This window comes from Taurulus bubalis (assembly GCF_910589615.1).
Source record: "Taurulus bubalis genome assembly, chromosome: 6".
In the NCBI taxonomy this organism is placed as follows: Eukaryota; Metazoa; Chordata; class Actinopteri; order Perciformes; family Cottidae; genus Taurulus; species Taurulus bubalis.
In genome coordinates, this window is record NC_136594.1 from 22,968,783 (window position 1) to 23,040,871 (window position 72,089).

Here is a 72,089-nt window from a genome sequence, read left to right on the forward strand (position 1 = left end):
ACCCTGTTTGTCTCCTGTCCCCTTGTCGGATTGTACTGTGTGTTCCTCCGTGTTCTACCTAACGGTTTGGATTATTAGTGTTTTTGAAGCCTTGTCTTTTGTTTGGAATAAATTATTATTTTGAACTGTTGCTGTGGCTCTTGGGTCCTCCTTAAATTACCGCGTGACAACCTGCCTTTCTGATCCTGACTCTACTGTCCTCTGCCTGCTGTTTCCGGAGATTCAAATAAAAGGTCAGAGATCCCTGGAGTCGTGTGTGTGTGTGTGTGTGTGTGTGTGTGTGTGTGTGTGTGTGTGTGTGTGTGTGTGTGTGTGTGTGTGTGTGTGTGTGTGTGTGTGTGTGTGTGTGTGTGTGTGTTGCACTTGGGTCCAGATGCGACCCGTTACACACCCTATTTTCCCCCAGACTTCAGTTACAACCCTCCATCCCAGCATCCTTTGTTCTCTTGCTTCTACCTTTTTCTGTCCCAGCTACCATCTATCGGACATTTTTGCTTCCAACTTGCTATGACGTGATAGCAACTCCACCAGCAGCACCAGCCCTAGTTTCACCCATCCCACCTTAAATACTCCCCTTTTTTTTCCGCAGCTCAATTTAGCCACAGTATATCTATCGCAAGAGTTGGACGACTACTTGTCTCGGGCTGTGCAAAAATATCGATATAGATTATTATTAATAGACTATCGCAGTATTTTTTTCCCACAACAAAGTATTGATAAATAAATAATCATGTTTTAAACAAATTTTAAATGTCCTTCCAATCCTCTCAAATCCCTGTGTGCCTCACAACCTCCTGCTCTGCTCCTGTAGTGCCTACTTCACTAAGGCCAGCGATTTTTTGATCCCCGGCTCCCAGTGCATCATAACATTTGTATTTACCTTGGAACTATAAAACACATCTATGGAATCCACATAATCTCTAGTTTTAGGAGATTCCTCGATCCTCCCTCACAAACGTGACGTGAGAGCCTTTGAGAGAAAGTAATGTTTTTAGTTCCATTTTGTACAGAGTCCTTGAGTTCACGAGAGGCGCTTTCAAATTTCAATGTTTTTAAAATGTTTTTTGATTATTGGAACAAGTTTTCCTAGACATCAGTGTTATTGCTGAGCTGGCCTGTTTTCTTGTCCAACACATTATATTGTAACATAAAAATGACCAAAAGAAACAGAACTGCTCTGAGCATGATCTTCCTGCAGGGTGTCACTCTCATACTCTGTCAATAACCCTCTAACACCAAAATATCAACCGCTGCCACTGGAGATTAAAATTTCAGCTTTAATCCACCATTTTTTTTAACATGCACATCTGTCACTGTCAATATAGATCCTACATCCTGTGTAAACGGGAGAAAGAGCTCTTTACACGTACATACTGTATATGAATAATATTTCAGTTTTTATTTCCTTGCACTATTTGCATTGTTTACAATTTACAGAACTCTTGACTTTTAAATAGACTTTTCATTTTTATTTCATTGGCGGTCATTGTCAGTCATATACACCTACTTTTACTTGTGTACCAATGACGTAAACGATGCAGCAGTTAATATTATATTGGCTCGTTATTATATCCCTACACTAATTAGCTTGCTCACATAAAGTTCAACAGCAACTTTAGTTCTCTGGCAAAAACAGTTTGAATGCACCAGCATCAAGTTGACCATGCATTAGGGTTAGCTCAGTATACAATAGACAGCAGGTATGGGGGGTGGTCGTGAATTAAATCATTTTCATAAACTTTTCTTTAGGTTTATGCATTAACACAACTTGTTTAAGTTTAGGAAAAGATCATGCTTAGTTGCGTAATGTTACTTTAAACTTTAAAAAGTAAAAGTTGACTTTTGGTTTCACAGTCACACAGTCACCGGCCTCCTGGTGAGCGTGTGCTGGTCAGTCCCGCCATAACTACGTCCACGTAGAGCGTCATAGTTTAAAGCTTCAGGCTACTGACCAAGCTGCTGTATTCGACTATTTGGGAGTGAGAGCAGGTGTGAGATGGATGATAATATTCAACAGTTAAACATACATGGTTTTCATCATTAGCACTATGTGGGACCATTAACGATTACTCTTTGGGAAAAAGAGACAGCGGCAATGTAACATATCATTGTTTTAAAATGTCCTCCAATTTATCTTCATCACACCCAAACGGCTTCCTTTTTTCTTTCCACAATACTTGATATGACTTCATCTGTGTGTGTGTGTACATGTCACACACTCTTGTATCTTTCTCCCTCTCCCTCTTCTCCTCACCCCCTCTCCCTTCATTTCTGTCCTCCCACATCAATCCCCTGGTGGATAATCTGTTGCTGTAATCTGCTGTCATCTGTCATTGTCTCTGGACGGGACATTTGCAATGAGGCCAGATTATCATCTCATATCGTGACCTAACCAGAAGAGGACGAGGCAAAATACTCCCACTCATACACAGATGGACACACACACACACACACACACACACACACACACACACACACACACCTACACACACACACACACACACACACACACACACACACACACACCACAGTTTGGCATTAAATAAATGGATGGATTGGAACTAGATAGACTTGAAGGGGAGGTAAATAGATTCAGCTGTGTGACACTTCAGTCAGACCCATCCAATCACATCATTAAATTGAGAATTGATAATCATGGAGTTGCATTTTCACCACACTCTTTTGGGTGTTTGGCGAGCAGCATGCTGAGCGGTGGCCATGCTTTGGTCAAAGCAGCAAAAAAGCCGTCATGGCAAGTCTTTAGTTACTAATAGTTACTACATTTTCTGTGCATCATTATTGGACTAAGCTTATCAAAAGTCTCATGAAGCTTGTTGATATCCTCTTTAGTTTTCTAGATATTAAACAAAAAGCATATCCTGAAAGTTGTATTTGAATTGAATTCGCGTATACGCAAAAAGAAGAGCCTGGAAGTCTTCGTCCAATCAATACAAAACTCCTCCTGCAACATTGTCATGAGTGCGTTCCACGATGGCGAAAACTATTTTTAAATGGTATAATATGGGACGCTACTACTTCCAAACATGTGCATCGACCTGGAGAAAAGGTGTCCATACATCAATTACAGTTTCTCCAAACCTCCCTAAACTTGATGGACATTTCAGTCTCAAAATTGCCTCGCAGAAGATCGCGGCATTATTCCATCTCCAGGACTTCCTCTCTCCAATCAAGTTGATTGCCAGCTTTCCCCACAAAGCTTTCTTCAGCAGAGCCACTCTCTACTAACTCAATCTAATTGCCTCCTGAACTTGTCCGTTCTGGACACTGAGTTATGGCCAGTTCCACTTAAGCCATTTCCTGGAACTCCTGCGGGAATTTGGGCCACATGGCCCCATTTTGCCCCTTGTTGCCATTTCCGCCTCCTTCCTCTGGACACTTCAGAACTGACTTGAACTGTCTTCTCATCCTGTGTCTGTATCAGTAGATCTTATGGGCAAGTCTCTGGGTTTTCGAGTCGGAGTCCTCACAATGCCAATCAACACTTATGTGGCAAACAAAACTTCAGTCAGCTTTAAAGGATCCAGAAAGGTTTCTTCAACTGCTTCAGAAAGAGATTAGGCAAAAACATTAGTCATCGGCCCATTCAAGTCCTCTCCATTCCTCGCATTTCCCGTGAATCCAATCGGCATAGCAATAAGGAAATAATGCAGGGAGGAAAAGACTCATCTTTGATCTGTTCGCATCCTGCCAATCCCTCAACGGCCTCATTCCTCCTGAGCTATTTTCCTTTCATTATGAATCGAATGGCATTTTTAACAGAGGTGTTGACAACGCCATTGCTGTAAATTAATAAAACTAGAGGTCAAGAAAGCGTCTATTCCAGTCATTTTATTAAGCAGCAGTTACTCTCTGTCCTTGGACATTTCATTCATTATCGATCAAAGCAGACAAAACCAACCAACCAACCAACTTCCTGATGTTAAATTGAGGTTATTATACTTGTCTCTGAACCCATCCGAAAATAAATTGTCTAAAGATATAGCTCTAGATGGCATTGTCCTGGCATCCAGCACTAGCATAAGGTATCTGGGAGATATCTTTGATCAGGACTTTTTCGTGGGCCTTTTCTGCAACCCTTCCATCTTTACACTCCTGCTTTGATGCTGTTTTCATTCTGTTCTGTATACGTCTCATTCTTAAAGCACGAGATGAAGAAAACCGTTTTGAAGGAGGAATAACTGTAGTGGGAGCACTGGAGTGACAGGTGCGACTGTGTGCCAACAATAAATAGTTTGGATGGCTCATGAGTCAGGTAGGGCTTGGCAGGATTTAGCTCAGCGCCCCAGGGAGGTCAGGAGTTCAGTGACAGGTTCAAGGACATTACGGCATGCCAACAGTAGGAGCCGGGAATCAAACATCTGTCCTTGTGGTTGTAGGACGACCCACTCTGACCTACAGCCACCACAGGTTTAACAACCAAAGCTTCAATGTTCAAGGATGACAATGGTATTGTGATATATACATAATACCCAAATGTTGGCTGTCACAGTGTGGCCAAACAAACCAGCCAGACTGTGTTCATGAGTTAGAATCTCACTTTTTCTACATTGCCATTAAAGAATTGACCTTTTTTTTTTTTTATCCAATCAGTGATAGCTGAGATGTGTGAGGATGATTATGAATGAACAATCAACCTCAACCCTGACTTCATCACGCAGGACACCCACAAAAAAAGAAAGTGGGAAGAATTGTGTAAGAACAGAGGAAGACAAAAGAGAGGACAAGAAACAAATGAAAAGAATGAGGAGAGATTGAAAGAAACACAAGAAGATAAGAAAGAGAAAGAGTGAAGGAATAGAAGAGATGGAGAACGATACACAGGCAACGACAGAAATAACACAAACAGGAAGTTGTATCAACGGCAGAGGAAACCACATTTCTGCACTTAGAAACCACCTTCGTCTCTCGCTCCCTCCTCCTCCTTCTCCTCTCTGTGTTTCAGTCCAAAATCTACCACATTTTCCATTCACCTACTTATAAGACAAAAAATCAGGTCAAACACAACTTAGATCATTTTACTGAAAAGAACAAGTTCACAATACTATTCAAAAATCACAAACAATCCACAAAATAAACAAAACTTATGTTACAATGTCAGTGAATCAGGTTGTTTTCAATATGCTCAGAGTTTTATTTTTTATGTAATTGTAAACTTGGTCCAGGTTGTGTGTAGATTAGCTTAGCACAAAGACTGTAGCAATGAAAAACTACTAGCCCAGCGAAAAGTATAAAATACACCTTCGAACCCCAAAACGACAACATGAGAATACAACTTCGGTAAGGATGATACAACTTGTTTAAAAAGGCTGCTAAATTGAGTTTAGATACCATACTATACATGGATGATTGATCATGGTATGTATGTATTTATCAATGTCACATGATCCTCAATACTCAGTCATTCCAATTACAAACAAAATCCAGAAATCCAGAAATAGTCAAACGTATCCTTAGCCCATATATGAATGATGATGATGATGATGATGATGATGATGATGATGATGATGTAAGAAGAGGATCCGTGTCAGAAGTTGTAACCACTGTTCCTGTTGGATGACGGCTCTCTGCTGTCACAGACTGCCAGTCGCTCCAGAGCTGATTGGACAACACACAGGGAGAGTAGCCAGATTCAAACTAATAGGATACTGCTGGAGGCCAGTGAGCTAACGTGTGTGTGTGTGTGTGTGTGTGTGTGTGTGTGTGTGTGTGTGTGTGTGTGTGTGTGTGTGTTACCAGGGTAGGAGAGTCTCTTCTCTTCGTCATTGTTTTTAACTGCAGTTTTTCCTCGCTGATAAGACACTAAACAGAGACATAAACAGATGAGAGACTAACTTTAAAAGTATACATTTGTTTTGAGTTGTTTTATATTGTTGTTAATGTCAACAAATCTCTCTTGCAGACCCAAACCAACAATGTGTTAGTCCTTCTCTTCTTGACTTCCTGTCTGTGGACCTCAGTTCAAATCTTAACTGGTTCCTACTGAAGACATTAATCTTCAACACGTGTTTCATGAAAAAGAGTCATTTCCTAACAGCTGATCACTAGGTTTTCTTAAACAAACATGAGGAAAAAGTGCTTTGTGCATTGTGGATTATTTTCAACAGTGGATTTATCCACATATGGTGCTTGAGTTTGTATTTGTGTCAGCAGGACGGTGTGTGTTGATGAAGGAACATATCACAGTGCAACAGAGTGGCTTATTAATGTGTTGTCTCTATGGAACAGAGGAATAATAGATACACACACAATACGATGTTGAGTATAAGAACATTTGGAAATGGAAGAGTCACATGATTGGCTGGACAAGAAAGATGGCAACATAGATTGAATCAGCTCAACCAAGTGTTTTGTTAATTTACTCCAGTGAGACAACTATATTTGAAATACTTTTTCTAAATTGAGTATCCTATGTAAAAAGAAATGGCTGAATTGAGTAAAACATCTGTGTCTATTCGTAATAGATTGAAAAGGAGGTGACATTCTGAAGTCTTAGCGGAGGCTGTGCTGGGGAAGCTGGAGAACTGCTACCTTGAATCACGCTTCGACCCAATTTAACAGATGGTAAAGGACACAGGACACTGTAGACACGGAGGTGTGCAATACACGTTCTGATATTGAGAACAACACTGAAAATGCTAGCCATCCACGAGGCAACACTGGCTAAAGTCAGCAGACATGGAGGACAGCAGCAGAAGGTACACAAAGTCCTCCAGCCACTCTTCTCCTCGATGGGCAGAGGATTTGTTTCTCTCACGGTTACAGTGGTTGTATGTGGACACAGCACAAGCCAAAGGTGTGGAATTGTTCAAGGGAGCTAGTCAGGTAAAGACATGTCAGGAAAGCGGGTGAGAAGCCAAGGAATTCATTGTCTCCCTACCGGCAGGGCAGGGATGGAGATCTAGAGCCAGGGCTCACCAGACACCCATCTGGTCTAAAAACATCTATCCCTTTAAGACTGTGTATGTGAGTTCATGTATGGGACATGAACCCATTATACTGTGTGTGTGTGTGTGTGTGTGTGTGTGTGTGTGTGTGTGTGTGTGTGTGTGTGTGTGTGTGTGTGTGTCTCACCACTGTGACTCTGTGTTGGTCCGATCCAGCGATTCTGCCTCTTTTCAGATACTGAAAACACAGAAACCAAACCACTGAACATGCATGTAACTGCTGCGGGGGTAATTTATAGAATTATCAGCTGTGCATATTTCCCTCAGTCTGAAAGTTGTATTCATCATTAGCAATATAAAATATATAAATTAATTAATTTTTGCCTGTTCAAGGCCCTGAAAATATATTTTGTAAATCAGCCGCTTACCATCAGTGTTGGTTTTCAACATTAACTTGACATTTTTTTTACTTTTTTTACATAAGAGATTCCTGTTTTTCTTTTTCTTTTTTCTCTGCACTCTGGTTCGAGGTGGGCGGGGCATCCTTCCATGCACCATGCATCAGTATTTAGTAACATCTGAATGAGAATCTGAAGACCCACCCCAGCACCACACCCGTCCCAACCAGTCTGTTCTATTGTGTCAGTCTGACTGAATCCTTTGGATTTAAATCAACAGTTCCATCTTGGACATAATCTTTAATCTGACGAGTCTTAATCTGAAAATATCAGAGTTTTCAGGTCAGTAAGTACTGATTGCATACAAATGTGTAGCCTATGCATATGCATCTGTGTGTGTGTGTGTGTGTGTGTGTGTGTGTGTGTGTGTGTGTGTGTGTGTGTGTGTGTGTGTGTGTGTGTGTGTGTGTACTCACATCTCTTCTGCAGGGCGTTGACGGTGGGTCTGGTGAAGCGGATCAGTAGCAGGGCCAGCAGCACGCAGCAGAGTAAAGCTGTCACCACTCTGTAGGCCTGCAGCTGCCCCCGTACATCTGGGAGGACCTCCTCATCTGGACGCACACACACAAAAGCACATGCACACATGAACGTGGGGCACTGCGCCGCATGTTCGCAGACCAGACATGGTGTTAAAGGACACGGTGTTAAAGGACACGGTGTATGTAAAGGTGTTTTGTTTTCAGTTTCAAGCATCTGAGCTTGTTACGGGTTCAGACTGTTCATCCCGCTGTCGTAGCCTATTATGTTGAGTTTCAGTTTTGTCCGCCGTTTATTCTAACATTAATATCTGGGGGCGTTGCGTCTGGAAACAGGTTTCCAATTGCTTGGTCAGCCTGAGTCGTGTTTCATAAAGTTCACCTTCCCGCGACCGGATGTTAGCTAGGAGCAGCGTTTTGGTACAAGCTGGGCTAGCTTAGCTCTTAGCTTAGCGCTTAGCTTAGCTCTTAGCTTAGTGCTTAGCTTAGCTCTTAACTTAACTAGCTTCCCTCTCCTCCTGGTCTGGCGAAGTTGTTGTAAGATGCCGTGGGCAGTGATCGTCTCATGTTCTGCTGCACTTTATCCAAACCCCACGCATCTGCCAGCTTGCTGGGCCTCTGCAGCGGCATCTTATCTCAGGATGGAGGATTTCTCAGCAGGGGAGGAGGAGGCACTGGAGCCAGGGCACGTTGAGGTGCAGCGGCAGCAGCAGCCTCTTCGAGCGAGTGTCTCGCTGTCTTTGATGCTGCTGCTGAGGTGCAGCTTTGCTCCAGAAGTTGTATTTCCTCACCCTCTCTTTTCTCGGCTGATTCGTGCAGATGAGCCATGGCATTCTGGAGGAGTTGTCCAAACGGCACATTGCGGATTATGGGACCATCCAACAACTCCTGTCTGATCTGGAGGGAGCTGTGACATGTGGAGCCATATATGTATGCATCATAGTTTGTCATGGCATAATTATGGAACAACCACTACAGAAGCCGTGGCCAGGAGAGCTGTCATAGCCTTCTTGCTGACTGGCTAGCCTCGGGCTTAGTAGCCATGGGGGTGACAGAGGAGGAAAACAGAGAGGTGTGGTGACATAAACCTGGTCCTGAGGAGATGGCGGTGTGTGGGGATACACCTGCCTAAGAAAGTGACCTTCAGGAAGAGGATGGATGCCAAGCTTTGTCCCAGTGGTGGGACTGTGGGAAACCCCTCCACTGTGTTCCTGTTGACTCTGGTGAAAGACTCATAGCAAGATACCAGCGCTTTTAGTTGAAGCTCAGTGGTAGAGCTGGTCATCAGTGGTAGAGCTGGTCATCCTTCAATCAGAGGATTGATCCCCGGCTCTTCTAGTCCATGTCGATGGTTATTGGGGAAGTCACTTAACCCCAAATCACTCCCGTATACGGGCTAGGCCATTGGTGTGTGAGTATTAATGTTAGTTAGTCCTGATGGGTCCCTTGCACCTTGTACCTTGGGTGTGAATGGGTGTGAATGACAATGAAGTGTAAAGCTCATTGAGTGGTCGGAGGACTATAAAAGCTCTATACAAGTACAAGTCCATTGATCCTTTTCCATTTGACCTATGTCAAAAGTAGGCAGTATATGTTTAGATGCCATTATGCACTGTGTCATGTTAGCCTCCTACAGGCTATAGAGTATTAGTTCACTCAAACACATCCAAAGACGATCACCAGCACACAGACAGTAGACCAACCTGTGCATTGGACCATCAGTGTCTCACACCTGGTCCTCTTCTCTGCTCCACTCTCTGTGAAGACATAGCCATTCAGCGTGTCTCTGCCTTTGTGCCATTGCGGTGTACCTTTACAACCTTTCCGGTTTTCACACACATTTCTCAAAAGACTCTGGATGTTCATTGCATTGTCACGACAAACAGCCGAGGAGGAGTTGGAGGGATGAAAGAGGATCAGAGTAACGTCTCCTTCACATTTACTGATCCACGTGATTGTGAGGAGACCCAGGGCCGAGCTGCTGGGCTTGGAGGTGGGGCCAGCAGTGGTTGCTGGAGTCCCAGTGGGGCAGGAACAGTTCCTGCTGGGGCCGTTGGTCTGGGTGGGTGAGAACGTCTGTGTGGTGTTTGGCCCATCTCTGGTCTGGTCTGATGCTGGAAGACAAGAACCAGTTAATATGGAGAACACAGTTCAACACACTGCTTCAAAAGATCCTTTCACACTATGAGGAGTATCACGAATTTGATTTGTTTGTTTGTTTGTTCATTTGCGTGTGAGTGTGTGTGTGTGTGTGCACTTTTTGATATGTACAGAATTATACTCTAAGAACAACAACAAAGAGTAAAAAGACACAACACAAATGCATACAAATAAAAGATAAGGGATGTCTAAAATCAAATAATCATACAAGTCATCAGAGAAAGAAAAAGGAGATGAACAAGAATCTTAGCGGAATCGGACAATCGGCGGTTCGATTCCCGGCTCTTCCAGAATGCATGCACGAGAAGTTTCCTTGGGCAAGATACTGAATGGGTGAAAGTAGACATGTAAATGTGAATAAACAATGTGCATCATTGGTAAAAATGTTTAATTACGTGCAATTACAAATGAATGTATTAATAATTATTTTAAATTACATTTGCTGAGAACTACAGTGACTAGCTTTTTTATGGAAATACGTGGCTTTTTATAAAAATTAAACTATACATTTGTGAGGTGTTTTTAAAGATGTCCATCTTCCAACAGGCTTGGGGCTGTGATAGCTTTAGCCCTCAACTCCTGCAGACTCTCACACAGCACTGCACACCATGAGGAGGCATCTTTAAAAACAACTTAAAACAAAAAGCTTACTTCAGCTTACTAAAAGTATTACAGCAGTTTATATCTAATGTCATGTTCTTGAGCATAATAAATTGTTCTGTGAAAGCCTGACCTATAAAATATATTTAATTATGTGTGTACAAGCGTACTAGCTGATGCCACTGAGAGCTTTTGGCTGAACAGCTCTCCGTAGGACAATATGCCGACAGAGATATCTTAACCACTCCCCTCCTCTGAAGCTGGAGGCTGACTGATCTAAACAGTGGATCGATCAAAAGCCAAAGTCTGCTGTGCAACGGGAACGGTTTTAAAATGGCCTCTTATAGAAGTTGGGCGATGAGGGCAGATGTCTTATGACCTGCCTGCAGACTTTTTTACTCCAGCTCACATGTTGAAGCAGATGAACCGGGTGTACAACGGTTCACAGCGAAGAGCTGCACAAATTCTGACTCCCAGTCTTTTACATCACCCTGCAGTCACCCTTCAGAGAGAGACACGGACTGATTGTAGAATAACTTCTCAAAACTAGAGTGCAGCACTTTAATGGTGAGTCATTGAAAAGAGCTGGGTCTACATTTGAATTACACAAACATTCCTATGACATCTTCCTACAGGGGAGCTTGCTACAGTCCCCCCGCCCCCATCGCTCTGTCACACCATCAATCACTGTTTTTTTTTTACCTCAAGCCATCACTCCAGACACTTGGAACCCATAGCTCCGCTATACTCCTAGCTGCTGCCGCTATGGTCTCCCCCGCTTCCTGCCTGTCAAGGTATTAGGTAATACCGTGCAACCAATTAGAGCACTGGAATAAAACTACTGCGTGAGTGAGCAAGCATGGTTAAAAAAAAAAAATATCGATTATGAGAATAACTCTCATTCTTCTAATATTGTTATTGTCAGCGCGGGAATGTCGCCACAGACACCAGAGCCCACGACTCTTCTGGGAATACCGACAGCTCTCCCTGGCGGCGGCAGCTTTAACAGCATAATGGGCGAGGGTTACCAAGTTGGCACGTTGTAACTTTGTTCTGAAACGTGATGTGTAATAAAGTTTAGCATGATTATTACGGGACGAAACCAAACAGTTTACATTCAAGATGCAACTGCCCTGAGATCGGAGACGAGTGCCTCTTCTCCAGGGTCTTTTAGAGGCATTAAATGCAAAGGATCCAAATAGACAACTTACTATGCATACGGTTAATTTGGGTATCATGCACTCAGATCGTATACAAAAGAGCCGTGACCATTTGGAGACAGGGGACTTTCCAGAGATGGGGCGGCCTCTTGGCTCGAGCAGATGGTAAAAGGACAGACTTGCCAGGCCATATTTCGGTCTCACATCCGCGTATCATTGAATATAGGCATTGTGTAATTGAATATAGGCATTGTGTAATTTAATATAGGCATTGTGTAATTTAGTATAGGCATTGTGTAATTTAATATAGTCATTGCGTAATTTAATATTATGCCCAGAGGCAAAAGAGAAGCAAGACAGGGGCAGTTCGGTCGAAGTGCAACAAAGCCAGACATGATGTCGTCGGTCCAGCTGCAGTTCTGCAGTAGACTCCTTCACTGGTGTCAGATGTTCATGTTCCAAGCTGGTTTAGTGAGTTTGGAGCTCGTCCTGGTTAAAGGTTGAGTCACAGTGATACTTGTTACCTGCAGAGCTTGAAGGAGATACCTGGATACGTATCTAAAACGTTAGGGGAGCTAACATTAGCATAGTAGTACGTTAGCGCGTCAATAATTGCATCTATGCTACGCTAGCTACTGAACGTTTACTGCATGTAGACACATGCTGATTTAAAAAAATAATAATTCACTTAATCAGCATGCTCAATGAACAATAAAAGGATATAAAAGCCAGTTCACAAGTTTTCTCATTTACCCATCGTGGTTTGTAGATACTTAATTTGAACTATAGAAACAATTTTCTACCAAAACTGGTTCTATATAAAAGCAGTCACAAACGTTGCTTTTTCTTAAATGTCACTTTGGCGCTCTGAACCCCACAGCCCTGTTTCTATTCAGCGCCGCTGTGTTGGGTGGCGGCACTAGTTTCAGTGGCGTGGATTTCAAAGCTTCTGCAAACAGAACTGAAACTATCTGCATGGCTAGATACATAAACCACTCCAGGTTCATCTTTTTTTCAATTTGGTTCAACCTTAAAAGTTTAAAACTTTTATTGAAAATGTTAAAATTCACTGAAAATAGTTCTAAGTTTGAGTTTTGCGAGCTGCTTCTTTGTCTTCCTGTCTCTGTGGTTCTGTTCGGTTCTGGGCCGCGACGCCGATCGTATTAAACTCTGGGAGCGGTCAGCAGGAGTTGAGCTTGTACTTCATTTCAACATTCAACAAACTCACTTAATTTACTTTGATGCATTTCTTTACTTACTTTGTAACTCAAAGCACTTAATTTAGTTAAGTTTAAACTTAGTTTACACAATATGTAATGATCAACGCAATCCAGAAACGCATTCTGTAATCCAGAGAGATCTTGTAGTCGTCATGCAAAATGACCTTTTAAGAAGTTGAGCCACGATGAAATACTATCTGCACTTGAAACAACAAACAGACATGTTTGAAATGTTTCCGTGAAGTTCACAACACAACGATGCAGAAAAACGTCTGAACCTTTAAATGTGTTGCCAGATAGCTGCTTTACTTCAGTTAAAAAGAATCAAGTCAAAATCCTTCTGTTAGGAAAAAACATTAACTCAAAATTTGCATTAGTATTATGAGTATCAAGGTATTAAAAGTAAAAGTCTCATTATGCAGCAGTATGACCCCTAACAAAGTATATTATTGATAAATTATTATTATGATGATATTATATATGCAAAACAGGTTATTTACAATAATTTGAACTACTTGTTATTTTCCATATATATATCTTAAACTTAAAAAACTTAAATTTAATATATATATATATATATATATTTATATATATATATATATATATATATATATATATATATATATATATATATATATATGTATATATAGCTCAATACATATATACATGTTGAACTGCTCCTACGGTTTGAGTTTTTACTTTTTACTTTTGAGGGGATTTATTAATGAAGTAACAATCTTGATGAATCGGGAACTGACAATGAGGATGAATGATTTGTCACACAGTAATCTGGATATTAAGAGGCCAATGTTGGAGCAAAATGATTTTACGGAGAGTTGTGTAACTTAAAGCCAGGCCGTGAGTGCGTAATCAGATTTGTAAATGTGTAAAATAATCTCTAAATGCTTACTGAGTTTTGTGAATGTTTACAGGAATCTACAAATGTGTATTCAGAATATGTGTGTGTAACAGATTTGTAAATGTAAAAAAAACACACACACAAAAACAGCTCTTCTCGCATTGAGAAAAAAAAGATTTGTGTTGGCAAATCTGTAAATGCGAACATAGTCTGACTGGTGGAATGGAAGCTGTTCGGCTTAGAGGCGGACGGATGGAGCAAATGACTTCAACTTTTCAGCCAATGTTATTAACGTACGCATTTACAGTGTTGTCAATGTTGTTGTTTTACTACTCTGAGAACCGATTGTGATTTTTTTTTACACATTTACAAATCTGATTAAACACACAGTGCAGACACAACTACACAACTCTCCACACACATTTACAAACATTTGCTTCAATAACTTCCAAGAGGGTCTCTAGTCTCACCAGCAGGTGTTTGGGTTTCAATTTACGGCGAAATATAAAGGCTCAAAATAAAGGCTCAAAACTCAATTCTAATGCTTTATAAGCAGATTGAATAATGTAATCATCAAACAAACAAAAGTATTGTTTCAGTTAATATAAAAGTAGTACTAGTAAATAATGAGAGACTTGCTGTATCAAAGTCTTTTAGTGTAATATAGTTTTACACTGTTATCTTGACTGTTCATCACAGTGAGTCAACAGTGCCTCACTCATAGCAGCTGATGAGCAGCTGGTTCCACGACGACGGCACCGAGGGCTCGTACCGCCGGGTCAACAGGAACACAGTAGGAAGCAATGTGAGGAAACACAGAGAGCGTTGGTGGGAACACGATGCTTGAGATGACTAGTTTCTGTCCAGGAGGGCAAGTTTGATTGTGACAACGGATCATAAGTTTGAAGAGCTAGATGTCACGACACAGCACAGAGGTGGACGGTTATCACGGTGACCATCATTGTATCTGTTTGTCTCCATGATTGGCAGGTGGACAATAGGGCCGCAGCTTTCATGCTACAAAGTCATCTAGCTGAAAGACACACATTTGATGCAGGGCATCGAAGCGCGCACGAGTAATTCACGCTCTAAATAACGTTTTGCTGGGTTGAAAGAACTTTTTTTTTCCCGCAGCAGGCTGTTTGACCTGTCCTGGAAAAGTGGGATGAACGTAAACGGTGAGCGAGACATTCACAACAACACCTCAATGGAACGCGCCCATGAGTAACTCAGGTGACCAGCCCAAATGTCTGCAGTGGGAAAAGTCGACTAACTCAGGTGTCCATTTCCATGTGGCTGCACATTGTGGAGCAGTGGAACCAGGCTGAGAGGATTCTGCCAGTTCGATTGGTCAATAAATTAAACACGAAAGAGACGGAACGTCGGAACAACACGAAGTTAGAACGCGTTAATCGTAAAGATATCGTGTCTGTACGATAAACGCGTTCTAACGTCATAGTTTGAGATTATTTGGAAATACCACGTCGCGATTTTTTGCATATGTCAGCGTACGCTAACGGTTCAAGTAAAAAGAGTACTTTTTATTTTCAGCTTGTGATAAAATGTCACACATTGAGTTGATTTATCAAACGACTCAAATAGTTTTTAGAGAACAGCAGATTTCACCTTCATGAATCGTTGTGAAATCGACAATATTTCTGGAACTGAGCAGCAGGGACTGTGAATCACACTCATGATATATTTAGATGTAATTATATTTCTTTGGGTAACTTTAGGACCAGTCAGCAGAACTAGGACCAAACAACAGCAGCTGTCCGACTAGCGTTCGGCTTGCGTTGGCCTAGTGTTCGGCTTAGCGCTATGCTAGTCACAGGCTAGCATCGGCACTCACAACTGGCCTTTTATTAGGAATTTGGCAGCCGCTGTTAACCAGGAGACACACATTAAAGCTGCTGTTATCGGGAGACATTTTGACTATCATGACTGTCAAATGGAAAGTTCTGCACGTGAAAACGGTCTCACGTTTTGCCCGTTGCTTTCCTCGTGTTTGTCTCATCGATTGTGTTCAGGATGCATCTAAAATCATTTTGAGCTTTTTCTCACATGTACAAGCTTTTACACTTTAACATGTTACGTTGTTTTCAGTTCAGTTCAGGCCTGGTTATACCCCATCTCAGAGGGTTGGGGCTACCATGAAACCAAACCAGTTTATTTGCCCAGTTCTTCTATTTTGCAATATTCCAAAAGTAATGTGAACTTACCAGCAACGATGAGTAAAAGAGTTGAGAAGGTCACAACAGTACCGAGATCCATCACAGTAACAATGAACCAGTAGAGGAAGAGGACAGGCAGACAGACGGACAAACAGACAGACAGAAAGGCAGACAGACAGGAGGAGAACAGACGACACAAAAGAGGCCAACAACAGAAAAACAGATGAGAAAGGAAACGGTGCAGAGGTGTCAAACTCTCTCTCTCTCTCTCTCTCTCTCTCTCTCTCTCTCCCTCCCTCTCCCTGCCTCTCTCCCTCTCCCTCCCTCTCTCTCTCTCCAGTGAATCACTTCATCATCCCCGGCCCGTCGCTGCTGCTGCTTGTGCAAAAGTGCAGATTTCCTCTCTTCAAAGGAAGTTTGCAGAAGAGAGGCGGAGATGGGTGGGGAAATAAGAAATGATGATAAGAAGCGAGGAAGGAGGAAGAGGTAGGAGGAAGAGGTGAAGGGAAGAGTTACGTGACTTATTTGGCGTTTTTTTTTTTTTACATGTTTGTCAGCCACGAGCCTCTGCTAAGAAAACAGAGTACACAAGTACATCGAAGTACATCGATGCTCCGTCAGGGAAGGTCGAGGGATGAATTGCAACACCGGCACGATGGACTCAAAAATAGTCGAATAAAACTGAATAGTAAATATAATACTATACATTATACCATACCAAATTCCTGAATTATCTTTTACTCAATGTTAAGAAACACCAACTGTCCTGAAATTGTTTATTAACATGTTAACAGGTTAAAATAGTCCCTAAAATGATTTTTACTTGCAATAATTGGATTATAGTTTGGTTCTATAGATTCAATTTAAAGGGAACTATATGGTTATGGTTGCTGTGTAAATCCTATACTCTAACCTGGGATTCATAAGAGCATTTGTGCATTGTACAATTGTTTTTTTTTAATAATTGTATTGCTTTTGTTTTTCATTTTGTGTGTCAGGTTCATGTTATCTTAATTTATAATATGTCTACGGTCTGAAAAAAAGTTAAAATAAATAAATGTTAAAATTGTCATTATATTCTAATGTATTTTGAATAATCAATGCAGACAAATCTTCTTTAATTTGTCATATTTCACAAGATATTGTTTTACTTTAAAAAACCTGAATGAGACTGTATGTCCCACATACACACAAGAGAAATCCACATGTTAGAGCATTAACTTAATAGAAATGACTATATATATGTATATATATATATATATATATATATATATATATATATATATATATATATGTATATATATATATATATATATATATACATATATATAAAACAACAAAAACAATAATAATACAAATAAGGTCACATGATAGATGTGAAATGTAAGTAAAGGAATTAACCACATAAACAAATAAAATGCAAATATCAGAAGGGATCTGATAAAACACTGAATTATTGCCAATAAAAGAATAAACTGTTAAATTCAAAACAGAAAAAAGTACCAAATATGTGAAGGTTCCTATGCACATATTAAAACAATAGTGCATTTAAATTTAAAATAAAGAAGAAAAAATATATATAAGATAAAATGTAAATATAAAGTGATGTGATAATGAAAAACATTGCCCTCTGTGGCAAATTTGTCATTTGTGATTGTGGGCTATAAAATAAATGTTATTTAATTTAATTGAGGTGTATGCCAGCAAAAAAAAGAATATATACATGATCTTTGTCATATGCCTGTATTTCATGATCTCTGTTCGGTGGTTAGAACAGAGCCACACAAACTGAAGGGCAGAACGTTTGATCACCTTTAATAACTACAACGTATGAACATTTGTAGAGTCCTGCCATGGTTGAGATTATTCCAGCTGTGTCACGCCTCTCTAATTCCCATTCATTTCAATGTTTCCTGTTTTATTTTTGTGTTTCTCGTCTCTTGTTTCAGAGCCTTCCCTTCCCGCCCGTGTGATTGCCCCTGATTGGATCCACCTGTGTCTCATCACCTGTGTGTTTAAACCCTGTGTGCTCTGTGTCCAGCGGTCTCCTCGTCTTCAAGGTCCTGGTTTGTGATCTCTGCCTGTTATTGGTTTCCTCACCTGATTTTTCTCCTGTGCACCGAACCTATTTTGACAAGTGAAGACAGTTTCTCTGCACCTTCTCCTGCTCTGTGGGTCGGCACAGCGACGAGAAGTCTTTGAAGAGTCACAGTGTCCGGAAGGTCTCAGTGTTGCTTTCAGCTGGGTCTTTAGAGGTGGACCTCGACATATTGATAAGCATTTGCATCTGAATAATATACCAGATTGTCGTGATACTTTAAAGAAGGGAATGAATGATTCTACTTTGTGCTCCTTTATAACACAGAAATGCTTCATCGTATAATTTGTCGCCACAGCGTCAAACAAGCTGCTCACACGTTCCAGCACTGAAAGGTGAGTTTTGAGTTGGGCCCTTAAAGTGTTGAACACATCGTAGGATCGTGCTTTTTAAACATTGTTTTGAGGTGCGATTAGAAGTTGCACAAATATGGAAATTAAATAACCAACGATTTATAAATGTATAAGAATAATGGAAGGAAGAGCTGCAAGATCATTGGAGACAAACAACTCCAACTCTAGGACTTATTCTCTCGATCCACAGCCAAATAGGAAAATCCAGATCTCTTGTTTATCATATTTCGTTGTCAATTTTTCATAGTTTCTATTTTTTTAAAGATGTATTGCATAATGCAATACATCTTTAAAAAAATAGTTTGTTGTCACTAATCACCGAGGCAAATTCCTTGTATGTGTAACATAATTTGGCAATGAGCTCTCTAATTCTGATTCAATGACCCCACATCCTCTCAAGCATTTCAGTTGCTTTTACAAGACATTAGGGACGAGACATTTGAAATATATATATATATATATATATATATATATATATATATATATATATATAGCAAACTTACAAGAAATCCTTTATTCCATCAGCTGTGACCAGTCTCAGAGCCTGTTTTTTGCTGAACTGATAAAGCTATATATATATATATATATATATATATATATATATATATATATATATATATATATATATATATATATATATATATTTGTGGTTTTATTTATTTAGCAAATAGATTATATTGTATTCAAATAATAATGATGTACCATGGTGCGATGCTTCGCTACTGTAAGACATCAAGTTTCCAAAATGTGCAACTCATTGTGAAGATGAATGAGGGAGTCATTTCTATTCTGATTCAGGAACACATCGCCTCCTGGTTCTGTCGCAAGTGAAATATCTTCTCCTCCTGACTCATCAGCGCTCCGCTTCATTACCCCGTCACTCTGGTTTCATGTCATCCTCCGCCTCTGGTTTACGGAGTCGTAGACACCGAAAGTCCCGCCGACTTTGACCTCCCCCTCTTCTGCGCTCGGCCCGGTATCTTCTCATGGGGGAGGCTGCTGAGAGCGGCTCGTAACACCCAGGTAACAACGCTGGGAAATGATGGGTGAGCAGCGCTGACTGACAAATTGACAAATACTCTGTCCATCATTTAGTGTATATCTATCTATCTATCTATCGAGAAAATGGCTGCGGGAGGACTCTATGTGGTCAAAGCCAACGCAAAAATCATGAATGGTAAGAAATTAAATGATGGAAAACCAGCTGGGTCAAACAATCTGCAAAGGAAATATCACTATTGAATTCTGCTAATGAACTGTCTGTGCATCCTTTTGATGAGACCTTATTACTCAATGTAAGACGCCACTGCTGGAGAGGAGTGCCAGTAAACCCTCTCGCGGTGACCAGTCGGTGGTCTTGTACTTAAGAGTCATGCCAAGCTTATTAATCATTGCTTTTTAATGCCCAGACACGTTTTAAGATGTTGGGCTATTTTCAGAATTTAGCTTTATTGGCATGTGTGTCTACACATACATGGAATTAGACTCCGCTGCACGGCACGTCTTCTTTCACACTAGTGGAAAGAAAATATACATTTTGGTGTTTATTTTACTACTTTGTCCTTTTGTCTCTGTACATTTCTCCTAATTCACCAACAGTTAGCGTTTGATAAAACCTCCATGTAATATAGAAATGTGGGGGGAGGGAAAAGGTTTCCAGAGATCAGACAAGGTTGGAAAGGACGTGTCCTTTTACATTAGTGGTTCTCAAATGGGGGTACGTGGTGGGGTGTTTTTTTTTTTTTTTTTTTTTTGTGGGTTCGTTTCCCCCGGAGGATTTGGGTGATCTTTTTTCTCTGGGGGGTCCAGGTTATAAATAACAGAAGGTTTTGTGAATTAGTCTGTCACTGAAAGAGTAAGTGATTTACTGTTTCAGATGTGTAGACTAATTTACAAAACTTTTATTAATTTATATTTCATGAGTTTTCTCGGGTTTCCTCACAAAATGTAAATAACAGAAGGTTATGGGAATTATTATGTCACTGAAAGAGTAAGTGATTTATTTTTTCAGGTCTCAAAAAGACAAATTTACGTAACTTTTCTCTCTTTTTATTTTTGTGGGTTTCTTCCCACATTCCAGAGATGTCTGCGTCAGCATTGTGAAAATACTGATATGGACGGAAATATAATGAAAAACAATTATATATGATCAGTTGTAAATAGTTATATTTATATATATATATATATATGATTCATCGTTGTAATTTAGAATTGAGAAAAAAGTGTTTTAATGAAAGGCATTTCACAGGTTCGCTTTTAAGGTCTGCAGAACAAAAAATTTGTAACTTTATTTGTAAATTTATTTGACTAATAGGGAACGTGAGCTGGGATTAGACCGTCGTGAGACAGGTTAGTTTTCAAATAAAGTCTTGATTTTAAAAGACATAAATCTCTGAGATTATTGTTCTGGGTGCCCTGCCTTGGGGATTAAAGAGTAGGGGGACAACTTTGGCAATACTATAGAATATTACTATTATATATATATATATATATATACTAGTGGTTCTCAAATGGGGGCACGTAAAGGCACTCCAAAATTATTTATTTCATAAATATTCAATAAAATATAAGTTTGAGTTCATAAACTGATTTGTATTAAATCAGACAGCTACACTGTTTATTACTTCTTTTTTTTTTCAACCAAAATTATTTTGCACTGGAAATATTTATATTTTATCACAGGTTTCACTGAAATGGTTGAGAACCATTACATTATATTTTTACATAGGCACTATATTCATGTTCATAATGTTAAATACCAGCTCCTTTTAAATTGATTTGTATTAACCCCAATAAATGTTATCTATGCCTTTAATGAACAGTACTTAAATGTGGAAATGAAGACTCAGACGGTTTTGATTTAGATCAACTTCTGTTTAATTCGTCATGAACCCCAAAAAGAGAAAGGAAAAGGGTTTTTAATATTCTGCAGTCATGTACATCATATAATTCGTCCCCACCAGATACAGAGCAGATAAATCCATCTGAATGTTATTTCCCTCTGGATAATATTCATCTTTGTGCTTCTTCTAAAACGCCGCCATTGATTCTCCTCAGTACAAACCCACGAGAATCATTCCTGTCCTAAAGTTGGATATGAAAAGCTCGTCATGTTCAAGACTGTTGGAGTATCGTCATCTGAAGGAGAGTCCCCTCGTCGTGTCGGCTCAACGGCAACTGAAAACAGCCAAAAACTGGTCTGTGTGAGGTAAAGATGAACAGACTGATATCAAGTAAAGCGAATGTAAGTACTGCATGGGCAAGACATCAGCTGGCCCCTCCTGCTCTTCATGCACATCATGTCCCGTGATCCTCACGGAGGGGCGTCACAGCGACACGCAGCCTCTCGCACATAAAAACAACCCGACCGGCGGACCACAGGTCACAGGAACCGCGTCGGACCCGGACTGTGTCGGCCTGCCAGCTCGGGCCATCGCGTGGCAGCAGTGAGTTCAGCTGGAGCGTGCAGCATCACATGCATCATGCTGGCTGGTTCTGAGCTGCTGATGGACATCACGGGGGTCTGTGGACGGGGTCCAGTCAGGCCCCCTCCATAAAGGACACACACATTGTAACAAATGGCTTATTAATGGTTAACTAATCATTTGCTAATGTTTATGAGTTGCTAATCCATTCATAGGTGTGCGTGGGTTGTTTCTTCTTCTTGTGTTTTTGGTCCGGTGATTGGGCCCGGTGTTGGTGCGACCCCTTTGTGGCGGCTTTTCCTCAACTTAACTAAGTTGTATGTATCTATCTTAAGCCTAACCATGATGGTTTTCCCAAACCTGACTTAGTGGGGGGTTTCGTCGTTAAGTTAAATTCACGCCATGAATATATTTTGTGTCTGTTACAAACTGCCGTAAGACCGTTGGGCTTACCAAGTGGAGATTTACGCATGGCCAAATTAAGTTCCTATGTAGAGATGAATTATTACAGATGCTGCCACTAACTGCTGCTGAGGATGAACGGGATATGGACGACCAAATAATCCAAATGCGGCTCAATAATGACTTCAATTTACATTTCACAAATGGAATGTAATACACTCCACATTGCAAGATGTTATACTAAGTGACATTAGCTCGTTTAGCGTGACCAGTCTGCTAACTTTAAAGCAACCACAAAGCTATCTGCATGTATCCACGCACATTTACAGAGGATTGCCAGTTAAGTTGGGGGTATTTTAAAGACATATCTTGTGACGCTCCAGTGACGCCCTGTTTACATAATTGATAGCTCCTGATTGGACAGTGTGTTTACTCACAAACAATTTACACAGCGCTAAGGTCTCTACTAGCCAAGACAGTTCCTAAGTTTAAATGTGTAACCTGATTGAGTAAATCATTAGTTTTTTTAAGTGGCCGGTGGTTACCAAGAACTTTACACACAAACTTAGTGATGGGCTTATGAATAACTGCTGCTGGACATTTCTGAGTCGGCCAATGACATCAGGTTTAGAAGGTTGGTCACATGGTTGGACGAGGTCATTCCCAACAAAAGAAAGATGTTGCCGTACGAACCAGGTGAAACTCCCTCTGCATATACAACTACAGTTCCCATGAGGCTTTTTTGACATGTGCACATCGTTAAAACACCATTGAGCTGTAGTTGTGAAATGCTAGAAATCCATTTTTATTATTCTATATTATACAGCACATACTGAATGCACACATTTAGCTCTAAATATGGAGGCAAGCATTGTGAACAGAAAGTGGGGCCAAACATTTTGAATGGACTATCTATGACCTCTTGGACCAGAGATCCAAAAACCTAGTCTTGTTTTAATTGGGTTTCCCATCCTTTCTAACAGATATATGATAACTGACAGGAACTTCATAACCGAGTCCATATGAGCCCTCAGACAACCAGCCGGACAGCTTTTAAACAGAAGAGGACACACCGCCGACCCAAAAGGCCGGGGGCGGTCGTTTCATGGATGTGAGGTGATCGTAGACAGCTGAAACCAGGAAAACCAAAACCAGCTTATGAATTATTATAAAAAACACTTTTTTCTCCCACTACTCCAGCCGTGACACAGCAGTGAAAGACTCCTAATGTGGCTTGGGCACCAACTACAGCGATAATAAATAACCCAAGGTCAAAGTCCCTTCAGACACAAAAAAGAAGCGAATGGTTTTCTTCGGGATTCTCTGGGCAACAATTTCATGACATGCAGAGTCGGGAAATAACATGAAAAGTGCTGACGCTGCTCTGTAGTCGTGTTTACGGCCCTCTGCTCTTAGATAGCCACGATGCGCAAAGTGTTCTGAGGACGAACCATGATGAGCTGGATGACATGTGACATTGCAAGGTAACTCTTTCATGAGATATTATAGTTTCATGTTTATTCCACAGTGTAATACAAATTTAGAGAGGAGGCATGTAACTCGAAAAAATCCATAAATGAGCTTTCAGCAATTTCCTACATTGCAATTTCAATGATATTATTTGTATTGATTAAATTGACACAAACTGATCTCCAACTTTATATTTGTCACTCCCTTTAAACTATACACATCACATGTATTCTCACGGATAGTGTGAGATTATAGAAATAAAACTATTCTCTTCGGGTAATCATTGTCAAGCATCAGTTCATATTCAACGAGCAGATGAAGAGAGGGGGAGAGTGACGGAGAGGAAGGTCAGGACAGGAGGAAGGGATGAGGACGACAGAGGTGTTGGAGCTGACGGACGAAGGAGTGAACGTATGTTTGGCTCAAACGGTGAACGACATCGACTTGCGGCAGCGGGTACAGCGATGAACACACATCAACCCATCCAGGTTTCATTGCTCGCACTTCATTGCGCTTGCTCTTAGCATTAAAGCACCATACCAATGACAAACTGGCCATGTTGTTCGACCCTCCCACCCACACTAAAACAATCTGGCAAGCCCAGCATTTAGAAAGAGGAAAGGAGCTCGAGGACTCTGGAGAAGCACGAGTTCTGAGGCGGGAGAGGTGGGCAATCTGTCCCCAACATTAGCTAACGCTAGCTTGCTAGCTAGTTAGCTAATGTACGTTGAAGTAAACATTTTACAAACATCTGGTAGTACTACCCTTCCTGCCTTGTCTTACGAGCTGTTTGTGATATTATAATGTGTTGTGTTTGGAGTGAGATACATACATACTATAAACCTAAGACACGCTAATAATGACGGCTAACAAGTGAAACCGGCAGCTCCCTGTCACGCGCTGCTGCCGTCTTCATTTGGGTCGAGGAATGGGGACTCGCAATTTGGATTCACCGTAGACCGGAAGGGAAGGTTAGTTCAAGACTCATCTGTCAGTGGATCAGCCGACTACGTGGGTTTGTCCGCTGTTCCCTCAGCTACACAAGCAACCGCTTACACATCCAGATCACATGACTCAACGCTGGTACAGCGGAACTAGATTCACACTGCCCACAAGTGGACAAAACTGTTCTGGGACCAAAACGGAAAAGGGCGAGTGAACCAGGACAGAGAAAACAGAAAAGAAGCAAAGCGCTGTGATCGTCACACGGTTCTTTGGTTGACAAAAAGATAAAGTGACGACTTGAGGTTCCTCTGCCCACCGTCTACAGGTATGTGCATCATTAAATACTTGTGTTTGTAGACGGAGGAGGTGCCTGGAAGAGCTGACAGATCCAGCATACTGAGGAGGGCGTGGTTCTCTCAAACCCTGCATCTAAAACTCACTTGATACGAGAGCCGGATTTTGTGACGGCCATCGATTTTGCCAATTCAATTGCATTTTATGAGCCCAAGGGTCACGACACGAGCCGCTTTGTCTACGCACACGTGAACAACAATGTGAATCAGACAGCTACTGGACACTGATGTGGTGTTACAAAGACATGCATGTGTCATAAGAGGGAGTGCACTTGTGTGTTTATAAGGACTTTCTGATTGCCAAAGAGCAACACACACACACACACACACACATAATGGAAGAGGAGGAAGAGAGGGTAGGAGCGATGGAAAGGGGAGGGGCTGAGGGTATGAAGGGCCAGATAGTGTTTTAACACTTAAACACAACGCAACAACCTGAGACTAGTGGGGGGAGTTGGTGGGCCGTAGGGCGACAGAGACGGGGGAAAGGAAAGAGAGAGACGGAGAGATCATCAGACTGATATTTAGAGAAAGAGAGAAATAGTGCAACGAAGATAAGTAAAGCAAGAGACCTCGGTATGGGAGAAAGAAAGGAGGAGGGTAGAAAGAGGAGAGGAGAGGGATATAGGCTGGGGGAGATTGGATTAGGGGAGGGAGGGAGGGAGGTGGGAGACCAATGAAGGGAAGATTTGAGAGGAAGAATTGAAACAGAGGAGCAGTAGTGCTTTCATGAGTACGGCTGTGGAACTCCATATCCTGGTCTGTAGATGGGTCTCCCGGTTGCCGACTGAGAGTTGGAATACGCGGGCCCGGCTGGGTAGTTGTAGCCGCCGTAGCTGTAGGAGGCCGGGTAGGGCGCGGGGCCACTCTGGGGCTGGCTCGGGGTGTACTGGCCAAATGCTGAGCCCGGGTGTGGGGAAGGGAAGGAGGGCGGGGTCGGGTAAGGGCAGGCGGATGAAGCCGGAGGCCCGAAAGCGGGCCTGGGACCGGGGTAGCTTCCTGCTGGGGTGAAAGGTGAGCCGGGGCCTGGGTACGGAGGGAACTGTGACGGGGTGTTGGCCGGGCCGGAGCCGGCTGCCGCGGCAGTGGGATGGTTGGGTGTGACGGGGTACGGGCTATAGGGGAGGCCGGAGGGGCCCCCTGCAGAGGAGGCCGGGTGGGAGGCGTTTTGGTAGCCGGAGGGCTGAGGTGTGGAGTTCGGCTGCTGCGGATTCGTCGCTGTCGCCGTTGACGTCTGTTTACTCCACGGTGAGGCGGTGGCAGCGGGGTCTTGGCTGTTGCCTGCTGACGGGGTCATGGCGTTGGGATTGCCCTCGCTCCGCTGCCGGAGGATCTCCTGGAGTTTCTCTATCCGCACCCGTCTTTTGTGAGCGAGGGACCGCAGGGAGAGGAAGCGATCCAGGAAGGGGTCCAATGGCAGCGAGCCCTCCAGAAACTCGTCAGCTAGCGCCTGCAGACAGAGACACACAACCGGGGACTTTATCCAACGACTCTGCAACATTAGAGCAACATTGCTGCTCAGTATCAATAAAGTCTTAACGATACCAATCCCCAGCTACAACGGCCCAAAAACTTTCCATTTGTAAAGTGCTTCAGCGTCAAAAACAGGGTGTGGAAATTAAATAGTGTCCAGCAGAAAGCCAAATCCAACAGCAAAACACAATGCAAATACATAAACTATGCAAAGTCCAAAACGCTGCGCTTCCAGTCAACCCAAAGGAAGTGCTCCAGGCCTCTAGGGGAAGCTCCGGGCAGAACGGTTCATTTTTCAACCTGAGAAAGAGAGACCAGACGACTGAGTTTGTTATTTCGCAGCAGGAAGAAAAGAGGAGTAAAGATAAAAAAAAGCTACATATGCTTTTTTTTTTCCCCTCACGTTCGGCGCTCGTCGTTTTACACCATTATTAAAGAGCACCAGGTTCCTGTCGCTAGTTATGGTTGTGTGTTTTGGACTTGACGTTGTTTCTGCATTTGCAGTGTTTTTGTGGATTTCAGAAATACCTTTTTATCTCCATTTGCATAACATTTCCTTTGTTGAATCTCTTCATTTATGAAGCTGCTGCACATTTGTCCCTCAAGGAAATGTTTTGGTCCGTTTGCCGTTGTTAGCCACAACAGCCAGTGAATGTTTTTTTTTTAGAAAACGTGGAAGCCATTGTTTTACTGATTAAAAATGATTTGGAAACTCTGGTTTATCTATGCAGAAATCATTACATAGTGTGTGTGTGTGTGTGTGTGTGTGTGTGTGTGTGTGTGTGTGTGTGTGTGTGTGTGTGTGTGAGAGAGTTCTGACCTCTGACTCTTCCTCCGTTTTGCTGCCCTCTGTCTGTAGTCTGGAGGACAATGCCTCTGGGGACACCTGACCCACCATCCCATCTGAGGACGAGGAGAGCAAGAACGGGTGAGACACACAGAGAGTGAGAGCGAGCGAGAGAGAGCGAGAGAAATACAAGCACAGCATATACTCAATGTAAACACACACACACAACTAAAATATATCAATATTAATGTCATGTTAATGTTCAGATATACTAGTGTACCATTGTATTTTGATGCTCTGGCAACAGAAGAGAGAAGGAGAGAGACCGAGAGATAGACAGCCGCCCTGTTTCCATTCAATTGTCAAGTGAATTTTAAGCAAACTTTAGAAATGCCGCAGAAAAGAATGACAATTAGGTGTTTCCCTCAACTGACTGAATAAACCCAGCTACAGCGTAGTTTGGTCAGAAGTTGGCGCTATAGTTAAGCCGGTGTGAGGCGGGCCCCGCCACAAAATGACATAATCATGGCGGATACGATCACAAATAGTTGTAATGCAAGTAAATCTTTTGTTTTGAAAGTCCTTAACTTGGGACTAACCATGAAACTAGTCATGAAATATACCAACTAAGCAGCTCCTGCCTCACATCCATGCACTGCCCCTTCCCACTCACATCCTCAGCCCTTTCCCCTCCATTCCTTGCCCATTTTTTTACATCATTTTTCAAAATGATGCAGTGGGTTGAGTTAGGTTTAGAGCCTGGAGGTGAGGTCCCACCTAGAAAGCAGCTGAAGATCTTGTTGATGTGATGTCGCAGTGGAATTGCATTGACTCTAGCAGTGTACTTAAGTACAAATAAGAGGTATTTTATTTGAGTCGGAGTCTTTACTATTACATACCATTTTCTAGCAGTGTCTGTAGTTAGTTCAGACCGTGATAACAGCTGGGCAGTACAGTATTTGTGGTTAGTTCAGACTGTAATAACTTACATTCGTCATATTACACATGTTACATACAATTTGGTCTCTGCACGTAACCCATCTTTGCAGGACGACCACTCTACCCATGAGCCACAGCTGGCCTATAAAGTCTCACAATTCTTCTTTACTGTTTATTTATATTACTTGATTTTTTTTAGACCATGTGTCTCTTGTGTGCACTGCTACTGTAATCCTGCAATTTCCCCACTGCAGGACTAATAAAGGATTATCTTATCTTATCTTATCTTAACCCTCCATCCTTCCCTACATGTATTCATCCACCTTTTTGTTCCTCCCTGCATCAAGATCAAGGCCCACTTCCTGATCCCTCCCTCCTACCTCTCAGGGAGCAGTGTTGTCTGTAGGTTTCTCTGATGGCCTCCAGCTGAGAATATCTCTCTACCAGCACCTCCTTCTCTGACTCTATACGAGGCTTCATGTCCAGGTTTTGCTCGGCCAGGCTGCGATTTGATGCCAATGCCATCTCTCTCTCCAGCTGGATGTTCTGAATCTAGGAGGAAGGAAACAGGCATCAGACTATGGCAGCCTCACATTTTAGCCATTTTGTGGATTCCACTAAATGCACAGGGCTTATTATTTCATTTTTTGTAGTACGAATAGTAAACTACAAAGTTGACACCAGAGGCCTGTACTTCAAAGCCAGTTCAACATAGCCAGGATATCTTTTTGTTGTCTCGTATGACAGTTTGACTGGATTCGTTCAGCTGCAACCCCGTTGGTGTGAAACAGACGTATTAAAAAAAAACACAATTAAAAGTGGTAAACAGGCATAATCAAACTATTTTATAATCTCCCAGAGCATACATGAAAAAAATAGCCTTGGCAAAGAAACACAAGGTGATACAGATTGTTGGACTGGAAGCTAACAGCTCAAAGAAGTGACTACGTGCCAAGAGAAAATATGCTGATTCAGTGTTATTGTGGTTATGCAATGTAATTTATGGTGCTGTTAGATGGCCCTGTTAGGTGATATATTTCATGGGGATGACAAACCTGGTTTGTGAACGGCTAAACGTATTGAGCTTTTATTTCCCATTGTTATTTAAAAAGTGTGTTCTTCAATTTGAGCGCCTTATTTATTGAATGCTCTCCCTCAAAACCCCGTCCTCACGCTCAAATAGACCCTGCTTGCCATGGCGATGTACGAAGTGAGCCACCATCGTAGGACTGAGGACCCAGGGTCCAACCTGAAGCTACCCTGCTAACCCTAAATAAAATTTCGGTCAGAGTCAGCGTCTTATTTACTGACGCTTTCTTCTTCTCTTTCTCCTTGATTTCAATCCAAATTTGACCAGTTTTAGATGATAGACAAATTTCTTGTAAACTTCTTGCATCACATTCAAAATGCCAAGAACTGGGAAGCCGTAAAAAGAAAAGAATTTTGGTTCTGCTCATCTGTTCCTAAACAACACATTGGTAAATGGACTTGCATTTACTTCGCGCCTCCGTTATGGCGACTCAAAGCACTTTACACTACATGTCAACATTCACACACACATCTTTCTCAAGGACATGCCGACTGGAGGAGCCGGGGAGTGAACCGCCGATCTTCAGAGTGGAGGATAACCCTCTCTACCACTGCGGCGCTCTTTCGGGACTGGAAAAAGCAGCGCAAAGTGATGCGTTTTGTGCTGTTTCGTCCGGGCACTCTGGGAAAACCAGTCAGAGCTGTGAGCACACAAGGGTGGGGGAGGCGCCGCGGAATTCGGGTTTTCTTCTCAGCTTCACAACAGCCGTTTGCCGTCGGCGCAGCGGCTCTCTTGTACGGAGTGCAACCCAGTCGTAGGTTTTCCCTCCAACACGCAATGACTGTTCTTTTGCAGTTAAACATGAACGCTGTTTGTAATGATCACCTATGAAGTGAACAAGCCTGTCTGCAAAGTCAGTAACGTCGCTCATGCAGCAAGGTCTGGAAAAGGATTACACTGAAATGAATATGTTTATTTTAATTTTTGCAAGCAGTGGCTCTATCAGGCAACTGGCTAAATGTTGCTGGCCAAACATAGGCCTGTGTGTCATTTTGGCAGTTTGTCATGTTTATTATTATTGAACAATATCATTTACCAACAGCAACCAAATTAAACTATATGGAATACATTTACAGGTTTAATAAACCTTGTGGAGTGAATCGCAAGTATGAACATTTTCCATCCCAGGCTGGCCTTCAGAGTACAGCTAGCGCTTTTTTCAGTATGTTTATTGACTCACTTGCATGCAAATCTGTCTACTGTGTGTTGGTACCAGCTTTTTCCAAATATTAATGAAAATCCGAAGAAAGTGAAGTTCAGCAATATAAACACCTAAATCTGAGCCAATGACATACAATTGTAGCCTATGTTCAACTATACACAGAAGGCCTCAGCCTGTGTCAGTCCAGTTGCATAACCAGGGCGGTTATGCAACTGGACACTGGGGTGCTTGTTTAAATGTAATAGGGTATAAGAGTAATGTAATAGGGAATCAGGTATATACGTAATGTTATAGGGTATTAGGCTTAATGTAATCAGTATAAGCGTAATGTAATAGGGTATTAGGCTTAATGTAATAGGGAATCGGGTAAACGTGTAATGTAATAGGGAATAAGCGTAATGTAATAGGGTATAAGTATTATATTGACAAAAAACACTAAACCTGAAATGGAGGGTTTAGGTAAGCAGTGTAAGAGGCATACAATATGTTGTGGGAAGGAATAGACGGAGAAAGGGCTAAACATTCACATTAATGTGAGCTCCCTAGTACAATAGGGGTTTTGTACATTGGACACCAGCATTGCATCAGTTCCCTGTGGATCCCAAAGAAGGAAAGCATTACTCACTCCCCCCACCCAGACTGTGCACTAAACTAGAAACAATCCCTATATTTCATTAGTATTAGGTTGGTTCAGCCTCTCGGAAAACTGGAAAACGAAAACGAAGGCCAAATGGAAAGTGAAGCAACATTTGTTTTACCTCGTCAGACTCCAGCGCCATAGACTCCACCCTCTCTGGGTTGTCCAGGAGCTCCTGGAGCTCTGATTGGCTCAGGTCCTGGAGCTTCTCCATTTGATTTGCCAGGATGGCTGTCTGTCATAAAGGAACCAGGAAATAGGAGTTAAAAACAATGTTTGGAAACATAAAGTGGACAGTCAGAGGCCCAACCTTTGTATCCTAATGCTACCACTCTAGAGTAGATAAATAGTGGTCATGGACTTATTGGGCCATTTTTAACAAATCAAGGAAAAACTAAACCATGTTACCTGCAGCCACTCCCTTAATAAAACAGCAACCAGTGGTATGTGGCAAATGTCGGCAATTTGTGTAAATAGTAACGATAGTAACACTCGGAATACACTATTTTGTACCCAGTTGACTGAACGTCAGTGTTATATTTAGCGGGTTAAAGTCACGGCAGTCACCCCACCGAGTTAAGTGACCGCAGGCCACAAAACAGGACAAGCTGTTCAAACGAGCACCGGGAGCAGCGAAAGCGACACAACGGGTACAAATAAAAACACACGGGTACTTACACGACGCTAGCAAACCAAATTCAGCCCGACACTGACTGGCGGTGACATCCAACACCAACTATGTATCTCAAGTGACAGGTGACGTGACACGTCCTCGGGATCTCCGGCCAGCCCCGACGGAATGCAGCCGAACCAGAAGCTGCCGAGTCCGAGTCGCCTTCGACGCACGTTAACCGCCGAGCTCACGCGCTACTCGGCCGCGTCCAATCTCACCCAACGGTTCCGCGTTGAGCGAACCGATGTCAACAGAACGGTCGTTATGATCGCAATGTCGGGCATCAAGCCCACCGTCAACTTCCGAGGAAAGCCCAGCGCTTTTGGCGGGTGAAAACGGATCCCAGGGTGACGCCGCTCGGTCAAGGCACCCGCCGTTAAACGCCTCTGTGTTCCGGGCAACGCTAGCTTTAAAACTCGTGCGACTTCAGTCGACAGAATGTGTCGGAAAACGACAAAAATCTTCACTGAAATGAGGAAAGTTTCACTCCACACTGACAGAAGCCGCCGCCATCTTAGGAGCTATCCACGCTCCGTGGTTTGCGGGGGAGTTCGGACAGAAATAAAATATTATAAAACGGCGCAGTTGAACTGTAATGAACTCCTGGTTCAAAGTAGTGGACACTTTAAACACATACTGTTCACCGACATATTTCTGTGCAGTTATATTTAACCGGGCCCATTGTCCCGCTGGTGTCCCCTATGTCGCAGGGTAATGGTGGGTTCCTGTGCTCAGCTGATACAAGGGAAACCCCTATGTGACGGTAATGTCCCATCTACTGCTGCAAATGCTTCTGTTTACGGCTAAATACATGTCACCCTGCTTTGCTGGAGGAGCCACTGCTTTCTTCATAAACGGGCACTCCTGAGTCCACATTTTAGAAATGAAAATATTGTCTGTGTAGACACAGAAGCAAGCAAGATAGAACATAAATACTTCGGCCTGTGGAGACAGGTTTATTCATCAGCATCGGTGTCCTGTGGGAAGATGAATTACTTCTAACTGCACGTTTAGCAAGAATCAACCCAGCATGAAAGATGATTCTTGCTGCTATTGCAGTTTCTACTATTTTACAACCACGTTTCTCAAATTTCACAAACACTTTTCTCACTCAAAATTCCATATTGCACATATTTGCATACTACTTTCTGCTCTCCTGATTGAAACACACATCACTGAGTGCCTCCTTTTCGGCCTCGGTGGCCTTTATGTAAGAGGAAAAGAGGCAAATGAGGCAGAATCCCAAATGTTTTGTGATGGCAATGTGGGCGTTTCACCATCTCTCCCAGTCACAGACTGCTATACTTTACTCTCCATTCCTCAACCTCCATTGAGGAATATTTTTTCTCATGGAGATGGAAGGTTTGTCACAATGCATGCTGTATGTCTGGACATATCTGCAGAAGATTGCCAGAGATGGATCAGGCAGTGAATTACAAGAGAAGATGCATTGTGTATTGCAACGAATGCAGACAGGCTTGCCTGTTGTATTTCTGTATTTGTAGGCGTCCTATAGATGTCGGTATTGTGAATATGTATTTTTATCTATTGCCTTACCGGATTCTCAGTAGTTTAATTTTGCACACTTGTGTTTCAGTTGCATTAGTGCATTTTGGATGTGAGATTAGCTGCTGCACTGAGCTCCACGTCGATGATGTGAATTGTATGTATCTTTTAATGCACTTGAGATGAAGCCAAAGAAGAGGGCAGTTTTAAAAAGTGAACTCAGTATAAAGTGTGTTGCCAAGAAATAAAAGTAATATTGGCATGTTTGCCAGCCTGGTACTAAAGTCTGGGTGTCCCCCATTCATGACAGCTGTACAGGGGTGAGTTTTGATATAAGTCACCCTTTTAAATTATATTGACGCTTAGAGTTATCCATAATTAAGGTCAAGGCCTGTTTGAGTGACAGGTCGGTGCGATCACATCCATCAGCTCTCTGCTAGATGCCACCTCAGCTAATTTGAGTCTCTGAACTTCTCTGAACCTCACGCCCGTGTTTGTGGTGTTGGCGCCTTTAGAATTTTTTTTAATGCAAATATTGGACAAATAATAAGGCTTGCTGTGCAGTACATTGTACACCAGGCATCCTGCAGGTCAATGGGCCGGCATTGAATGATGGACTGCGCTGGATAACCAGCAACAAGCAACGAGACCACAGGGTAAACGTTAGCCAGCTAGAGTGGCTTATAGCCTAAGCTTCATATCATAGCGTGCTAGCTTCGTTAGCCTCAAGTAGCTTGGTAACGTGAAACTAGGTTTGTTTCAGCAACCCGGCTTCGTTTGGCCCGCCTCGGCTCCGTCCACGCTCCGCAAGGGACATCTCTCCTCAAGTCCCCTGAGTTGTGCTTTCTTCGTTTCCACATTCATGTCATTCTTGGGCTCCCTGTTTTATTTTGTCGTTCACCTCTCCCTCTCGTGTAAGATAACTGCACTTCCTCCGCCCTTGTGTGTTTTCCGCCAGTGTGATGACGTTCCCCCGCCCTGATCAGTTTCACCTGTTCCCTATTTAATTCAATTCAATTCAATTCAGTTTATTTTATGTAGCCCAACATCACAAATACAAGTTTGCCTCGGAGGGTTTTACAATCTGTACACATGACATCCCTGTCCCGGGACCTCACATCGGATCAGGAACAACTCCCCCAATAAAGATAGTAAAAAGCCTTTCACAGGGGAAAAAAGGGGAAGAAACCTGAGGGAGAGCAACAGAGGAGGATACAGAGGATACACATACGTATGTTTCGCAGAATGTCATGTTCTATGACCCGTTGCACCACTAGTTGTGTCACAAAAACAGCTGTCAAACATTTCCATAGGGCCTTTCTAGTCCTCCGACAGCTCAATGCAATGTACACTACACGTGAACATTCACCCAGTCACACACACGCTCACACACTGATGGCTGAGGCTGCCATCAGGATCTTAAGTAATTCATATTCACGCACACTCACTCACCGATGACCGAACTGATGATCTTCCGATCGGAGGATGACCCGCTCTAACTCTGATGCTATTTTGTACACATACACACAAACAAACCATGTTGACAAGCATTCCGTTAGATTTTATTTTTTCATTTTTTTGCGACACATACACTGATTAGGACAAACCGACCTCAAACTATTGTTCTTTGGCCTAACGGACATTTTCTTTTACAGCATGGTCCTCTTTCAGAAAGCAGGTTAAACAAACTCTGAGTCTAACCTTGAGCTCTGAGTTGACTAACCGTGACCGTCTGAGTTTTCTGATTAGAGAACAACTTTATGAAACAGGACCCTGACCACATTTACACTGATATTGATATATCTGCAATACGCTGATATTGTCCAATATATTGGCTATCTGTATGGCTCCAATATTAGTATTTGGTATAAAAATAGAAAAAAGTGTATTATGCCACTCATGCCATGGCCATTAACCAGGTCAACCGGGAGGCTCTGTTGGGTGATGGAACTCATCCGCTGTTTGATGATTTAATTGGTCACCTGTCAACTAATCAGAAAGATGATTATTATTTTCCATTGACTTTGGAAAGTACATTTCCATTGACTTTGAGTAGGTTTAAAAAAATTAATGTAATTCTGATATGGAGTAATTCCTTGTGTGTGTGTGTGTGTGTGTGTGTGTGTGTGTGTGTGTGTGTGTGTGTGTGTGTGTGTGTGTGTGTGTGTGTGTGTGTGTGTGTGTGTGTGTGTATGTGTGTCAGTCTGATTTGAGTGCTTTGAGGGCGGAGACAGTCAGGAAGCAGTGCAGGACCATGGCCCCGATGTCATAGAACAGCAGCAGCAGTATCAGACTCCAGCAATAGGCCTGCAGGAGACAATGAGACGCATCATACACTTAATCTTCTTATGACATCCCTTTTTCCTGATTTATTTTGCCAGAAATGTGTTCCTTTTCCACCCTTCTACGGCAGCTATGCACCCAGTTCTCCTCAACATCAATGGCATTCTTCTATCTATACATCCGCCCAACCCAATCCCCATTCAGCTCATCTGTCTTTACTGTTATCTGTTTTTTTAGGATTTTTTTTCTGTCAGAGAAGAGAGAAGAAAGAAAAGAGAAGTTTGGCAACAGCCAACTGACCGCCAGGGCTGCCTCGGCACACGCGTACGGTGTGTATCGGTAGTAGTGATAAGGGGACGGTGTGTTTTCGTGGTGAGGAGGGGTACACGTCTCTTTGTTTGACACCATGCTGAGATTGTAGCAGTAGAGGCAGAAGGCAAGCAGCGCCCCCAGCAGGCCAACCACGTTACTGCACACGCAACCTCGAAGCTGTGGAGGAGGGCAGTCAAGTTCCATCACTGTGCACTTACACCCATACTCTGGCTGTATTGTTGCGGAGTTGAACATGTGAAATTACTGTAAACAAAGTATTATTGTTGTGTTTTTTAGGCTTTGGGTGTTTATGCTATTTGCTGGCTATGAATGTAAGCTTAACAAATGACAATACTAGTAATAATACACTCATAATGCATGTTTCAATACAACGGTTACAAAGTGCTTTCGAAGATAGAAATGGCAGACGATGACACAATGTAACAGAGACTTGCTGAGCGTATTTGAACACAGAGGGTGGACAATTTATGTATCAGGTGTTGGTTTGCTCAAAATCTCCCAATAATCTTTAGATTAGCTTTTTCATGTGAACGTACCATGAATCTGCTGGAGTTCCTCCCATTGGCAAAGGTGAAGGATCCTCCTGTCACAATCTGCAACACACACAGCATTGGACTTCAACTGGGAGACTGGAGCTGCTTTCATCATACAATATATCATTTAGTCGTTTTCGACATCTTTTGCATGCATGCACTGATTCAAATGGACAGATTCAAATAATTGAATTTGTTGAAGATCACCAACTATGTTTGTTTGTCTCTTTCTAAGGACAGGTTTACATTTTCTGCAGCAAATTTTGCAGCAAGACAACATGCCCATGCACATTCAAAGGGTTACTGGTGGCTGCACTATTTTTTTACATGAGGGTCGTAAACATAAGGTACTTCATCGATTGTTCCTCTGTGCTTTTTGGACACACTTATTCTGTGTCTTATTTCCAGTAAAAAAAAGTATTACCTCGGCAGTATTCCTCCATTTTGTACTTTCAGCAATCTACTCTTGAACCATTTCCTCTGGATATCAAAACACACTCTGTCGTGTCAGCAGGATTATTGTTTTTACAGGTTATTCATCACATAAGGAGCCAGATGATTATTTTATTTTATTTGCAGTAGTGACATTATTATGCACGTTTTTCGGATTGTTGAGCTCTTTCAATAAGCTTGTAACCGGGAGGTAACACGTCTTATGCAGGGCTGACAGTTGAATGTGGTTGTTTTCAGTCATCAGTGAAGGGAGCTCTAAAACAAAAAGTTGTTGATTCGTTCAGTGTCATTGATGATTCAGTACGCTCAGTTCAGTTTTAGGGTTGAGTGATGAAGATTGGTATGTAATATGTCTATTTCATTCATGAAATACATTTCCAAATTCTTGTATCATTTGAGGTCCGATGAGTAAATTCCTCATGCAGTGCCCCATATATTGGTATTTTCCAAGATGCTGTAGCCAGCTGTTAGATAAGTTTATCTACAGAAACACTGACAGCGAGAGATGAATTCACTTTGGTGGCTAACACAAAGCTAGCTGACGTTGGGTTAACGCTACTAGAATGTAGCATTAGCTGCGCCGCAAAGCGCTTTGTGATTGCGAGCACGGTGACCGACGTGCACCATTATTAGTGAGTGTAAAGTTGAGTGGACAGACCGCTGAAGGAAGTCTTCCTTTCACTCACTTCCTCATTAAAATGCATGTCAGCAGATCGAGATGTTGATGACATGAGGAGTACAGACAGAAAATGCAAAAGGAAACAAAAAATGGAACTAAACTAAAAAATCAAGACTCCGATTTCAAGAGATATTTAACAGTTTTGTAACTAAAGACATTGAAAAACATTGAAATCTTAAGGAATCTGCCTTAAAAGAATTTAACGAGAATTATTATTTTAGTTTCAAGTTATTCTGTAACACAATATAATTCATGTCAAACCCTTTTCCAATTTCTGTGTGGTCATTTGAGAAAAAACATGCTCTTATGGATCAATTTGGGTCATTTATTAACCAGATTTGAGATATATTTAATCGTCTTTGGTATCTTTTTCTTGCCTGGTGGTGTTTTTATGACATTGAAAATCAGTGGCGGCTGTGAGACAGAGGTAGAGCGGGTCCTCCTAATCAGAAAATGGGTGGTTCCCGTCTGCTTGTCAAAGTGTCCTTGGGCAAGACACTGAACCCCAAATTGCTCCTGACAGTTGTACCATCACTGTGAGTGTGCATGAATGTGCATTATTTTGGATCCTGATAGGCAGCTGGCACCTTGCATGGCCATCAGTGTATGAATGTGTGTGTGTTGTGTAGTGTGCAACACTCTGAGTTATCGGAAGACTAGAAAGGAGCTTTACAAACACACACACACACACACACACACACACACACACACACACACACACACAAACACTGAAATACAAATCATGAGGTACGTACTAGAACTCCTAAGACAAGTGGCAGTATGAAGAACTTGGGCAGAGCTTGGTCAGCGTAAGCAAGTGGGACAGACAACAACACCTGGAACAGCCCCAGCAGGATGGTCACCACCTACACAGACACAAGGTTTTGGCAATACACATAACCGGAGAATAATTTTTGGGAAGTTAGATTTCAAATTCAAGTTAAGGGGACTCCACCCAGACGGAGTGGTGTCCTGATCTCACCGCAGCGGCTTCATGGTCAAACCAGGCATAGAGACGATGTGACATGGGCCCAGCTGCTGCCACCATTCCCTGAGAGGACATGATCCTGCAAAACAGGAAACGTAAATCAGACACAAGATCCCTGATTTGAAGTGAAGAGGGTTTTTTTTCTCTCCACAAATCCACTGTAATATAATCAGTGCATGTACAATGTAAACTTTCCTTCTGCTTCCACTGAGCACATGTGGTAAAAAAAAAAATGGAGGTACTTTTTCATTCCACTTTCTACTTCTATTCCACTACAATGTAAAGGTTAAAATTGTTCGGACTGCAATTATCTGACATATTTAGTTACTTGCTATTTTACAAACTAAGATTTTTATGGTCTTTATATATTAAATGACCAGATGTCTGACACTGGCATCCCTCCGTGTGCCCTCTGTAAGGAACAAATAGCCGCTGTGCCCGCCTTGTGTTTTCCGTGTGTACAACGCACTGAGAAAAAGCACGCACTGGCCAGAGCCAGGGAGTCTCTCTCACTGGGCTCAAAAGGGGGATGCCCAAGAGCCTGCAGCATCATGGGTAAACGCCATTTATGCTGCAGGAAAACATTCCTTCGTGGGGGACTAGATGGCTGCAACACTGCCGCTTCGCCCCAAATTGTCATCTACCGACGTTTTGGACAGGCCTCTCTCGACACACCAGCGACAATAGGAGGGCATAAGTAACGATTAATAGCAGCATGCCATAGTGGTATGGATATTATAGTGAAACCATGTGTTGTGGCGATATAAACAATAGAGTAGATGTAACCAGACTGATTACCTGTTTAAAAGTGAACCTTCTATGAAACAGTTTAAGGATATATGTTCTCTCTGACTTTCCCCACAATACAATAGGTAACATAGATACAATGAAACGGTTCATTAAAATAAGTCGGACTGCAGGAGGAAACTCTTTCCAAGGCAAACGTCTTTGTCAGAGAATAATGTTTGAAACAGCAAACCATAAATCAGAGAGAAAGAGGAGCAGACTGTACAAGAAAGAAAAAAGCCTGAATAAACTCAAAGAGCAACAAAGACAGACCACATGATCCTGAGACACACCACTAGAAAGGGGAAAGGACAGTGGGAAGCCACGACTAAGCATGTGTGTCATATTGTGCAAGTGTATCCATGTGTATTTCTGTGTGCGTATCTGTTTGAACAGGAAAGAAGGATTTGAGAAATAGAGACCAAAATGAGGTAGTGAATGGGGGGGATTGAGGGGGGCAGAGAGAGAGAGCGAGAGAGAGAGTCTGTTAGTTCATCAAAACCACATGTCGCAATCCTCTTAGGAAAGACAGGAATGCTGGACGAGAAGCAGATGTGGTGGGAGGAAGAGGAGAGATGGAGGAGGAGGAAGAAAGGGAGAGGGTTGGTCTGAGGATAAGAGGACGGGGGGAAAGGGAGGTTGATAATGTAATGAGTTGACAAGGGCCACCAGAAGTGGGATAGCATTTTGCAAAGTAGAAAACAAACTGGCACACATTTGTCACTGGGCTCATTCACATCGGCCAGCGGTCGGTCAGTCGAGGCCCCATTGCAAGTTAAAGGAGTGTTATAGTCGTAGGGTTCTAGCTATCCAGTGTTTGAGTTGGTATGTTTTTTATAAGGGCCAGAGCAAGTGCCAGGGCTGAATAGTCCCTGGCATTTGTTTTTATAGAGATTAGTATTATTTTTCTATTTCACAATCACATTTTTGAGGGGCTTGGGTTGCTTGAAAAGTAAAAAACAATTGCCACACACTTCAGAAAGTTTTGTAATGATTGGACTCGGGCGTGGTCAGTGGACTCCACATCGCCCCTAAATGCACACCAGGGTAAGGATGAAGGTCCATTGATACCACAAAATTTGATGCGTTCATTTTCATTTTACCACACTTTTTGAGGACTTTAGGATACACATAAACGTTGCCACCAAATTAAAACTAGTAAACATTTCATTTGAAAGTCACTTTTAGCCTTCAAACCCATTCTTGACACCCTTGGTGTACTCCATAGCATCCCCTAATATGTTTGGTCCAAAATGTGGTACTTACAATCCTCTCACATTTCGCATTGGCTTTCTTCTGCCCCAAATGGTTCAGAGTCCAGGCCTGAATACATCTATAAGCCAATATTGACTCAAAGTCCTGACCCCCACACGTTAGCCAGTTTGTTGTTTATGAGGCATCATTGCCCTGGGCAGAGATACAGGTTATCTCCGCCCCATAAATGTTTGCCCCCCCTTTCTTTCATAATTCATGAAACTTTCGTTGCAGACTCTTGTGAGAGGCAGAATTGCACTCAGCAGAGACATCCTCTTTCATTAGTGACAGTTGGCCCATACCCCTACAAATTAGCCCGCCAACTTGGATTACTCATGACCCGTTTGTGGCAGACTCCTCTACATAGAGTGAATACAGATATTGATAGGGTGGAAGCGGGTACAGACAGGACAGGTATACACAGGGTACCGATAGAAAAGAGAGAGGGTGCATACAAGGTTCTACAAGGTGTAAACACGCTGGACAAGTAACCTTTGGCACTTTAACACAGTCAGGAGGTAAGTGTTCATACACCGGTTTCTGAAGACTTTGCTGTTCAGAGTGCTTGGCCTGCAGTGTTGTTGAGTGCAAGTAGCTTTCTCGAGAAATGCGAATTGCACTCAACAACACTGCGCGTCCTTGGGTCCTGAGCAATACCCCTGCCATGACATAGTTATATCGCACACTCATGTCACGGCTACTCAGACTTTATTGTTAGCCCACCCAACTAATAGCCCCGCACAGCTTTAGCTTTATAATGATGTTTAGATCTGAAAAGAGTTGTTTCCAAAGTCATTACATTCTAAGAAAAAATTGCAAAAGACACGATTATGCAACACTGCACTTCAAGAAAGGAAAGAGCGTGACTCCCCCAAACAGCCCCCCCCCTCAGATTTACATGTCGACTCTGGGTGACCCCAGAAGGTCTCCGTAGGTTACTTACCTCGACTAAAGGTTTTACAAGAGGTATGCCTGAGATCGCTTTCTGTGTCCCACCGAGGAAAACTGTTCTTCTGATGGACTTATAACGGTGAAGACTCCCACTCTCACAACAAGATGACTTCTGGAATGCACGAAACTAAGAGAGGATGTGTAGGAGGAGCTCCGCTGAGTCCTCATCCAGGGACAGAGAACGCTTTCTCCCTCTCCTTCTCTCTCCCTCTGTTTCTCTCTTTGTCCGTTTTATTTACCCCTTGCACAGAACAGAAGGCAGGGAGTGGTCGGAAGACGCATTAACTAAGGCAAGGAGGACAGAACTTATCAATTAAAGGTAGGAATAAGACATTTTGTGCATTCTAATAACTATAGCCTAACGGTGTCTTGTCCCTGTCAAAGTGAGTGGGCACTGTTGTTTAGACGATGCGTAAAGTCTCATTTAATGTGTAGAGTCAACTGCTGATGGAGGAGATATATTGTAGAAGAGCGCAGGCGCGCGACACTACAATATAACAACAAACATGTTTCCAAAACAACATTGACTTCAACAGCCAAGTCATATGAGCTGTCAAGATTACGCAATACTCTCTAATCACATTTGGGCATTGGGACATTTGTACGCGTAAACGTACGTTTGTCACGTTTGTTCACGTACACTTTACGCGCACATTATGCCCAAATTCATTGATAAACGTACGTCTACGCGCACCGCGTACTACTCACTGCATTACGGGAGAAGCAGCAGTAGTATTGTTCACTCTATCATACTGGCGCTCCTCCATCTGAATTGTATTTCATTGTTGTACAGCAAAAATATGTTTCACATGTGTGATGATGTGTAACGCATCAGTCTTCATCATATCCAAAGGTGGCGAAAACAGAAACTGAAAAAAAGAGATGATTTCTTTAGTCGTGAAATGTCCCTTTTGCTTGTACTAGGCAGCCAAACAGCTAGTTGTGATGCAACAACATACCAGGTGTCATATTACAAAACTGTAAACAAATAAAAAAAATTGAGCTGTCAGAAGCCTCAAGGCTGCGTAAAAATGTGAACCCCTATGTAGAGCGCACGTAGTTGTTGCTTTATTGGCTCAAACATGCACAAGTACATGTACTTCTGTCCATCTGGGGAGAGGGATCCTCCTCTGTTGCTCTCCCGAAGGGTTCTTCTCTTTTTTCTCCCCTTAAAAGTTGTTTTTGGGGGGAGTATTCCCTGTCCCAGGACACAGGATGTTAGATTGTAAAGCCCTCTGAGGCAAATTTGTCATTTGGGATTTTGGTCTTTACAAAATAAATTGAATTGACTTCATATATTCATCAAATTTTTAGGGCGTGAAATCTGAATTGAGTTTGTGTGAATATGTTCCAGTTGTCTTCATGTAGATAAGCCTGTGCTAGTTGTTCATTAATTTAAGCTCCATTATGAGCACGTTCTACCAAAAACAATATTCTATTTTTGTGGAGTTTTGACCACAAAGTCAAACTTTGTTAAAACATTTGATTAGTTCCTCTCCTCTCCACTGAATCCTATTGGCCATTAAAGTATGTTTCAATCGTCTGTGAACATTTAGTTTGAATCCCATCAGCAGTAAGTGATGAGGTCACAATGAAAACATATTCAGTTATAGACAGAATGCTAAATAACCGTCCTTAAAACCTATGTTTTCATTGAATTATGACAATCATTGCATAGATGTGTATTGTGTTTCACTTAATGTGTTGTTGTCCTCCGCAGGTGATGGCGGTGTCGGTATCCAAGGATCTGACGGTGCAGGTGATGGAGGATGTGAATGCTGTCAAGCTGATTGACCGACAGCAGGCTCTGCGCGCGGCCGTCAAGAGGGGAGAGCCCAAATGTCTGGGGGTGAGTGCAGATCTCTCTCACAGAGCTGTGGAGCGATAAGCGGGAGTCTCAGGCACCGACCAAAGGCCCAACGCGTTGTAAAGATACTCCAGTGAACTATGAGACCCGAGGAGAGCGTCAAGAGAGCTGTTTCCTCTCCACCCCAGGACGGGTTTAGCCTAGCTTAGCACAAAGACTGGCGGCAGGGGCAAACTGCTAGCCTATACTTCAAAATAAGGTTTTCAATTTTACTTCACAAAAACACATGCGTATCCTTGAGCTTTACCATTCGCTAAGTCACTTTTGAAAAAGTATTTTCAATCCTGCCTTGTTTGCATCTACTCTCTAGAGGAAAACATTCTTATTCTCTTAGGTGTGTATCGTATCACACGAGATAAACAAAACAGGTTCCCACTCTGGCAAACTCAGACTTTTTATTTAGAAGGCCGCAGTTTGTGTCCCATGTGAAGCTAAAAATGACTTACTGCCAACTGTCCTCACTTTTGTGACTAAGTTGGTTGTGTGTGTGTGTGTGTGTGTGTGTGTGTGTGTGTGTGTGTGTGTGTGTGTGTGTGTGTGTGTGTGCTAGGTGAGTCAGGTGATGCTGGGGCTGATGGTCATGTCCTACTCCATTCCTCTGCACTTCACTGTCCAAACTGAAGTGGTCAACCTCGGAGTTCCTTGGTGGAGCGGCTTAACGGTGAGTCTGTGTGTGTGTGTGTGTGTGTGTGTTCTGTTTTTTCATCTCATTTTGTTTCGATTTTAGTTTTCGATCAAAGAAAATAAACCCATAACACGACCAAGGAAAAGCACAGGGATCTTAATATTGTGCCGTAATGTTCATCTGACATGTCTCCTGTGTGTGTGTGTGTGTGTGTGTGTGTGTGTGTGTGTGTGTGTGTGTGTGTGTGTGCACGCTTTCTTAGTTCATCACGGCGGGAGTGGTGGCTATCGTCTTGGACAAACACTGCACCATGAAGATTGTGAGTCTCCAGACAACGCAAACACATACATGCGCGGATGCGTGGTTGAATACAAACACACTGTCTTATACTGAGTCACATCTAGACAACATCCAAACAAGCTTCAGCCTTAAATCCCAGCTGTGTCTCTGCTCCAGCACTTGCACTACAGCAGCTGCTCCCACCAGCACCGGCTCCTTTCTGCCCTCTAGTGTTTAAAAAGATGAACTGCTGCGTGTCTGTCTTGTCAGCTGCAGGTGAGCCTGGTGGCGACCGGAGCGTCCACGCTGCTGGCCGTGGTCGCCGTGATCATCTACTCTGTGGACATAAACAGGAATCTGGAGTCGCCCTGCGCCAAGGTGGAGCATGGCAGCTGCAGCGAGGAGCACTACGCCACGGTCGGTTCCTGCTTCATTTCCTGCCTCCATGTTGTCGTGCCAACAACTTGCCTTGAGACTTGAAATGCTTCAATGAAAAGTGTATGCTAAGATACTAGATGAGCCTTTGTTGAACAGGTGTCAGCAGAACAAATACAGAAGTACAATACATATAGAAGTAAAAGCAAATACAATAAAACAGGAGTAACAATAATACAACTAGTATACGATTAGAAACTACACAAAAATAAAGCGCGATTAAAGACAAACTTGCAAAATAGTGACAAGTTAAAGTGATTAGTATGTAATGATACTTAGTGTTGTTTGTCTTGAGTTATCAAATTGAAATATCCAAGTATGATGTGGTAAAACACTATAACAAAACATGGTAAAGTATGATAAAGTACAGTATATTCATTATTATTATTATTATTCAACAAAAACACACCCGTTTATGAAACGCTGTGCTGTTCTGTGTTGAAAGATAAAAATATTTTCAAGAATAATCATGAAGGTATGGGGAAAATATTTTGTTTAAAGAATAACTCATTTTAAAGAAGAAAAATCATGAATCATGAGGGTATGGTGAAGATATCGTGTGTAAAATAACTCATGAATAATATACTGTTTGTAATAGAGGTAGTAAATACACTTGAAGTATTAAAAACTGCACCTGGTCTGGTGCAGGTGTCAGCCGTCCACTGCAGCTACACACTGGGTGTGTGTGTGTGTGTGTGGTGCCAGGATGGCATCATCTATGAGAGTCATGAAATGAACCGTCCTGTGACAGACAATTGATGAATTGACAAAGAATGTAAACATAATTATGAATCAATAACAATCCTCTCAGCTGCTGGCAGAAGGGGCCTGCAGTCGTGAACGCGTTGTGTGTGTCACTGTGACCAAAACTAAAGGGTGTGTGTGTGTGTGTGTGCTTTCTGACAGATGCTGAGCAGAGGGGTGAAGTCGTCCCTCCTCCTCTTCACTCTGGCCCAGACCGCCGTCTCTGCTGTTCTGGGCTTCCTTCTCTTCAAGGAGAGACGCAGCTTTGGGCAATACGCTGTAAGACTCCACCCGTCCTCTGAATTACACTTGACTGATCTGTGTACAGCCAAAGGAGGGTAATGTAAAGGGAATTAGGATATGACTACAAGGCAACAAAAACAAAAACAAAGAACATTGAAGGGACAACAACAGTACATTTCCCCCTCTAGTTTGTATTGGTTTGTAATTTCGTGTCTCATGCTGGTGTACGCATCAGAGACAGAGATCCTGTAGATACAGAGTCTTCACCATCTGTACACTCAGTGTGACGGTTAACAATTATAACTTTTCTTTATATTGCACTTTTCTCAACAGTGATAAAGTCATTTGAAAAAGGAAATGAGATATAGTAATACAATGACAGCAGTAAAAATTAAAACCAAATAAATGACATAACAATCATTCAATTCAATTCAGTTTATTTTGTATAGCCCAAAATCACAAATTTGCCTCGGAGGGCTTTACCATTTGTACACATACAGATTGTAAAGCCCTCAGAGGCAAAATCATAAATAAAGTTGCATCTCAATGAATTAGAATATCATCAACAAGTTAATTTATTTCAGTAATTCAATTCAAAAAGTGAAACTCACATATACTATAGATTCCTTACACACAGGGTAATATATTTCAAGCATTTATTTCTTTTAATTTGGATGGTCAAGGCTTACAGCTAATGAAAACCCCAAATTCAGTATCTCAGAAAATTGGGGCCTGTCAGGGAGGATCTCTGGAACTAGTGCCAGTTTATCCCAGGTAGCCTCAATCTCCACTCGTCTCAAGCCAATTGGGTGTCTAATAAACTTTGACGAGAAAGATTAATCAAATGTACCCTCTCAGGAGGCAGAAGCAAAACATAAATAAAAATTACCCACAAAGATATTTTAGAGGGGAAATGCCCTCCTTCGTAAAGGGAGTTTAAATGCACTCCTTCATAAAGGGATTTTAAATGTACTCCTTCATAAAGGGAGTTTAAATGCACTCCTTCATAAAGGGATTTTAAATGTACTCCTTTATAAAGGGAGTTTAAATGCACTCCTTCATAAAGGGAGTTTAAATGTACTCCTTCATAAAGGGAGTTTAAATGCACTCCTTTATAAAGGGAGTTTAAATGCACTCCTTCATAAAGGGAGTTTAAATGCACTCCTTCATAAAGGGATTTTAAATGTACTCCTTCATAAAGGGAGTTTAAATGCACTCCTTCATAAAGGGAGTTTAAATGCACTCCTTCATAAAGGGATTTTAAATGCACTTCTTCATAAAGGGAGTTTAAGTCCCCCTCCAGATAACCTGTGTGAGCAGACAGATTAAACACATTCAGTGAACTAGTATTTCTCAAATATCACAAGTTCACGTCTTATAGAAATGTTGAATATACTTTGGGCGTGAATTTTGGACCAGGTCTGTTCCAGTCTGTGTACCGAGTGTAATATGATAACCTCATCATTTGTACCAAATACTATGTTAAATACATGGAATTATTAAGGAATAACTGACATTACTTCCTTCCAAACCGACCAGTTCGCATCACCCATTGAAAATGAATAACGTTTCCACCAATGTGAGCCTCGATTTATAATCCAAGGAGGCTAGAGGGAGCGCGAACATGAATGCTGACTCTCTCTCTGTGCTCCACAGTACCTCAATCAAGATGCTCCATCGTCATTCTCACCCCTCGACCTGAACTGATCCATCCCTGGACCACGAGCCTTTAAGGTGATGGATCACCTCCCATCAAGACCTCTTTCACAAAGGAGACTGATCACCTGTGTATGTGTATTGATTTTGTCTTCCTGCTTGCATCTATGGCTTATCCACAACGCGACCGAATGCCACCAGCTGAGGAGTATCTGTTTTCTTAGTGTGCTTATGAATGTCTGTCAACAGAGTTGTAGTCAAATGAATTGTAATGGAAGAAATATTACCTCTTAAACACTGGCGCAGTCGTTCAAATATGACACATTTTACAAACACTTTAAAGGACGGGAAAATGTATTCTGACACGTGAATCGACAGAGATAGTTTTTCCCCCTGTGGTGAAACTATCACAAGACATTAGTACGGCCGTGCGATGTGAAAATGTACCCTGACTCGGCTACTGGGTTGATTGCATGTCTGTTTCCTTCCTTAAGTAAAGATGAACCTAAACGCCGACCGAAGTGATTTCAGGTTAAATACACCTGAATTTGAAAAAGGTTTGCTTCAGGAGTATTTAACCTTTTCTAGCAGCGGTGTTTCACTGGTCCACTGCCAGAGGGCAGACTGGAGCCCCAAACAATGTGCAAGGTTTTATTGTCTGCTGAGATAGAAACGTTCACCTTTTAGATTGACATAATCATCATTTATTTTAGTGTAATCTAAGTACCGCTCCCACAGTGGCAGAATCAAACCGAGGAGAGGCTTCTCTGCTACAGCTTGTGAGGCTACCTCACGTAGACGTACAGTCTGTAAGAAACCTGCCACTTTGGAGGGAATACACAGTGTTTACCATCAACCCAGTGAGCTCAATACATAGCCAATGTGCATTGGATATAGCACCATTCATTTGGGGAAAAGAAAAGAATAAAGCAATCCCTAGGTTCCCTTTCTAACTTTTCTTTTTGAGTTGATGGTGTTTGTTCAGGTGGACATGAAAGCTCAGTAGTTCAGCTGAGTCAGCTCAATCCACTGAGGAGGACTGCTAGATAAGATTGAACGCACCTGAAATAGTGAGGAAGTGGACTTTTTAGTTGGGATTTTGTCAAGAATTAGTTTTCATACTTGGCAATGTTAGTATCCTGGATTAACCAATTTAGAGACCAGACCTCCATCCAGTCCAGAATCTGTGGACCTAAAGAAAGAAGAAAGATGTTCACTCACGGTCCTCATGAAGAAAAGACCTCATTGCATTTGAGAAACCTGGCAGCAGGCGAGGAGGTCACATGACTTCTCTCTTCACGATGCGGATGTTCCCAGAGACCTCTGACTTCCAATGTGTTTCCTCATCAGAAAATGGTTTCATGGTGTTGCTGCAGTCTTTTGTTTCTTCTCACTTTTGGAACAAATGTGTGTATTTTACAAAGTATACATGATCATAATGAATGTTTTCATTTTTCGAGACTGTTCAGTTTTATAAAATGCATGTTCCCTAATTTTGTACTAACTCTTTGATATATTTTTGTTAATTTGACACAAATAAAATTGTATGGATATATGTATACATAACATGTAGTCCGGTGAGATACTTTTGTGAAACACGTGTGTGTGTCTGTGTGTGTGTGAGAGTACTTAAAAATAAAAAATAAATATTAATATACAACAGCTGTTGGGATAAAACAGGCTTTTAAAATCTCCGATCTGATCAAACATGCTGTCAGTATATATATATATATATATATATATATATATATATATATATATATATATATATATATATATACACACATATATATATACGTATATATTAACATATATACATATTCACAAATATACGCAGCTATCTATATGTATCTATATAACTCTCTCTCTCTCTCTCTGAGAGATATGACTGAAAATACAAGTCTGCACAGGAATATTACTGATGTTTGCCTGTATGACTCATTAGAGAAAACATAAAGACTTTCATAGAGAAGTGAAACCGTCATGGAAACTTGTAGCACACTCAGCCCAGTGGGTGGCAGACATCTTTTTCCTTCTTTTTCCCTTCTTTTTCTCTCCACATCCTGTTGAGCTTCCCCGTCTCTGTTCACCTGTAGATGGAGTAACTTTTTCCATGTATCGCTCATAACTTTGTTTAGTTTTTTTTTTATACTCGTAGGTTTTCCTTTTGCTCGGCCACGCGCTTTCAGTATGTCCGCCCATCCGACCCAAAGAGCCCTGCGCGGGCTGTGCGTGCTGGCCGCCCTGCTGCTGTCGGTGTCCGGGGAGAACGTGTCCGAAAGTCGCTCCGGCATGATCCAGGAGCTGCGGGCGGCCCTGGCTGAGCTGGCCGGGGAGGGGAGGGCTTACCTGGGCAGGCTGGCCGGGGAGCAGACGGTGCTGTCGGTGCAGAAGGTGAGAGAGGCGGGAGCAACGGAGCTTTTGAGCCGACTCCATTTCTGGAGGAGGCTAATATGTAACATATGGATATGCGTATATTTCCATGTCTGAAAAGGGGACATTATATATATATATATATATATATATATATATATATATATATATATATATATATATATATATATATATATCCTGGTAGCAAAGACAGAGAGAGACATAACTACGATATACATAAATGTTGTGGACATTTGAGTGGCTGATAACTATTAACTGTGGAGGGGGAAACAAATAAACAAACAAACGGGAAACTAGTGTCCACCTTCTCCATCCACTCCATCCGCGCTTTATTCCCACACCGATGACTCTGACCCGGTCTGCCAACACGGTGACACGTGGGCTGTGAGGTCACAGCAGGTGCACGTTGTCTGATGCAACATGACGTCAGGAAGAGGGAGCAGCCTGAAGGGAGGCATCCTGGATCCACTGTTGTTGATTTGTTTTACAAAGAGGCCGAGCCCGCTGTCCTCAACACGTGTCGTTGTTGTTGGTGTCACGGACCACCACGGACTAATTATACTGTTAAACGTCAACCATCACAGTGTGAAATAAAGTTTGACCTTTTATCCTCCAATATTCAGTAAAATATGCGATCAGGACATCATTGATGTTTTTCTAGTCTCTGATAATGTTACATTGTAAACTACCAATCTGTGTTTATACTGTTCGGTTACATTATGATGCGTTCAGGCTCTGCTCAGTGAAAACGAGTATTGGGCGAAGGTAAACGATAACGTTATGATGCGTTCACATGTAATCTCGTAAACTGCAGCGTTCATGAGAAACTTGAATAACTCCAGTTGTTTGAAGGAGATGTTTTCACAGCAACATAAATAGATATTAGAGATGAATTATGATCTGTTTACACTGAACTCTAAGCAGATTATTATACATTCAAACTAGTAATGAGATTTTTTTAAATCCATACACATCCAACACAATATGTTATGTCCTTATCATTTAAATGGTGTGTTTTTTATGAAGAAAGGAAACACGATAAATTAACAAAGTAAAAAGATAACAATTAGAATTTTTGATAGTTTACAGACTTCTGATGAATTATTTTTGGGGCGGTGGCAAAAAGGTACTCTGATCCTTGTCGACCAGCTGCTATAATCAAACAACAAAGGGATCTGTATCTGTTCATATGGATCATAGCTGCTCAGCAGTGCGTATGGTTCTCTTACTCGCTGTGCACCAACCCTCAGTGTGTCCGCTCTCCTGCAGGCCTTCTCTCAGGTGCTCGGTGCTGTGGCAGGAAGTGTGTCTGCAGGCCTCAATGTGCTCTTACAGTACGTCTCACACCTTCTGCAGGCGGCTGGAGTCCAAGGTGAGCATCAGACACACACACACACACACACACACCGTGTCTTTACTGATCATCTTATTTTTATTTTCCTTGTCATGATGCAGGCTGATGAGGACAGTCTTCAGCCTTAAATGATAATTCCAGTTTCTCATTAATTGATATCAATCTAATGTATCCACTGTGCAATATTAACAACCAGTCAGTCCGATTATATCAAATATTAGTTTTTGTATTTGTTGTTTTGACATTTTCTTTACCTTAACTGTGTGATTATATGTTTATTGTACTTGTTTTTGATCTGTTTTTTTCTACTTTTGTCTCTGCAAATGTCCCCGCTGTGGGACGAATAAAGGATTATTTTAATTTATCTTACTAAAAGAGTCAGGTGATCAGACACATGAGAAACAAAAGCAGTTTCCTCCAACTTATTTAGAAGAAGAAAAAAAACAAAGTGAACCGTAAAATCATCCCATCATATGTTACAAACCCACTTCCTGCTTCAGCTTTGAGTTGTATTCACGGGATTTGACAATTTGAAACCGAAAAACAAATAAGATGTTATGACCATGAAGTTCAGCAGATCAAAGGACTCTCCTGTTGACCCGTGTTACCTTTTGTTTTAAGATGCAAAATACACATTTAAAAAGAAAGCATCAAACTGAACGGAAAACATAAACAAGGATTCCATTATTTATAACTTTGTATTATCGTAGAGCTGAAATTAGTTGATTGACAAGAGATGAGACACCAACCATATTGACAATATTCATTCATTGTTTAAATTATGTTTCAAACACGATGCCCGTTCTCCCTTCATCTCATTTCTTTGTGTTTTTGACCAGAAGAGTTATTTGAAAGGTTTCAGGAAATTGTCCAGCCAAACCTTTATATACCTCAGCACAGCTTTGTCATGTTCATAAACCAAACACTTAATCAAGAAAGTAACCTGCAGATATGTTGAAGGTGAAAATCATAGTTGGTACAGTTCTACGTCGTTGTTTATTGTCTCGACATAAAATGGAATAATGGCCAAATTGATGCAACATTGTCATGTGGAGATCTGGATTTTGGGTCTCAAAGGAGTCAGAGGTCACAGCTGACCCAAATATGTGACATCTGACTTACTTTTATCATTTCTTTTTTATATGAAGGACATTTTAGTTAACAGCATGCAGCAGGCTGACTCATTGAAGTCCTGTCGACTTCATAATGATTTGATGTCACACTGAATCAGAACCTGACCTCATTAGCGACCGCAGCCTCTCACTAAACTCTTCTCCTGGTCTTCCTGTTTCCCACAGCTGGGTTTCCCATCAGCAAAGTGACCCCAGAGGGGCTGATCTTCGTGGCCCAGTGGGTCCTCGCGGCTCTCATTGGCTACTGGCTGATCTCCCTCGTCTTCGGATTGGTCGCCTCCGCTCTGCGGCGGGCCCTGTGGCTGCTCAAAGTGGGCGTGGCTCTGGGCTGTTTCTACCTCATCCTGAGCGACCACAGCGTGGGCAATGACACCATGGCGATCCGGCTGGCCGCGCTGGTGTGCGCCTGCGTGCTGCTCGGCGTCGGGAGTCTGAGGGGCTCCGGTGCGGCCGACAAAACGGCTCACCTGGAGGAGCAGGTGAAGACGCTGGAGACGAGGCTGAGGGAGATGGAGAGGAGGCGGAGGAGGAGGACGGAGGAGTGATGGAGGGGCGTCCTCCCTTCCTTCCCTCATGAACGTGTCACCGGGCGACCTTTTCAAGGCTTCTGGAGCTTCCCTTCAGAAACATTTCTACATTTTGTATGTTTTGCTAGAAAGTAAGATTTGTTACTGACACAACGTGATTACTGAGTCTCTCCTGGAATCAGTGATTTGAGTTTCTTACTTTTGGGCAATTTGGTGCTAAGAGTGTGCCGAGGTGCGAAGGACAAAAAGCTTTTCCGTCCAATGTTCTGACCGTTTTCTCGTTGCATTATTAAAGAAACGTTTTGAGAAGTATTTGTCTCTGCTTTGTTTTTGAAAGTTGGACGAGGAGATTGACGTCACGCTCGGCCAATCTCCTCGTCTCACTCTCGGAAAGAAGGTTTTTCAAAGTTATTTCCAAAGCAACTCTTTTAACTTGTGATGGTATTTACAGTCCAGCTTTCTGGCATTTCCCTTAATGAGAGATACAACAATTTACAAAAACTCTCAGGCCATGCTGGTGGGTCTTTGTTTAGTTCAGCCGACCTCCAGAGGTCAGATCCAGGCTCTGATTGGATCTGGGAGGCTCCACCCATTCTGAGAGAAAAGGAAAAACTGACACTGCGCATCGTCCATGAGAAGTCTGACATTCTTCATCCATCATTTCAAATCTTTGTGTTTTGTGCCTTAAATGTTGCTCACTTGCCAGCATGACAGTAATCATTGTGTACATGAGTGAGCTATTGGTGATTGGGGTGCGTAGTCATGCTGCTGGAGTGTGGAGTGTTTCCTCAGGAATGTGGTTTAACTTTGGATTCAATATATTCCACCAGCTAACACTGGTTCTATTGGATAGAAAACAGTTTTGAGCAACATAACTTTGACATTTGAGAGTTTTCTGAGCTGGATATGTACAGCTGTCAATCATGTTCCGATGGAAGGGTCACAGAGGGGTAAAGAGTGTGATCCTCAGGAGAGCAGATTTAGTTGACTGGTACTAACCGGTTTGTGCTCCCTAAGATTGAAGTCTCACAGCTTAGCTTATCTTATCTTAAACACTGGACCCGGCAACAATGTCACGTCATGCGTTCTCTCTCATCCTTATGTTTCAGAAGTTTCTAGTTTCCATTCATATACTGTATGTTGTTTTTGGACTAAGACTATAGCTTTTGACCATTTTGAGGTTAGGTTAGGTAGTAATATGGGATATATTAATACACAAATACTGTACATGTACACACATGTATGTATATACATCTAAATATGGGGGGGGAACTACATATATATGAAAAAAAACTAAACTTAAAAAAAAAAATTGTATCTCACAACAATTCAAGCAGAAGTAATTATAAATTAATAAATAATCACATTAGAGTTTAGGCAACAAACCCAGATCTTGGGTGTCGACAGTCCTGCTTGTTGGACCCGTCACCTCCACTCTCACCCGTCGTCGCCGCTGGTGTCACGTACCACCACCAATAACTTTTCATTGGCATTCCATCTCGTGCTGAGCGACGCGATAAAAGACCCAGACTATTGGCGTCCCTGGACACAAACCAATACAATTTGCATTTCGTGACTATTTCACCAACTTCCACGTGACCAGAGCTGACAAAGCACGAATTCAGCCTTTGTACTAATCTGCATCTTTACGTTCTCATACTGGCATTCTGCGTATTCCTTTATTGCTAATAAATGACAATCATTAAGTTTATTATGGGTAGAAACTCACTGCTGCCTCAGGATGATGTTATAAACCCAGACAGGGCGGTGTTTGGGTTCCGTCTATCTGGGACCACAACATGTTAAAAGCAGCTGGTTTAGTTTTCAAGAAGATTTATTAAGTCCCAGTTTGGTGAAAGAGAGAAAGTTGAATTCAGAACAATTTCACGAGTTCATATTTCATGTTGCCCTGGTTACGGACCCCGCTAACCTCTTCTGCCCTGCAGTCGGCTCATTCCCCTCACCTGAGCAATCCGGTGTTGGATCCCGTCTGCCAGACACCTGGCGTGTTTACCAGTTTAGAGTGTTTATTCTTTTGGACGGATTAAAAGGATTTTGGACTTCCCACTGCCTTCTCAATTTCTGCTTTTTGGGTTCAGAGATTTCTGAGTCGTTGTAAAAAGTGTACGGTTGTATTTTTCTGTTTAGGTGTGCGAATCTTTTCTTCCCTGACATGTTGCATGCTGGTACATGTGGTCACGTCGCGCTCCGCAGCAGGAGACTTCCGCTTTCTCGGTCAATCGTGAACGCGCAGTTTATTTCTTCACTGGACTACATTTCCCATCAGCACGTCTATGTAGAAGGTGGCAACATGTCTCTTTAGGTTCCACCAGAGTTTATCACAAGTATCAAATAAAGTCTTCTCTCCAGCTGTCTCCTTTAAAACTATTTTAATGGTGAATTCTTTTGTTGAAAAAGAAAGAAACTCCAGAAATGTCTTATTCATGCGCAGTTGGACAAAATGTTCACACATCCAAATAAAGTATGTCTACTATATCATTCCAGGTATAAAAGGAGGTATGGCGCCTCAGTTCATTGGCGTACAATCCAGAGGTGGATGAAACTGGAGGGACCAAAGTACAACAGAAGTGGCCTCCAACTGCATTAAAACCCAACAGATACACTTAGTGAATATAATTGGTTACATTTACAAAAGAAACAACTAAATACATAAATCACATTTTCAACATAATGTGAATCACAATATACATACCTGCAAACTCATAAGGGGTGAAAAAGGTGACACCACCTTCAGCCAGGCTTAGCTCCACCTGCATCAAGCTGCGCTACATATATAGCATCCTCTTCCTTAAACTCTTTCATTCAGAAAAATGGACCACATCATCTTATCAATATCTGGGCCTCTTACGACCACGAAATCACGTTGTTGGCTAAGCCCAACTACGGGATTTGCTTCATTCTACTTTGAGTAAAACAACAACCTGCATCCAGATCCGGTTTAACGTTAACGAGTGACAGCGTGAACTGAGCCAGACCGGGGGGTTACGGCATGTTTCACCACGGTAGTCTGAACTTTACCGTCAATACACAACCCAAACACGTTATATTAAGCTGACTAGCTTTCCGTTAAAAAAAAAAAAAAATCACGTGGATGACATTTTGATTTCAAAACGGCAAATTTCGCCGAAAAGCAACAGGTTTGCAGGTATGAATATATCTCAATATTGCTAAGTGTGAGGAACATCAGATCTAGGACACAAAAGGTTATAAAAATTAAAAGCAGACGGGTTCAGAACTCGTTTGTTCCAGTTAAACATTTGACTCCAAAAAACCCAGTTGCCTGGATACCACGAGGGACATCAACTGACTCCAGTATTTAGCAGTGAATCTAGTCACCTCCAGAAGAACAAAGTTAAAGATTACAACACTGTAAAGAAAGGCATTCACGATGCTACTCGCATTTCAATGAGCGCCTGTTAGTGGTTTTAAAGGAACATTCAGAGGGAGGAGGGTTTCAGGACCAGTCCACAGGCTGGTGTGGCAGCACTTGGTCTGTACGTCTGTGACAGAAATAACTGATGCTGAACACTGCGACACAGTCCTTCAATCAGAGGATCGGCAGTTTGACCCCCGGCTCTGCTGGCCCATGTCAATGTGTCCTTGGGCAAGACACTTAACCCCAAATTGCTCCTGTAGCTGTGACCTACGGTGTATGAACGTTAGCTACTCCTGATGGGCAGGTGGAACCTTAACCCCTCTCACCAATGTATGAATGGGGGTCGGAAGACTAGGAAAGCGCTGTACAGCACCAATTACACTGCTTTGACCCACAGGCTCGCTCCACGTGAATGCCGCTATTTCCTGTTTTGTGATTAAATGGCCGGGGCGAAGAAGTGATATGCGTTTTTTTTGTTGCTGTAAAGGAGGCAGGAGGCCACCCTGGAAGGCAGTCAAAGAGCTTCTTCTGGTAGCATTCTCACGCTTTAGTTGTTGGCATTTAGCACACAGACGTCGCACCAAACCCGGCTTTTTTTAATGTAATTATTACTTTCAGAGGGTTTGCTGTGATTTCTGTTTGACTTCGACACATATATTCATACCAATGGCCGATGAAAACTCAAGAGTGTTGAAGGCATAGAATTCAAAAATGAGGTAGCTGTTGTATCATGGTCTGTTTCATAGAGCTCTTCTCAAAAGAGTATTGTCTGATGTCACGAGTCAAGAGTTCTGCTGATACCGAGCCCACGCCTGGGTCTTTAACGCCCGGCTCAAGTGAACCCAACTGCAGTGCCAAATCAGACTCCAAATGCAGGGCAATGCGATCCAGGTAGTTAGCCCCTGGGCCCTGGACCTCAAAAGCCCCGGTATTACTATTTGTCAGTCGGGAAAATGCAACATTGAAGCTCAACATCTCAATGACATACTAAGGACCTTGAGGTGGGCCCTGTATTATCGATCTAAAAAAAAAAAAGTTACCAGACGTATGTGTCTATAAAGATTCCAGGTCACGATTTATCTGGAAGTCAAAAGGCAACTTGACAGCAGATCTGATGCTCCAGGCAAATTATAATGGCGATGTCATGCACGTACTACCGTGTGCAGTACTGCAGCACTATACAGGAGTACAGCACACAGAGTGGGAGGAGGGGTTTGGGGATGCTTCAGGAGTCAGCATCCCTACAGGAAGTTGGTGGAGTTTTTGCCTCCGTCGATCTTGAACTCATAGGCATCATTAGAGGAGCTGAGATTGTTGGTGGAGGGTGGGGGCCCAGGAGGGGACGCAGCTTCAGCCTGAGGGGTGACAATAAAATGCATGTTTATGAACCACATTTATCTGAACACATTCATTTCATTTTTCTTTCCTTATTTCGTGTTCGTCGTGTAACGGACACAAGTGTCGATCTGTGATCGGTATGGATGAGGTAAGTTATAACTTTGTGATGCGTTCACATGTAATCTCGTAAAATGTAGTGCTGGTGAGAAACTTGAATAAATCCAGTTGTTGGAAGGAGATGTTTTCACAGCAACATAAATAGATAATAGAGATGAATTATTATCCGTTTACACTGAACTCTGAGCAGATTAATATATTACAACTAATCCCGACAATATTTGTTTTAAAAGATAACATTTACATTTTTGATGGTTTACAGACTTTAGATCGGTTCAACATTTTTGGAACAGTGGCAAGAAAAAAATAGTGGATCCTTGTAGACCAGCTGCTATGATAAATAACATGGATCATCAATGATCAGCAAATCGGTGGCATTAAAACATATTTGCTCCCTTTTTATTTTAGTGCTGATCTATGATCCGTTGCGCCGCTACTTCTTGTATATTATAGCCAGATGTAGTTGCGGGAGCATTGGAAGGGTGCGCCTTTGTATCTGTGCATGCAGAGTGGAAATGCTTCGTCGTGGGGGGGGAAGGGAGGTTTCCATCAGCTGGCACGGTTTGTCCCCCTTTGTCATTATGGTGTCGTGGACATGGTTAGGCTCAGCTGCGGAGGGGTGTGTGGAAGTGGCTCGTGGGAACAGGTGCCAGAAAGAGGCCTAATTGGCCTCAGCAGAAACTGATTGGGTCTTTTGTGTCTCGTCCCTATATTAAGCTCAGTAGGGATGGAGGCGAGAGAGAGGAGAACAAGGGGCACAGTCTGCCAGAGCTTGCAGCGCACAATAAAAGCATTCAGAAAACGATACCTCCAGTGTGCTTGTGTCATTGGGGCTTCAGCCCGGCTGACGCCCCCAGGAGGCCCCCACCGCAGCTCCTGGCTTGGGCCATACTGACCCCGCGGTCGGCACCCCAACCACAGCAAACACCGGCACCCACACATTAGGCAATGGTGGATCCGGCTGTACACAGTCTATGATTCACCAGAGTTCTGCCCAGGGCATTAGTGGAGGCATTGCGGATAAAAATGAGGTGTGTGCATGGGGATATTAACGAGTATCCCATAGTGTCAGTTGAGATAAAACACAGGGATAAAAAGCATAATGTAAAGGTTGCGGTTAGTTCCCGCCTTACGCACCAGCTAATCTTGGGAACCAACTGGCCGGGGTTTACTAAATTAAAAGGGGCGGGGTGCGTGCGTGGCAGACAGGGTCATGTGATATGTGTGCTGTGCTCAGCGGCGACGTGAGGTTGTCCGACACTGCAGACGGGGAACCAGCAGAGCCTCCCGTGGAGACTCCGCCGGCTCCCAAATTCCACTCCATGGAAGATTTTCCACTCAAGCAGTCTCGGGATGATACTCTGCGCTTGGCCTTTGACCAAGTGATAAGAATCGATCAGCTGGTGCGTCCTGATGCAGCGCAGCCATATCCGCACTTTTCATTGATTAGGGACAGGCTGTATAGAGTGAGTCGTGACACTCAGACAGGTCAGGAGAACACCCAGTCGATGGTGCCGAAAAGCCGCCGGGAAAGAAAGAAATGATCCTTTATTGATCTCCCGAGTCGGAATCCCAAAAGAGATTCTGACTGACCAGGGCACCTCGTTCATGTCAAGAACGGAGGATGTCCTATAAAAGTAAAAGTGAAATCCAATACGTTCTGGGACCTGCGAGCAAAACTCCACACACTGGGTCGGATGTCACGTGAGAATTTGCTCCAGGCCCAGGAGCGTCAAAAACGGCTGTACGACAGAGGAGCCAGGCTGAGACAATTCACACCGGGAGAAAAGGTACTTGTATTGCTTTCTTCTTCCAGCTCTAAACTCCTCGCCAAGTGGCAAGGGCCCTTTGTGGTCACACGGCGAGTGGGGCATGTTGACTATGAGGTGGTGCGTTCTGACAGGGGCGGAGCTACACAGATCTAGTAGATGGCTGGTTGTAGGCTTCAGCAATATATTAGAATGAGCCGATCATCAAAATGTGATCTGGAGACCGATAGCACCGATAGCAATTATCTCAGGTAATTCTGATTCACGTTTTTTGTTTTTAAGTCTGACCTGTCTATTCTATTATGTATTATAAGCTGCTTCGACCTAGTGATAGGAAGTTAAACAGCTCACAGTTCCCTTGTAACATATGTTATATTAATGTTCCTCAGTGCCGCACAGGGCGCTGAGGCACTACATCATTACAGGGGATCTCCTTCAGCCGAGGTCCCAGCGGTACTCCACCATGAAGCAGGGAGACTCTTATTTCACGGTCTCTCTCTGTCTGTGTGTGTGTGTGTGTGTGTGTGTGTGTGTGTACCTGTTGTGTGGTAGTCAGCAGTTGGTCGGCAGGTGAGGAAACCATACCCCCCATCTTAACCTCTTGAACAGGTTCACTGGCAGCTGCTGGTGGAGCCGAGCTGTACATGACTGGAGCATAGCCCTATGCAACACACACACACACACACACACACACACACACACACAAAATCTTATTTGCGCCAATAAAAGCACTGCACTGATTATTTACAATGGTAATGTGGATCAGAAAAAGATGTAATTTAGCCTGTACGACTTCCAGTTGAAAATAACAGATTAGATTTCAGTGTTGAGTCAATATGTTTAACTTTATGTTTCAGAACTTGAAGTTTGTAAACTCCAACAGGACAAAGCTCAAACAGTGGAATGAGCAGCGTTCCCTTTAGGATTCAGTCAGTCAAAGAGACGGGCCGTACCATTGGAGCTGCAGGCCCGGTGGGGTAGTGGCCTGCCGGTGGACCGTTCCATTGTGGAGGCTGGGCAGCGGGCATCATAGCTGGACCGCCAGGAGGGTAGGCCGGGTTCTGGGGTGAGTAGGTCGGGTTCTGGGGTGAGTAGGGTGGGTAGCCTGGGTTATAACCCTGCAGACAGAGACAATCAGGAGTTAGACTCCAAATAATAGTCCCCTAATGTTAGAGAACTTTATGCGGGTTTGATCAAGTGTATCCACGCTTAGTGTGATACTCACCGAGGAGGGCGGGGGGCCGTTCCACTGTCCTGGGCCGCCGGTTGCAGGGGGAGGATGGAACGATGGACCCTAAATAAGAATACACACACATAGAGACGTGTACACAAGAAGGAAAAAAAACACTTGTTTCGGATCAGCAATACACAATCAATACACCAGTTATACGTCGCATAATGATTGTGTAAATAGATATCTACTCTGTGATAGTTATGTGATAGATGTGTATTGTGTACTGCCTTATGTACCATGTTAGGGTCGGGGCCATGGTAGTACACCTGCAAACACAGAAAAAAAACTGTAGGAACTCAACATCAGATTCACTCAGAGACATCGGTATTAACACGCCAAACGTAAAGTTGTATTGAATTGAATGCAAAGACATGTTTGTGAAGTAAGAACATCCGTGAATACATAACAAAAGTGTAAGTGTAGTATAATATCTCACCACTCCTGGTTGTCCAGGAGTGTTGTAAGGAGGAGACGGTCCCAAAGGACCACCGGGAGGAGGATGGACTGCATCTGGGGAGGACTGGAGAGAGAGAGAGAGAGAGAGAGAGAGAGAGAGAGAGAGAGAGAGAGAGAGAGAGATTCAGATCATTGTGTCAGATTATTTGTTGAACATTTTCTTTGATTAAATAACAGTAAAAAATCATAGTATATATATATATATATATATATATATATATATATATATATATATATATATATATATATATATATATATCCAGATAGAGTCACACTTGTCTGGGACTACCGTTAGTACCTGGAACGTTGCACCGGCAGCGGCTTTCTTCTTGAAAATCTTTTTCCGACAGCAGCAGCAAATCCCAGCAGGGATGCCCAGCAGCAGGAGCAGAGCCAAGAAAGGGTTTCCTTCAGAGTCGTCATGATGGTCTGCAGAGGAGGGAAACAAGGTCTTACACTGTGTGTGATTGTGTGTGTTTGATTTGGTGTGTACCTGTGACTTTATAGATATAGGACATTATTGGCATTAAGTTAAGACAACACACCAAAATAATGGTCTGATCTTCTCTCCATTTCTTCTAGATCAAAAGCACTCTCCTCTTCCCGTGTGTGACGGTACTTATTCTTCCATTTCCCCCCACAATCAGCAACAGCAATGGGTTGCCAGTAGGGCTAGGCGGTAGGAATTTTTCATATACCGCCACAGCCGTAACAACTGTTGTCGCTCTTCGGCAGGCAACAAAATGTATTACTTACCGCTCAGGGCGCAGCGGTCGGTGCTACTTGTCTTACGTGTCATGGTTATAACTTTATAACAACAATTAATAACAAAGAACGAACACTCTTTAACAGGGTAAAACACCACGACACAACAGTTTGTGACACATAAACAATTTGTAACACTAATAATTGTACATTTATAAAATGACACTGCCGAATTGCATGTTGGGTACAGCTCGCCTACTATCACAACAAGAAGAAACGGAAAAGAGCGATGCAGGAGGAACAACGAGAGACCAGAGATGCACCAATACAACTTGTGCCCAAGAGAGGAGCTGCGTCTATTTGGTTAGACACATATGCAACACTGGTTACTGTGTGGTGTTTGTTATAAATGTACGTTGGTACATAGAGGGCGAAAAGAAGCTGAACATGGAGGGATTTAGGACCCAGGGGAATGTAGGTGAAAAAAACTAGTCTAGTCATTCTGGCTATTCTCGCCTCGATGCTATTTATGGAACCGGCACTGGGTTGCCAGTTAAACCTTCAGCTAACAACCTCAACATTCTGTTTCCCATTCCGTTACTGGCACCCGTTTTGCAAAAAACACAGTTGGTTTTGGGGGTTTATAAGGACGAAAAATACTAATTATGCAGTGTCTCCAAAACATCTTCAGCTATCTTTAGCCATAAATACTTCTTCTTTTAGTGCAAATGGCATGAAGCTGCAGGTAATAAGATTTTTTTGTTGACATTGTTGTTGTTTTTAATGCAGCTTTTTTTACATCCATGATTTGAATAGTTAGCCTAATAATCATATCAGCATCCATTGTTCAGTGAATATACGGACAGTAGAAACAGATTTAGCCATAGCTACACTTAAAGAATGAGAATGTACAGTATATGTGGACCCACCTGTCAGGTCCATCCTGGTGACAGACACCACGCGGTCTCTCCGGTCACTTAGGGTGTAACGTCCCACGTCGCTGGAGTTCACATTCCTGATCTCGATTTTCAGGGAGTGGGTCTGAACCCGGTTCCAATAATCCGGCACGTCCTGGGACACCGGAGCACCATCGCGAACCTGAGGGACACAAACTCCTGTCAGAGCAACACTTGACATTTCCATCTGAATCACAACTTATTTCTTGCCAGCTCTGAAAACGTAAAAAAAAAAAAAATGGGAGGAGGATCCATGCATCCACCCATCCATCTCACCAGTGTAACGTTGGCAGCCTCCCCAGTGAAGAAGAGGGTAGCATCGCTCAGGTCGATGCCCTCCAGCTGGACGTAAAGATTGTCTCCTGCTACACACTTGACATAGTTGTGTCTGCCTGGAACGGAGAAGAATAAAGAAACACATATTAGCACAATTATTTTGGGATATTTACATAACGCTGGATCAAATTTTCTTCCTGAAATCTGGTGTTATCAAACCATGCAGACAGTCTTAGTTTTAATTACATGGCTGTCTAGGTACCGAAGATGTCTACCTCCACCCAGATACAATAGAATGAAACGTCCTTCAGGGTGCTCGTACCACCGAAAAATATGTCTAAGATGTGTATTTAAAAGTGACGGGTGACTGATGGGGCCCTCCATGTATCATTGTCTGAGGATGTAAGTGTCATGTGCTTCGTTGTTCTACTGAGATACAAATGGGCTCAGCTTTGAGAAACAGAGAAGAAAAAGAAATATAAATATAACATATGTGAGCTCTGTCAAACTTGCCTAAACGTGGTGTGCAAGCAAGAAATCTGAAAGAAGACATAACCCTCTAACTCCTATAAATTAAATGTTGAATACGTAAACTTTGATGAACACCCTTTCTCAAAAGAATCGACTCAGAGTTTTACCGATATAACCTCCTTACACCAATCATGGTGTGGCTTTTAGAAAATGTTACTTCCGCTCACTTTGAAGCCGGGTCCACAAAGAAAGAAAAGTTACAGCAACCGAAAACTCAAAATAACGCCTCGATAACTCACGTGTGACGGCTACTTTGACGGCAGAGAGCTCTTTATTCCAGTAGTCTTTCTGGGTGTAGGTCCCCTGGTCCTCAAAGGTCACCTGACAGAAAGACATACACAGAGTGCATCAACACACTGTGGGAATCTAGAATCTCTGGTCACACATGAAGCAGGTGTTTTTACTCTTGACAGCTGACAGACAGCGGGCTTTCTGTGACTTCCATCCACAAGAGCCCATTTTGTGTTTATTCTTCTTATTGTTGCCTATTGTCGCACTTTAACACAACAACGTTGTGTACGTACTTCCTCTTACGCGGAGGACGTCAGTGGAGTAGGAATGTCTTTCGGTGTGGCCCAGGACACATTTGCGTGCACACTAAAGAACGTTTCTGCGGCAGAAAATGAGAGGGAGGGGCGTAGACGTGCAATGTTTTTTTTAGATGAAAGAAGGCGGTTTTTGTGATGTGCTTGACGTAGCGTTCAAAGGAGAGGGTTGAATCAAAGATGACACCAAGGTTACAAGGTGATTGATTTGGTGGAGATGTAGAGCTTGTTGTCGTCGGCGTAGCAGTGGAAGTGGAGACTGTGGTGGCGTATGATGTTGCCAAGGGGGAGCAAGTTGAGAATAAAGCGGAGGGGGCCGAGTACTGAACCTTGGGGGACACCTTGTGGGACTTATTGATGATAATGAACTGTTGGCGGTCGGAGAGGTATGACTTGAACTAGGAGAGGGCTGTGCCAGTAATGTGGAGGGAGGACTCAAGACGGGAGAGGTGGATGGAGTGGCTGATGGTGTCAAAGGCTGCGCTGAGGTCCAGTAGGATGAGGATGTTGAGGGAGTGGTCATCAGAGGCGAGGAAGAGGTCATTGGTGACTTTGATTCGGGCGGTTTCTGTGCTGTGATGCGATCTGAATCCGGATTGAAATGGTTCATACAGTTGGTTGGAGTCCAAGTGGGTTTTGAGTTGGTTGGCAACGATGCGTTCCAAGTATTTTAGACAGAAAAGGGAGATTGGAGATGGGTCGGTAGTTGTTGAGGTTTTTTGAGGATCTGAGCCCCTGACTCAGAAAAGTTTGAGAGCTAGGGGGGCGGAGCCAGTAGACAGGGAGGAGTTGATTACAGAGAGGAGGAGCGGATGGAGGGCCGGGAGACTGGCTATGACTAAAGTGTAAGGGATGGGGTCCAGGTCGCAGGTTGGAGTCTTCATGTCAGATGGTGATTTGTTAAAATCTGAGAGGGAGATTAGGGAGAAGTGGGAGAGTGACCGTTCGGTTAGTGGGGGATTTGCAGATCCAGGGTCGGGGGTGGCGGGGCTGTGAGTGGCCAGTTGATTGTAGATGGTCTCAATTTTGGTTTTGTAGAAAGATAGGAAGGAGGTGCATAACTACTAGTTAAAGACAAAGCTACGAGGTTACGTGACATTCTTTACTTAAAATGTAGATTTACGATTTAGATAATTAATTCAGACTTTAAAGAAATATACTTTGGTTACCTTGTCAATGTACCAGCGGCGGTCGGTGCCTGTACCCCACACCCTGCCTTTGGTCGCCCTGTAGGACGGAAAGAAACAGCCACATGGGAATCAACTGGAACAACACTGGAAGCAACCTCACAGCTTCCCTCCATGCCCATCATGTCCTCAACCAGAACACGGGGGTGTCCCCGGTTCTTCTCTCACCTTATCCTGCTATTTGCCCAGTATATAAAGGTCTTGCTAGGATCATTAGCTGGTGTGAACTCCAGCTTCTCCGCACTCTTCGGCAGGTGGATCTTCAGCTGCCGACCGTGTTCCAAACGCTCATGGATGTCGTGGACAATATAGGACTCTGAAACCAAACATCGTTTTGAAAAATAAATTGCGTGAAACTATAGAAAACATTGAACATCCGTAACATATAGGGATGCACTTTCTCTAAACATTATCTCAAAGCTTTGTGTCTTAGGCTGCATCCACACTACTACGTTTCCATTTTAAAACGCATATCTTTTGCTACGTTCACACTGAGCGTCCGCACTACTCCGGAGTTTTAAGGCAAGTTTGGAAACGCTACGGAAAGCCGGGTAAGTTTGAAACCTCGGCGTAACCTCCTAGTGTGGAGTTACCTTAGGGTGTGGACGGGCGGAACCGCGTAAGTTTTAAAACAATGACCTAGACGACCGCGTTCACTACTTGATTGGGATTTAGTGTCCTTCCCTGATTCGTCACGCCTTTACCACGTGACCCTTTTCCAGAAGAAAACAAACAACAACAGCCTTGATTATTTATCGACTACCAGGTTATTTCAACATGGATAACGGATTACAGCCGTTGCTGACCTTGTTGTCTATTCTAGCAGCGTGAAGTCCACAGATAAACTGTAAAGTAACAAAAGCATAAATGCTCTCCAGTAAGACAAAGACACCAGCAGAGCTACGATTGAGAACAGACAACAAGGAAACCGAGGAAACGAGTGAGACACATAATCTAGTAAATCTTTGATTTGTAAGTGTTCATTTTAAAGTCAATTTAACGTGTGTGTGCGTGTGAGAGAGAGACAGGGCAAGACCTTGTAACTAGGTTTAAACAATAAAAACGACTACTAATCCGACTGCTAATCGGAGATGCTAGACTGAGATCACACTTCATCACAGACAGCAGGTGAGAGATGAGATGAGACTCACCCACACTGAGAGCAGTGGCCAGCAGGATCCCAACGCTCCACATCATCTGCAGACAAGACACAGAGGAGATTACATCGAGGCTAATCACTAGTAGTCTACACCTGTAAAGTCATCCCGATCGACAGAGTCCCTAATCTGAGTTCACTTTAACACAACCATTCAATAAGTGTGCTGTGAAACCTTCCCAAACAGTGAAAAGTGGCTCCGGGGCCCTAACCCTGAGGGCCTGTTTGGGATCATAGCTAAATGCAAACATCAGCTTGCTAGCATGCTCACAATGGAACACGTGCACATTTTTAGCAGCTGTGAAATTACATCGTAGTTTAGCGTGTGAACACGCTAACATTTGCTAATTAACACTCAACACAAAGTACAGTTTGAGGCTGATAGGAATGTCGCAGTTTTTTTGCAGGTACTAGGTCATATAATACTTGGAAAAATTCAACTTTCTGACCTGATAAACATGAAACTGCAGTTCTCATAATTCCTCCAGAGAGGGTGTGCTTCATTTCACTGCAATCCAACCAAAGGTTGTTGACATAATAAAAGTTTGTTTGTGATCTAACAACAGAGGATCCCGCATGCTGTTCAGCTGGTAAAGCCATCAGAGGGGCCAATTTTGTTATTTGTGATTTTGAGCTAAACAAATGAATTGAATTGAAACGTCAACTCCATGGTGGCAGTGACGGACAACTCAGGGGATCACCAAAGTCATTATCGTACATCCTCTTAAAAACAGGATGACTTTGCAAAATGGCCTGCCAATCCATCTGAATGTTGTTGAGAGATTTTAGTCTGGACCGGTCGAGCTTCGAACAGTCAATTGGTCACTTTAATTGGTTACTTTCTTGTAGTTTATGAACCATTACTAGAACTCAGCTAAAACTATTCTAGAGTGGAGGGCAACATGTCTACATATCTACCATGACTCAGAACCTGCTTTAATTAAACAATAAAACAATCTGCCCAGCATATAAAACATCCTCTGTGAACATGCCTACAGCCTCAAATGTTAGTCTTACGGAACACGGGAGGGACTTTGCTCACTTCCAATGTTTTTCCGTGAAACACGGGTACGGTAAAATATGAATTCATACAGAAAAACACAGTGGCACCAAACATTGGGATTATTGTAGAGCGGCCACAACAATCGATTAAGTGGATCCGATGATTGATCGCGGAGGCAAAGGAAACCCACAACTCGGCCCACCAAGGGTATGAATTCAAAAACATGAGCATTACGTGCAGCAAATCTGTGCTGGGATGGTAGAGCAAGAGACAAATGCATTTCGGTCCACTCCGATCCACTAGGAAGCATCTTAGAGGCAATGCCGTGGGTTCTATAATGTACAAATATGCAATGTATATTTATATTTACTACTCGGTGAAATGCAATGTTTAAGAATGTAGACTGAATGTTTGTATTGTCTTTGTTTGCAGTTTTCACCAGCATGATTGAAGGGAAAAGAGTGACAGTAAATGATGCAACTTACTACGACTCCGTCTTCACTGACTGCGGTTTAACTCGGTTTAGTCAGACTTTCGACACGCAGCATGAGAACACTACAGTGGTCAAAATCACAATATAGCATAATATTTGTTCCAAGTGAAATGGGTTTCAAAATACCATTTTAGATTCCTCAATAATTAAGAAAAACATCTTTGTTGGACCATCACCAACAATGGTTTTAGATTTGGACAGAGGCTGAATAAGTAAAAACAAAACAAAAAAAGAGCCCGTGTTTACTAAGCCGGCCATGCTGTTAGAAACGTTGCTTAGCACCACCCTAGTGACACGCACGGTCAGCCCAGCATGTAAGACTGCCGTTAGATCCGTTACTAATAATGTACGGTGGAGTGATCGTTTAGCCTCAAGGGCCAAACCCAATACGTACTTACTGTGTATAGTATGTATACACATTCTCATACTGCACTGTTTGCAGTTTGATTTCAGGAAATCAATGTAGCTCACAGTTATTCTGGGACATCTAAAGGTTTTCTAGCTGTTTCCCTGGAAGCTGGTGTTTTAATGTTTTGCAGCTTTGTGCAGCTCCTCCATTGCCTGTGTGCATTGCATTGTGGGAAAATAGTGTCCATCAACTGCGCATTACATTTTTTTTTGTTTTTACTAAAAATGTAAAATTGTAACACTTCCTGCGTGAACATATGATATTGTCAACACTTGCTGTGGATTAGTGTTTGGTCTGAAATGTAAGTCTAAATATTAGTTGTTGTTATTTTCAGATTGTATTCTGACATGAACTAGAAGAGTGAAAATCCATCTTGCTCCGCATCTCTCATATCGCTCCACCTTTACACCGACAGGTGGCCGATAAACCACGAGTTCAAACACACGCCACCCTCCAGAGATGTAGTGGGGAAACCCGTGGAAGCACAGCCTCAAAAGACCCTGAACTCCTCATCTATTCTTTTCTGCTCCACTCATTTCATTTCATTTCATTCATGGCGGTATTTCATATTTTCTTTTTGCAGGAAATGGTTTAATTCATCTAGTGCAGTAGACCAAATGAGTCTTTTTTTCCCTCTTATTCTGTCTAGATAACTGTCAAAGCTCTAGTGTCTGTTTAAATGGGATCATTTTAACAGAGATACATTAAGGTAATGATGACTGTTGCTTTTTTAAAATGTTATCATTAACACAGCTGCTTATGTTGTATTTGACTTTCAGTGCACTGTAAACGAATCACTGAGATTATTAATATCACAGCAATCTTCACCACAAATACCAATCGCTCACATTTATAGTACAGCTGTGGTTTGTTTCTTTTTAATTGTTGCTTCTGACTGTTACTCGCTCACACGGCCTTCTCATTGGTGAGGTCTGGCCGTGAGCGCTCACTCACTCTGCACCTGTCTGCAGCTCGGCAGCTGCCCGTCTATTCTGAGGACTGCCGGATCCTAATTTAGCAACAATAAAAAGGGGCACCGATAATATTTGTTAATGGGTGCTATGATTTGTGTCACATGATAAGACTGTTTTTGTAGTTTAACGTTCAACGTATCCATTTGATATTTTAATTCCCCTAAACGTTCCTAATAGTCATGCACGCAGCATCATAATGAATATACAGTAATTAATATTACTGGAGGTTTGTTTGACAACAATGACTTGTGTAATATGTCATTTTGACATATTCAAAAGGATAAGAATTGCAGACTGATTTCTAGTGTAACGTCAGTTGGGACTAACCCGTGCATCCCCTCCGGCTCAGAGGCGGGTCCAATGTAAATAGTGTGCAGGCCCACCCACCGGGTACAATTTGTTCCCGACCGCACCTGAGAGTCTCACAGGCCCCAGCCCGGGAGGCCTCTCGGTATTCCGACATACGTGAACGTCACAACAGCACGGAGGACTATCTGCTGCCCCTCGTTCGCTCCCTTCAACGGTCGTGTCTGCAACGGCACACGCTTAGGAAAATATATATATATATATATATATATATATATATATATATATACATATATATACACACATATATATATATATACACACACATATATATATATATATATACACACACATGTGAATATATATATGCACTAATATATGTATATATTATGTATAGTGATGGTATTTTTACTGAATTCCAGGGATGAATAGAGCGAAGAGGTGTGGCCCGCGTGCACGGAGTAAAAAAAAACACAACAAAAAAAGGGTCCTCCTACCGAGCGCGCGCCGCACGAAAACAAAAAAAAGACTTCACGCGCATTTTAAAACGAGCTCAAATCACATTCGACTAAACTACGTCGTTTGGTTGTAAAGCTCCTGTTGAGTGGAGGACAGATATGTCGCAGCTCACACTGTCGGAGTAGCTCTCGTTATTCTCTCCTGCAGAGCTGCAGTCATACGGATGCGTGGCCAAACAGGAGCCCGCGTCTGGATGCGAGTCACGCCGGGTTGTTGGTCTCTGTCTCGGTGTAACGCAGCCGCGCCCTCCCTTGAATAACCTCGGTCTCACTCACCTTCCCCGTCTCGATGGCCCGGTGCTTTTCAGAGCTCAAAGCGCATGTATGGGGTTAGTATGTCAGCGGCATCCGACCAGACCGCCGGAGATGAGTGGGACGACGTGTTGCCTTCAGGAGACTGTCGGAAATACCAGAAGTGTGCAAAATCACACTGAGAAACGTCGTGCAGCGATAAGACCTGTCGGTGTAATGAATTTGAGAGATTCATCACAACTATTTTTGTCGTCTGTTTACATGTGTGCTGATAACAAATAAATAATAGTAATATTTATTTATATAATACATTGTATACAGAGTTATAAACACAGAAAACCTTCCTTTTACAGCTTTTTGCACTTACATTTAAGTGTAATTAAAACATTTCAACAAGGTATTTACTCTGTTTGTATTGTTTAGCGGCATTTGCTATGACTAAAGAACTGTATGCATATATTGCTATATAGTTTATATAAGACATTTTGGTAGATGTACTATTCTGAATGTGCAATTATGTCTATTATGTTTGACCCGCTAAAACACTACTCATGATCAGGAAGAATAATTTAATAATAATTCATGTCAAACTGAATCTAATGGACGTGAGGCTATTCCAAAAAGGGGAAAATGCTTTCTGCAATTATACCAAAAAGTTTAATGATCATCAATATCCGATCTTTTCAATTAAGACTTGAAAGGTATGTGTTGAACATTTCCATTTCTGGAAATAGGTGTATGCAGGTGTGTCATACATTAATGAATGAATTGATGTGCAGTAATACGTGAAGTGTATGTTGAAGATCGGGAATGGTGCGTCCATGGCTGGGCTCAAGCTTAAGTCCATCTCAAGTATGAAAAAATATGAAAATATGCAGAAATATGTTCACCATGAATCACGGAAGAGAGGGGTGCCTCTCTTTCTGAGTAGTTTGGGATCCACTATGTATATAATATGTCATTCATAAGAAGCTCATCATTTGTTTCTTAGTTTGTGTTTAAGGCACAGCTTGAATGATGATTCTCTTGGGAGTGAGGGTTTTATCACAGATATGAAACTTTAGCATTTGCAGCCCAAAACTGCAAAGTAGAACACCTGTATCTAATTTGCACTCTTCTTGTGTGGGGCTGCAAATCATGATGTCATCAACATATTGTAGCAAGGCAGAACCATATGGGAAGTGTAAATCAGCCAGATGGGCTCTCAAGGCACAGTGAACTACACCAGGGCTCTCTGGATATCCCCTGGGGACACCTGGTCCAGGTACAGCCTCTTCCTACGGTACGGAGAAAGAAATGCATTGGCCAAGACGACAGCGGAAACATGGGTCATGTCAGGAGGGATGAGTGAGAGAATGGTGTGTGGATTAGAACCTTGAGGTGCACCGCAGAATTCACTGCTTGTAAATCTTGGATAAATCGCCACTAAGTTGGATCTCCCAGGTCTAGCATTTTCTTTACCGGAAAAATTGGGGTGCGGACCGGTGAAACATCACATTTCATTATTACACCAGCCTTCAATAAAGACTAAAAAAACAGGTGTAATACCATCAATGGACTCTCGCTTGAGTGGATATTACTTCATGCATGGACGGAAATTACATTTTGGGTGAACCACCAGAGGC

The 72,089-nt window shown here is 42.5% G+C and overlaps 4 protein-coding genes and 1 long non-coding RNA gene across 5 annotated transcripts; 2 read left to right on the top strand and 3 right to left on the bottom strand.

Moving 5' to 3' along the window:
- Window positions 1-5,498: 5,498 nt before the first annotated feature.
- On the bottom strand, window positions 5,499-7,897 carry LOC306738240. The gene is made up of 4 exons (XR_013771009.1): window positions 7,780-7,897; window positions 7,093-7,143; window positions 5,755-5,820; window positions 5,499-5,616 (listed from the first exon to the last, which is right to left on the bottom strand). It is a non-coding gene; the product is annotated as an uncharacterized lncRNA (long non-coding RNA).
- Window positions 7,898-25,785: 17,888 nt separating this feature from the next.
- On the bottom strand, window positions 25,786-31,369 carry vps37c (VPS37C subunit of ESCRT-I; the record flags this gene model as incomplete). The annotated part of the gene is made up of 4 exons (XM_079219889.1): window positions 31,268-31,369; window positions 28,638-28,809; window positions 27,352-27,434; window positions 25,786-26,508 (listed from the first exon to the last, which is right to left on the bottom strand). The coding sequence occupies exons 1-4, from the start codon at window positions 31,358-31,360 to the stop codon at window positions 25,786-25,788; spliced, it is 1,071 nt and encodes a 356-aa protein (XP_079076015.1). The 5' UTR covers window positions 31,361-31,369.
- Window positions 31,370-35,421: 4,052 nt separating this feature from the next.
- On the bottom strand, window positions 35,422-41,701 carry LOC306738212 (uncharacterized protein). The gene is made up of 6 exons (XM_079220041.1): window positions 41,578-41,701; window positions 38,589-38,673; window positions 38,362-38,472; window positions 36,478-36,534; window positions 35,909-36,097; window positions 35,422-35,632 (listed from the first exon to the last, which is right to left on the bottom strand). Exons 2-6 carry the CDS (start codon window positions 38,667-38,669, stop codon window positions 35,525-35,527), a joined length of 546 nt encoding a protein of 181 aa, XP_079076167.1. The 5' UTR covers window positions 38,670-38,673; window positions 41,578-41,701; the 3' UTR covers window positions 35,422-35,524.
- Window positions 41,702-41,764: 63 nt separating this feature from the next.
- tmem176 (transmembrane protein 176) lies at window positions 41,765-49,067 on the top strand. Its single transcript, XM_079220040.1, has 7 exons — window positions 41,765-41,904; window positions 43,306-43,434; window positions 44,003-44,113; window positions 44,340-44,396; window positions 44,627-44,773; window positions 45,698-45,814; window positions 47,435-49,067. Exons 2-7 carry the CDS (start codon window positions 43,309-43,311, stop codon window positions 47,483-47,485), a joined length of 609 nt encoding a protein of 202 aa, XP_079076166.1. The 5' UTR covers window positions 41,765-41,904; window positions 43,306-43,308; the 3' UTR covers window positions 47,486-49,067.
- Window positions 49,068-49,648: 581 nt separating this feature from the next.
- On the top strand, window positions 49,649-53,145 carry tmem109 (transmembrane protein 109). Its single transcript, XM_079219151.1, has 3 exons — window positions 49,649-49,828; window positions 51,098-51,200; window positions 52,481-53,145. The coding sequence occupies exons 1-3, from the start codon at window positions 49,727-49,729 to the stop codon at window positions 52,858-52,860; spliced, it is 585 nt and encodes a 194-aa protein (XP_079075277.1). The 5' UTR covers window positions 49,649-49,726; the 3' UTR covers window positions 52,861-53,145.
- Window positions 53,146-72,089: the final 18,944 nt, after the last annotated feature.

Coding starts and splice junctions, on each gene's coding strand:
- LOC306738212 (XM_079220041.1), bottom strand. CDS start 38,669: ATGTCCTCTCAGGGAATGGTGGCAGCAGCTGGGCCCATGTCACATCGT. Junction 38,473..38,588: donor TTGACCATGAAGCCGCTGCG/GTGAGATCAGGA, acceptor GTGTCTGTGTAG/GTGGTGACCATCCTGCTGGG. Junction 36,098..36,477: donor GGAACTCCAGCAGATTCATG/GTACGTTCACAT, acceptor CCTCCTCCACAG/CTTCGAGGTTGCGTGTGCAG.
- tmem176 (XM_079220040.1), top strand. CDS start 43,309: ATGGCGGTGTCGGTATCCAAGGATCTGACGGTGCAGGTGATGGAGGAT. Junction 44,397..44,626: donor AACACTGCACCATGAAGATT/GTGAGTCTCCAG, acceptor CTGTCTTGTCAG/CTGCAGGTGAGCCTGGTGGC. Junction 44,774..45,697: donor GCGAGGAGCACTACGCCACG/GTCGGTTCCTGC, acceptor GCTTTCTGACAG/ATGCTGAGCAGAGGGGTGAA.
- tmem109 (XM_079219151.1), top strand. CDS start 49,727: ATGATCCAGGAGCTGCGGGCGGCCCTGGCTGAGCTGGCCGGGGAGGGG. Junction 49,829..51,097: donor CGGTGCTGTCGGTGCAGAAG/GTGAGAGAGGCG, acceptor GCTCTCCTGCAG/GCCTTCTCTCAGGTGCTCGG. Junction 51,201..52,480: donor GCAGGCGGCTGGAGTCCAAG/GTGAGCATCAGA, acceptor TGTTTCCCACAG/CTGGGTTTCCCATCAGCAAA.